This window comes from Mus musculus, chromosome X, assembly GCF_000001635.26.
Source record: "Mus musculus strain C57BL/6J chromosome X, GRCm38.p6 C57BL/6J".
Classification (NCBI taxonomy): domain Eukaryota; kingdom Metazoa; phylum Chordata; class Mammalia; order Rodentia; family Muridae; genus Mus; species Mus musculus.
The window spans coordinates 96,944,778-97,016,866 of record NC_000086.7 but is presented as its reverse complement, the minus strand read 5'-3'; the positions used below and the strand labels follow the sequence as shown (position 1 = coordinate 97,016,866).

The window sequence follows — 72,089 nt, the reverse complement described above, 5'->3', positions numbered from 1 at the left end:
TCCTCTGGCAAGGAAAGTGCCCAAGGTTTTGGATCTCAGCTCTCCCTCCTGCCTAAGGATGAAGGAATGACAGGACCCTGTCCAAGAAGCTCTGTTGCTTCTGTTGTCCACTTGCTCTCAGGTGATCACGAGGTCCTGGGAGTGCTAGGGTTCCTGTAGCATGGAGAGTCCTCTGGGGCAATAGACACCCTCGGCCTAGTTCACACAGAAGATGGCTGGGCTGGCTCCAACCTAAAGGGATCCCATCCTCTGGTCAGGCAGGGTTCCTCCATCCCTGTTCCTGCGGGCACAAGACCCTCCACAATTCTTTGGAGCTGATGTTGTGATCCACTCACCTGTGATCCAGAGGTGATCCCGAGGACCTGTGGCATGGAGAATACTCTGGACATCTTTGAATCCTCCCCTGGGTTCAGAAGGAAGATGGCAGGGATGGCCCTGACCTGATCGGATCCCAGCCACTGGTCGGGCGGGGGTTCCTCCATCCCTGTTCCTGCTGGCACAAGACCCTCCTCAATTCTTTGGAGCCGATATTGTGTTCCACTCACTCGTGATCCCGAGGTGATCCAGAGGTCCTGAGGTGTGGAGAGTACTCTAGGGCTCCTAGAGGGCTCCGGTGGGTTCAGGTGGAAGATGGTGGGGCTGGCCCCGACCTGAATGGATCGTCTTAAAATTTTTAAGGGAGAATAAATTGGCAGAAATGTTGTCCAGGAGACATATGAAGGACAAAAATAATTTTTGATACCTCTTAGGACATGGCTTCCCATTTTCTAAAACAAAGGGGAAAGGTAAAACTGAAGAAAGGGTGTTGAGAATGTGGAATTAGGTACAGTGTGTTTTAGAGCTAGAAGACCTCTTAGAAACAACGTTTATAAATTATATGAAGAAGAATTTCAAGATGGTAAATGTTTCTTCTGTATTGCAAAACTACTCAGTGTAAGGCCTTGAACGAAAAAGAAGGTAATTTTAAGCCATGTTTTGTACTCACACCACATTGTATCTTGATTAAATAAAAAACATCTCAGGACTTGTAAGGACATGTGCAAGGGTAAGTGGCTACTTACTCCTGCAGGTATAAGACACAACTAAAATTAAGGACAATGTGCACAATAATACACAACAGAAATGTCATTCTAGCATTAATGCTAAGGACCCATGAAAGCCATCAATCACTTTCTGTCCCAAGATGGAAAGGAAAAAGGTAGGAGGGGAAAGGGTAAGACAAGAAAAAGCAACAGAAGGAAGAATGAGTAATGTGCAATGACACACATGCATGAAAATGTGTATATTAGATGTCATTATGAAACCCACTACTTTGTACACCGAAGAAAATAAATTAATAAAACTTTTAAGGAAGCACAGTGAATTGATTTCATGCTGAAGGCATAGTTATACAATGCTCTATTGATTTTATTTTTTAAAAAGTATTAACATCTCTCAAAGTTAACATTATACATGGGTTAGGTAAAGTGTGAACATAAATCATGAATTAATAGCGTAGTCTCTTAAATGTTTTCAGTTGCCCCCTGAGAAATACTTGATCATAATGATGGTATGACCTATGAATATATTATAGTGGAAACAAAATATGAATCAGATATGTGGGCACCTAGTTAATGCAAATATTTTTTCTTGTCAAGAGATTAAGCCCATGATTATATAATATTAAATCCCAGGTCTTTTACCCAGTGGCTTATTGTATAAACCATAATTCTTCTTCCCAGTCCTTTGGAGTTAAGCAGAACCAAATCTAGTTCCACCAAATACGTTTTTTTGCCAAGTAGAAACATTGTCGGGAGGGAATCTATTATCATAATTTGTCCACATGGTTGTTTCTATGAAAAGATGGGGCTAATAGCTTTCACATTTTACCTAAGTCTTAAGCTACTTGGTAACCATATTGAATAAAAAATGTATTGTTGTTCTAAAATTGTTAGAGTGGAGACAGAGTTGAGATACAAATCTTCTACATCTGGATAGGACCTGCAGGTAGGGAGATCAGTAACACCTGCTAGCGTTAGGAAACGGATAAGGATTCAGGGGAAATGGTGGCTGTTATGTGAACATGTGTTATGGTGTTCCTGACTAATCTGTGTACACACCCCTATTATTTTTAAAGGGATTGAAAACCCCTGAAATACTTTGCTTTAGATATTCCAATAAATTGTTACTACCTATCCCCTACATTTAAAACAATCTCTGATTTTCATTCTATCTTCAAGCCTTTTTGTTTGACAGCTGTCTGATTCGGTGAACTAACACTTTATAATGTGGTAATGTATCCTTTGAGTGACAAGGAGGTAGTAATTGCAAATGTCATTAGCAGACTATAAGACATGTTATTTGGAAGAACAAGGAGGTCTCCAAGTGCCCTTCAAATCATCTCACATAAATGATTCTCTGCCCTGTCCCTGCTAAATGCGTCAGTAAAAATTTTAACCATCACTGACGGTGACTCACTCTGTGATTGCGTAGATCCAAAAATAGGAAGCAGCAAACATGATTTTCTGTGTGGCCCTTTTGCTTTCTTCTTTCAGCATCCATCCTGCTGAAAAGCCTTGGACAGTGTGTATGCATTTGTGCGAATGTGCTTACGTGTATGTATGTGATGCTCAGTGTTTCTATTTTAAAAGTACCTTGTTTATTAACCACTGAGACTTATCTTTCTGGGGACAGAATTATTGACAAAACTCTCAGTATAGTTTCTTAGTGTTAAGATTACTTCTATTAATACTCAAATAGGCATTCTTTACTGATATATCACAGACTTACTTCCTTTTGGAGGATGACAGCAAAATTCATTTGAAAATGCAACATTTAACCTCAAGTTGAAAATATTTGGTAAAACTTTTTATCTATCCTTAACACATAGACACATATTTCTTACTATTTCTGAAATAATACAGCAATGATTATTTATGCTATATCTTTATTTTATTTTATTTTATAAGAAATTAAAACAGGATCTAAAGCACACAAGATTATACATGAATATCATGTTGGTTTATGTAAAGATTGAGAGCTCCTACAGATTTTGGTATGTGAAGGGCATTTTAAAACCAATCCCTGGTGGATATCCAGGGACAGGAATATTATGGAATTCGGCAAGGATTTCTCAGAGATGAAGTAATCTTAGAGAATATTTTTCCTTCTTAATGTTCCTTTAACCATTTAGATTTTCTCAAGCCAGTCAAAGTTACACTCTTTAAAATCCAATATTCAAACATAGTGATACTATCCCTAGGTCCTCTTAGACACACATAGATTCTAAACATTCTTCTCATTTGAAAAATGTTAGTGGTTAATTATAATATCTCACACTGATTTGATGTATAAACATTCTTGAGCATACACGTCATGTCCAGCCTAGTAGTAAATTAGAGATATAGAGAGATTAAATAGAAAAATAATGTCTGATTACTGGAGGCTGTGAACTGATGGAGAGCCTGGCATGTAGCATGTGTGCTAATGGGCATAAAACACTAACTGGGGTGCTAAGGAAGCACTGAGAAGTCAGATGGTGAAAGGAGTTCAGAAAATAACTCACAGGGGATGTGATACATCCATCTCTGTTTATATTCAAGATGTAATTTTCCAGGTGCAGTTTGTACAATATAAGTGTAGAAAGGCAAGGAAGCATGAGAGAACATAGAGCAATTAAGTAATTCCAAGCAATTTTAAAAAATATTGTTGTCAAACACAAAGAAGGTACCAAAGAAAACAAGATGTGGGCCTAGAGCCTTGTGACATCTGAAAGTGTGACTACACTACTATGTAACAAAACCCATCTGTGTTTTTAAAAGGGAATGATATAATCTGTTATTTATTCTAAACAGATTTCTCTGATGACAACAAAGAGCATGCATTGAATAGGGACAAGACTGTTGGCAGGGAAACAAATTAAGGGTGATTGTAGTAATATGAACAAGAAGATGATGACAGTCTGAACTAGGTAGTGGCATTATTAACAGAAGCAGATAGATAAAAGGAAGCTGACAAAACCAAAATGATCCTTAACACAATACTGATATTTTACACATGGGATTTCATTATTTACTTATATAAAACATTAAAATACCTCATTGAAATTGAAAGGAATTCACTTACATTATTCTCATTGTCATAGGAGGGAAACTAAGGCATTGCAGGAGTAAATAAGTTAAAGGAAGAAAGAACAAAACCCACACAAAGGTGTTTGGTTCCAGTTAGGTTTTGGGATATCAAAGCTATAGGATGAGTTGATGGATTTGTCAGGAAAAGAAGATGCAGCATGGTGAAAATGTAGAAGATAAGGATGGTTCTCAGGCTTCTAACTTGTACTGCTCTAATGTATGTGATATAAAAGAAGGAGCTATGGTGGCATGAAAATAAGCTCATATTTATATACATTTAGTCTGTGAACTATCTAAGTAGAGACAAGAGGAGAAATCTGTCCTAGATACCAACATGTATAGATTAGCAAGCTATTGCTGTTAGTTAGAACCATGGGTAAGGACACCATGTAGGATATACATAGAAATCATAGAAGTCAAGTACATACCCTGGACACAGCAATTTGAAAATCATTAGATTAAGAGGATTTCATGAATATTGATGAATAAAATCTATGGAGGTTTAACAAAATTCAGAGGAGAGTAGTTGCCATGTAAATCAAGACTACAATTTCCAAAACAAGTTCATGGAATGATAGGATGATAAGTTAGACTGAAAATGACTAGAGAATGAGAAGAAATTGAAAATACAAATGACAGAATATAAATATCATTTTACAAATGTATAATATAAAATGAAGAAGAAATGATAAGAAAATAGGCGGGGGGATTGTTATTGTGATAGCAGATATTTAGTCAAGTCTGGCAGTGCAGTCTGTAATTTTACTTTTGGGGAACAAAATGGAATCATGGATATGAAAACATATTATAAAGCAAGCTACAGATCAGCCCTGTTTTAGTATCGAAGGATATTTCAGGATAGATAGATGAATGGGTATATAGATGGATGGATGGATATTAATGTATGGATGTATATATAGATAGGCAGATAGATAGATAGATAGATAGATAGATAGATAGATAGATAGATAGATAATCAAGAACCAGAAAACACAATTAAGATCTAAGACAGAGGTGGAATAACACAAAACAAAATGTTGAAAGAATTAGTGGAATAAAAATCATGTGCTCTGACTTTCAATTTTCTAGTTTTTTTTCCTGCTGTTTTGTTTTATTTTTATTTTTGAAGTACTGAGAATTGAACTAAGTGTTTCACATATACAGAATTCTACCACTGAAATAATCATCTGCCCTCAGAAAGAAAGAAACCTGTCTTTATCTGAAAAAGGAAGAAAAGAAAATATAGGCATGCTCAAGAGACTAACAACTTTATTGATGACATTGCAAATGGAAGATTTAGTGATTTTTCTACTAAAAGATTATTTTTATTTGTTGATAATGTAAACAAAATGTAAGTGATGGAATAGACATTTTAAAGAATTATATAAAATTAGTTGTCTTTGTTTTGCCTGTGTGTGTGTCAGAGAGAGAGAAAGAGAGAGAGAGAGAGAGAGAGAGAGAGAGAGAGAGAGAGAGAGAGAGAGATATTGTGACATATGAAAGGATTTACAAGCAGAAATGAGTGTCCAATCATGTTGCCAGACATGAACTTGCATTATCACCAATGTATATGGGTATTTTGTGTTTCAGGAGCAGATATGTAGAATGGGGAAAGAGAATAATTAAGTTAGTTTAAGTTGAAATTTTGAAAGACAATTACTAATATCTGGTGCATGTTTAAAATGTACTAGGAAAAAATATCATAACCTGTGTATAGATTTACTCATTTGTTAGCTTGAATATACACATAAATATGTATTTATGTAATTATGTTTTACTGGTATTTAGAAAACCAAAGCAAAAAGAGTTAGTATAACTCAGAGAGACAGGACCTAGTACTTAACAGATCTAATAATACAGTTTAGGCTTTTTTGTCATGAATGGATAAATGAATATGAATGAGCCTAGCAGAATAAAAATTATGGAAAATTCAAGGAACTGGGCATTTCAATGAGTTTAAGTGCAGGTATAGAAGTACTGGAATGTTTTAACTAGGTAGATGTTATCACTGGAGGGAGAAAATAATGTAGCTTCATGTTTCCAAGAAAAAACACTTCTGGATGGGCATAACATTACCTGGCAGCACAGCATAATATAACATAACACAATACGACAGTTTGCATGTGTGAAGTACATCTGAAATCAGTGAATATAATACAGTCAAAGAACTAGTTGAATATGCATCAATGTGAAAAGGAAAACCAACAAATTTGATCGTAGAATTTGACATGGTAAAGATGAAATCACATGCTAAAATTGGCAGTAAGTAGAAGTACCCTAGAATTAATGAACTATAGTAATTTGAGGGTATAAATATTAGAGTAAGAAGTTTTGTTGGTGAGTAAAAGATTAATGACCTGGGAGTGGCAATGAAATCCTGTGAAATGGTCATTTCCCCTACATTATGCACAGTTGAAATTAATGATTCTATGATATTTAACTATATACTGATTCCTTACCCTTCTTTACTACAAATATAGGCTTGAATTCAATCTGCTACCTGTTTTGACCATAAGGATAAATAAACCACAAAAAATTGAAAATATAAAATATACCTTCAAAAAAGGAATTTGAACTCTCGCTGGACAATGTTGCTCTGAGAAGATATGGGTTATTAAATGAACATAATAGCACAAAGCATGGGATACCTGCCTATGAGTTATTGGTCAGGGAAACTCAAGACATCTCCAAAAGAATACAAGCTATTGCTATTGCCCTTAGTTACCCACCTTAACAAACTGTAAAATCCTATTGATGAAAGCACCATACCCTTTGCCTTCAGGACATAATGAAATAAATCTCATACTGACTTGGAAACATCCATACTGCTGAAAGGTACAATTCATGTTTACTGTGGTTGAAAAATACATCAATTGTATTGCCCAGTACTGGACACTAAATGCTATACTATAGTACTGACATGCCAAAGTTATATGTGTCTATGTATGTGCCTGCACAGTACAATAATATGACTTTTGAGTAACTGGTCACTTTATTAGATTTGAGGATTAATCTATAGTAGATAATTTCATGCCTAGTACTATAATCATATTTTATCCATATCCTTAGAGCAATATCTACTAGTGTTATTTTGATAAATAGGCATGATGTTGAAATGTCTTCTAAATATCCTTGTTTATATGCATATATTTGAGCTGCTTTCAGCTTTGACTAGAGAAGCTTGATTTGTGCAGTGTACTATAGTAAATAGAAGTCACACAACTGGTTGTAATTGCTAATTAAATTGCAGTCAATATGACTATATCTGGATTAAATAAAATCCAAGGTGCTATGCATTCCTGAGTGCGTTTTTCAAATAAGATAATTTAAAGCAAAAAGTAAATCCAACATAAATCTGAGCCACACCTTACAGGGACAGATCTCATAAAAAGGCATGGAAGAAGGAAACTTTGCACTTGGACAGCCTGCTTTCACTCTGGCTGGCAAGAGCATCTATTGTGTTTCTGTCACCAGTATTAAGCTCAACACTTTCTTCAAGAGACCAATATGGAGTGAAGACCATCAGCCCTCTAGGAATCCTCCAGTATTTAAGTGCCAGATTTCAACTGCTGAGACATCCAGCCGTGTGGAATGAACAACTACTAGATTCTCAATATTTCCATTATGAAAAATCTAATGGTTGAAATTCTCTGACCACAACCTGTAAACCAGTTGAGTAATCCTGTTTACAAATATACACACACTGACATTAATAAACAAACAAATAATAAAGAGAAACTGACTCCACTACATGCATTCAATGTTGTCTGATTTTTAATGAACATAGTAAACAAACTATTGCTCTAAATACTCTAAATCAATAAACTGCTCAACAAAACACTTAAAAACAGAATACAGACATATAACAAAAAGATTATCCGCCATAGCCAAGTTTGCTAAAGCAAATATAATAAATATAAATAAATATCTATAAATATCTGAAATGCAGTGATGCTTCAACATATGCAAATCAATAAATGTAGTGAACCACATCAGTGTACTTAAAAGTAGAAATCACATGATCATTATATTAGACACAGAAAAAGCCTTTGAAATATATGACATTTATTGCTATGGAACGTTTAAGAGAATGTAGAGCTAGAGGGAACAGAGTTCAACATAATACAATGTCTCTATAAAAGAAAAACAGCCAACATTATCCTAGATATAGAAACATTTGAAGCATTCCAGATGAATTCTGGAAAGAAAGAAGGCTGTTTACTTTCCCCAAGTCTTTTCCACATTCTGCTTAAAGGTCTAGCTTGATAAACAAGTAGGCTAAGAGGGTAAAACTAGAACAGCAAAAGTCAAACTATCTCTATTTATATTTATAATATTCAGATAGCACATTATGTATGAGTGATCCCAAATATTCTACCAGAAAACTTCTAGGAATTCAATAATGTGAGGGAATATAAATTCAACTTGTTCAAATCAATAGTTTTTATATACACCAACAACAAACGTTCTGAGAAAGAGATTACAGACACAATCCCATTCAAAATGACATCAAAGAAATTTTAAAAAAAATCTAAGAATAAACATAACCAAGGTTGTAAAGGAACTTTTCAATAAAAACTTTAAACCTCTGGAGAAAGAGACAGAGAAAATCACTAGAAAATGGAAAGGCATCTGCGCATTGGTTGGTAGAATTAATACTGTAAAAATGACTACCTACAGATTCAATACAATCCCAATAAAAATCCCCATCTAATTTTTCAAAGAAATATGAAAAAATATTCTAAAACTTACATGGAAGCACAAAAGACCCTGGATAGCCAAAACAACCATGAGCAAAATTGATAAACCTGTAGGATTATCATCCCAAATCTCAAAAAAGTCGTAAATATAAATATAGAATCAAAATAATGAGCTACTGGCAAAAACAGACATGGAGACCAATGAAACAAAATCAAAGATCCAACATGCATGCATACAACTTCAAACATTTCATATTTGACAAAGGTGCCAAAATAAACTGGAAAAACATCTTCAAGTAACAAGGCTATAAAAATTTGATATGCAAGGGCAGAACAGAGAAATAGAACTATAATACCTTGTACAAAACAAACTCCAAATAAAAAGAGAAAAAAAAAAACTAAATCTAAAACCTGAAACATGAAAACTTCTAGAAGAACACGGAGGCCATATCCTGTAACACCAGTGTAAGAAAGGACTTTCCTTTACAAAAAAAATAAAAAAATAAAAATAAAAATAAAAAAATTTAAAAAAATTAGATGTTATCTTTATTTACATTTCAAATGTTATCCCCTTTCCTTGTTTCCTTCTGAAAGCCCCCTATCCCACCCCTCCTCCCCCTGCTCACCAACCCACCCACTCCCACTCCCCTGTCTTGGAATTCCCCTACATTGGGGCATTCAACCTTCACAGGATCAAGAGCCTCTCCTCCCATTGATGTCTTACAATGCTATCCTCTGCTACATATGCAGCTGGAGCCATGGTTTGCTCCATGTATACACTTTGGTTGGTGGTTTAGTCCCTGGGAGCTCTGGGAGGTCTGGTTGGTTGACATTGTTGTTCCTCCTATGGGGTTGCAAGCCGCTTCAATTCCTTCAGTCCTTTCTCTAACTCCTCCATTGGGGACCCCATGCTCAGTCCAATGGCTGGCCAAGAGCATCCACATATGTAATTGTCTGGCTCTGACAGAGCCTCTCAGGAGACAGCTATACAAGGCTCCTGTCAGCAAGCACTTGTTGCATTCCACAATATATCTGAGTTTGGTGACTGTATATGAGATGGATCTCCAGGTGGGACAGTCTCTAGATGGCCTTTCCCTTCAGTCTCTGCTCCATACTTTGTCTCTGCATCTCCTCCCATGAGTATTTTGTTAACTCTTCTAAGAAGGAATGAAGTATCCTAACTTGGGTATTCCTTCTTCTTGAGCTTCATATGGTGTGTGAATTGTATCTTCGGTATTCAGAGCTTTTGGGCTAATATACCTTATCAGTATATTATGAGTGCATCACATGTGCATTCTTTTGTGCCCGGGTTACCGCACTCTGGTTGATATTTTCTAGTTCCATCCTTTGTCTTAAGAATTAATCCCAGCACTCAAGAGGCAGAGGCAGGCAGATTTCTGACTTGGAGGCCAGCTTGGTCTACAAAGTGAGTTCCAGGACAGCCAGGGCTATACAGGAAAACCCTGTCTCGATAAAACAAAACAAAACAATACAAAACAATACAAAACAAAACAAAACAAAACAAAACAAAACAAAACAAAAGAATTTCATCCCAAGATGTTAGTCTCCAGAGAACCAAATAACCCTGTTAAAAATGGGGTACAGAGCTAAACAAAGAATTCTCAACTGAGGAATACAGAATGTCAGAGAAGTGCCTAAAGTGGATATTAGCCCAGAAACTTAGAATACCCAAGATATAATATACAATTTGCAAAACACATGAAACTCAAGAAGAATGAAGACCAAAATGTGGACACTTTGCCCCTTCTTAGAATTGGGAACAAAACACCCATGGAAGGTGTTACAGAGACAAAGTTTGGAGCTGAGACAAAAGGATGGACCATCTAGAGACTGACATATCCAGGGACCCATCCCATAATCAGCCTCCAAACACTGACACTATTGCATACACAAGCAAGATTTTGCTGAAAGGACCCTGATATAGCTCTCTCTTGTGAGACTATGCCAGGGCCTAGCAAACACAGAAGTGGATGCTCACAGTCAGATATTGGATGGATCACAGGGCCCCCAATGGAGGAGCTAGAGAAAGTACCCAAGGAGCTAAAGGGATCTGCAACCCTATAGGTGGAACAACATTATGAACTAGCCAGTACCCCGGAGCTCTTGACTCTAGCTGCATATGTATCAAAAGATGGCCTAGTCGGCCATCACTGGAAAGAGAGACCCATTGGACATACAAACTTTATATGCCCCAGTACAGGGGAATGCCAGGGCCAAAACGTGGGAGTAGGTGGGTAGAGGAGTGGGCGGGAGGGTATGGGGGAATTTTGGGATAGCATTGGAAATGTAAATGAGGAAAATACCTAATTAAAAAAAAAAGAAAGAAAAGTTCAACATCCTTAGTCATCAGGGAAATGCAAATCAAAACAACCCTGAGATTGCACCTCACACCAGTTAGAATGGCTAAGATCAAAAACTCTAGTTGCATATGTAGCAAAGGATGGCTTAGTAGGCCATCAATGGGAGGAGAGGTCTTTGGTCTTGAGAAGATTATATGCCCCAGTACAGGGGAATGCCAGGGCCAGAAAGCAGGAGTGGGTGGGTTGGGGAACAGGGCAGGGGGAGGGTATAGGGGACTTTCAGGATAGCATTTGAAATGTAAATGAAGAAAATATCTAATAAAAATCAATCAATTAATTAATCAATTTTAAAAAACCCTCAGGTAACAGCAGATGATGGCCAGGATGTGGAGAAAATGGAACACTCTTCTATTTTTGGTGGGATTGCAAGCTGGTACAACTACTCTGGAAAGCAGTATAGCATTTCCTCCAAAAAATTGGTCATAGTGCTACATGTGGATCCAGCTATACCACTCCTGGGCATATACCCAGAAGATGCTCCTACATATAACAAGGACACATAATCAATTATGTTCATTACAGGTTTATTTATAATAGTGAGAGGCTGGAAAGAACCCAAATGTCCCTCCACAGAGAAATGGATACAGAAAATGTGTTACATTTCCACAATGGAGTACTACTCAACCTTTAAGAAAGGACTTTCTGAATAGGACTCCAGGTCTCCAGTTACCCAAGAACTTAGACTGAAAAATGACAAGTGAGAATTCATAAAAAAAAAATCTCTTCACAACAAAAGAAACAATCTGGTTCCTCTACATCTGACAAAGGATGAATACCCATAATATGTAAAGATTTTAAATGGAAGTCAAAAAATGATCCACTAAAAATGGTCCTGGGTTTGCAAAGTAAGAATGGTTGGCTACAAAATATTTCAAAAATATTACTTTCCCCTAACTACTTGGGAAATGCACACCAAAACAACACTTAGATTTCATTTTACCTGTCAGAATTTGTCAAAATGACCAACATCAACAAAACAACCAATGAGTATGACATGGGGATATGGAAAAAAAAACTCTCATTCACTCTTTCAACCACTTAGGAAATTACAGTAGAGAATTCTGAATAAAAAAAAAGAAAAACTTAAAATAAATCTACTGTACGACTCAGCTAAGCCACTCCTTGAGGTTTATCTAAAAGAGTTTATATCAGATTCCACAAATATTTTCTCAGCTTTATTACTGTTTAGTTCACAATAGCTGGGAAATGGAAACAAGCTAAATATAAGGCAACTGACAAATAAATAATGAAAATGTGGTACATATATTTTATGAAAGAGTAGTCAGCTGTAAAGAAAAAAATGAAATCATAAAAATTGAAGGTAAGAGCCAGGATGTGGTGGCACATACCTTTAATCCCAGCACTTGGGAGGCAGAGACAGGCAGATTTCTGAGTTCGAGGTCAGCCTGGTCTACAAAGTGAGTTCCAGGACAGCCATAGCTATACAGAGAAACCCTGTCTAAAAAACAAAAACAAAACAAAACAAACAAACAAACAAAAACAAAAAATAATTGAAGGTAAATGGATGCAACTACAAAAGATCATATTGAGTGAGGTAACACAGATCCAGAAAGATGAATGTCAAATGTTCTCTCTCATCTTAGTTTTCTAGGTCCAAATCTTCAGTGTCTTTGAATAACTGAAGCTACCAGAAAAAAAAATGGTCTGTTGTCTTGCAAGGTTTGGAGTTGGGGAAACAAGAGAGAGGAGAATAGCAGAGTGTAAATGATCTGATGTAAGAAATAAGAAAAATGGGTAGCTCTAAATATGGAAGGGTATGGAGAGGAAAAGAGAAGAAGGAGGGTAAAATAACAGTAAGAATGCCCCAAAGCCATAAGGACTCATATCATTAACAAAAATGTTACGGTATTACGTAAGTTGGTGTATAAGCAATATATACATATTTTAAATGAAAAGTTCCATGGTTCCATATGGTCTGACAATTGTCCCTTCAAGAGGCCAAAGACCATCCATCTAACAAGAACTCCAACACCAAGCAAGGAATGGTGGAAGTAGGGGAAAGAGTCTTGCCTAGGGAAGACTATACCAACTGATTATCCAATACCAAATGCCCAGCCCTGAAAACATGCATGCATATAACAGTATATAGGCTGAATAAGTCAAACTTAAGTTTTAATAGCTAGATGGCTAGATGATAGATAGATGATAGATAGATAGATAGATAGAAGATCGATAGATAGATAGATAGATAGATAGATAGATAGATAGATAGAAGATAGATCATACATGCACAATACATATATGCATACATACCTACATATATGTATATGTTTATGTGCAAATAATTGATGAAAACCAGGTCATGAATTAAAAAAAATACTATGAGAGATATGTGGGAGAGTTTAAAGATGGAATGAGAAATAATGTAATTGTAACTTCAAAAAATAAATGAAACAAAATATAAAAGTAAGTTAAGTGCTCCTATTGCAAAAAGGAATGACCAAATCATAGCCAGGACTTCATAAATAGCAAAGATAAACTACAATGATTCCTATTGTTATATTTCTGGGCTTGAGTCATGATCTTTTCAGCTACAAAGTTGCATTTCTTCAGCTCCTCTATGCTCAGCATTCAGTATTCTTCCTAGACTCAGACTGGCTCCATGACATGACTACTGCTGTCCTTGGTGAGCCTCTCATTGTGCTAGCATCTACAAAATCCTGTGATCTTCTGCTGCAACAATATTTTCTCCTGAGATGTCTTCAGGGACTCTAACTATATACCATGGTGCCAAATCTTAGCCTCTTTCAATGAACCCTTCAAACCTGGAGTTTTCACTGCTACTGAGTCTGTCTATACCAATAACCTCTCCTGGCCTCTCACAATGCAAAGCCTCAGCTGCTCTCCTATCCTCACACTGAAATAGTATATGAGAGACTCTTACACATTACCAAGTTTAACCACCAGGATGAGGTGCACCATTGCCTATCTCTGTACCATATCATCTGTTTTCAATGATACTGCTTTCTTATTAATCACCCATAATTTCTCAGCACCAGCTGACCAATATAAATTGTCCCAGTAAAACAAAGATTTCAGTTTAATGGTTCTGGTCTCTTGTTAACCACTGTCAATTTGTTAGCCTCATTTGACTAGAGCCACAGATTCTTTAACCTAAAAATAATCAGCTCTTATAGACGCTGTAAGGTCTCAAAGTGCTCTGAAACTTCATAAGCCAGGCCTCCATCCCACTCCTCTCAACATTTTGTCTTTTGAGATTGCACAGAACAGCTCACTAAGGTCTGAGCACTCAATGGTATTTCCAGCCCAAAGTTCCAAAATGCTACCACAATCCTTACAAAACCATATGTTTATGTCTGTCAGAACACTACCCCATGAACTGATGACAATGTCTTTCTTAGACTTTCTACAGCTGCGATAAAATATTAACAAAATCAACTTGGAAAGGAAAGAGTTTACTTCATCTTACCTCTCTCTGGTCACATTCTATCACTGTGGCAAGTCAGGGCAAATATTTAGAGACAGTAAACAGAGCAGAAGCCATGGATGGGAGATGCTTATTGTCTTGCTCTATGGCTTGTTCAACTTGCCTTCTTATGATACCTAGGACCACTAGTCCAGGGGTGATAGCATCTTCAGTGAACTGTGTCCTTTCAAACCAATCATCAATCAAGAAAATGCACCACAAGATTGTCTTCAGATAAATTGATTGGCACATTTTCTCACTCAATTGATGTCCCCTTTCCCCCCCAAAACCTTCTAGTTTATGTCTGCTATGGATCATTGGAAAGTGAATAAGAGGCAAGCAGTAGAAGGAAGATGATATATGATGAAGGACTAGATCATATAACATCTTGTAATTCATTAATCAAATCACAAATATCCAGCATTATGTTAAGTTGAATATAATATTAATTTACTCATATGTAGTAAATAAAAATCACATCTGACTTGATTAGGTTTCTGACTCTGTGCGGCCTTTAACAATTCTAGAGAATTTCTTGCCTTCTTTGTAAATAAAGCAAGGTAATCTGGATTTTAATGATGCTTCTATGGGAGGATACATTAAATATACTTATGCTAGAACAATTCATTTCTCTCTTGTGTCCAGAGGCAACTAAAAAAGAAAGAAAGGGTGTCATTTCTGTCTTCATTTTTCATCTGTCTCTTTTGTTTTGGGTCAGACCCCTGGTTCTCTCTGCAAAAGCATTTTGAACACTCAGTGTTCATCTACCAAAACTGTTAATTGAGATCAGGCTAGGCTCTCCTCTGAGTTACTTCATGTAGCATAAAAGTGGTGGTAGTGGTGGTGGTGGTGGTGGTGGTGGTGGTGGTGGTGGTGTGTGTGTGTGTGTGTGTGTGTGTTGTGTGTCCCTCCAGCAGGGTCTATTTAAAACAAACCTCCTGTCTATATTTAAAAGAGAAGATGAGCAGCCTCTGGGAGGACCTAGAAATTATGCCTTCTGTCTAACATCAACCATCTATTACAGACTGATAAATAATTTATTTCTGTAAAAAGAAAGGAAGTCACCCTGTAAGCTTACTGGGATAATAGAACCTGCGGGGGCACATAGGTATATTAAAATTCTTCCAGGGAAACAAGATACAAGAACTTTTTGGACATACCACATGGAGAAAATTGTGTAGTTCACTTGTCTGGACCTCACAAAGTGATAAGACAATGGGCAAGGGGAAAATCCCAATTGATATTTTCTGACTGCAGTTCAATTTATTGTTGATGTGGCCTACCTAACTGCTTTCTTGTCCACTTGTAGGCTCACCTAAAGTTGGAACTGAACTCTTTGTTTGCTCCTTTGAACCTAATTTGACCTTTCATCTCACAGCTAAACTCTGCTGCTTTGATCTCAAACCCAGACTCCAGCAGCTTCAGCAGCAGCTTCCCTGCGGCATTAGTTGGTTTGGTCATCATATCACTACAGACTTTCTGTGGCCACTCTGAACTCTCTCAAACTCTATTGTAGACTCATTAATTTGTGTACATTTTGTAAACCACATATATACACAGAGAATAGGCATATGTTTGCTGTGTAATATGAGAGTTAATATTAGTAATCAAGACTGGAATAGTAATTACTAAATTAGTAATCAAGCTGCCTTCACTTTGACCAGGTTAGCCATTTCGGTGCAATTATATGACAAATCACAGTCATTAAACCTGCTGAACTTTGTAAACTTATTGTTTTTCAATAGATTTTGACATAGTGAAGAGACACAATGTATTCTTCCAGGTTTTTGACAAAGTGCATTTGTGACACAATCTCATCTCTCTTCAAGGTTGAAAGTGAAGGAAAATCATTATCCTAAATCTGCAGCCACTTTAGATTTCATGAACATCAAATCCTCATAAGATGGGCCAACCCCTCATGGGGCCAATTATCCACACTGAGAAGGCAACGCCCTGGTCTAGAAGTAATCATCTTGTAAGAAATAGATGGATTCCCTCAAGCAAGGAATGGCATTGATAATAATTCCTTCAGACAACTTTGCTGGATCAAAACTGAGACAATGATCAACCAGAACACATTTTGATCAGGACTGCTTAATTATAAATACATACTCCTGCCCCTTTGCCCTGGATTCCTAGTGCATTTAAACCCAAGTCTTTTATCAGCACTCTAACAACAAACTTGGGGACATTGAGCCGTTTAGTTTTCTTCTTAACAACACATTGATAAAATCTTTCTCTGTTTTCCACCATTACACATCTCATTCAAATAGGCAGCTGATTCCAACTTTTTGAGACTGTTACAAATGGAACTTTTATCCCTAAAATATGATTACACTTCCAGTACTACCATTTTTTATTTCTGTGAAAATTGCAAAAGTTCTCTGAGTGGGAAATGGGGTTAGTGCAGGAATTAATGTGCAGTAGAACTCTCTTAAGCTCTGCAGAAAAATGCTAGAAAATAAGTTGAATGAACTCACACACACACACACACACACACACACACACACACACTGTACAAAGAGTGGAAATTTTCTAATGCAATGGTGTTCTTAACAATATCTGTGACAAAGAGACAAGTAGCTTAGACAGAGTTACAAACCATTACAGAGAAAATGCTTTCCAAGTAGCAAAGCCATAGACTGGCAAAGCAGGACGTGGGTCTAATTTTCTTAGCCTGGCAAAGCAGGACGTGGGTCCAATTTTCTTAGCCTTGTGTATGAATATTGGCAAAGTGCAACATGGAGAGTATAAAACAAAACCTCTGCACACATCTGTATAAGAGGCAGAATTGGCTTAGTGCTACTGAAACTTAACACCTGTGGTTTTCTGTTTATGCATATATATATGTACATGTATATATATATATATATATATATATATATACATGTATATATATGTACATGTATATATACATATATATGCATGAAATACAGATGTAATAAACAAAGAATGTGAAAAGTCAAACGTGTAGGTAAAATATAAATTTTTATCAGTGAGAAAAATGAGATGAAATAATCTGCTCTTTAATTTCAAGAACATCAGTATTTAGAAGAAAAAAATGCTATCACTGTTAAAACTCAATGAAGAAATAATGCCATATTAACATAAGCTCTGGAATGTCTAGCATGGTGGCTCAAACTTGTAATCTGGGGAAAATCTGCAATTGAAGGCCATCCTAAACTCTATGATGTCTCATATAAAGCAGAGAGTGTCCTTGGAGAAAACAAAGCAAAGAGGAACCTAAATAAAAATATCAACCTCCAAATACATCTCCAAAGTAAAGAAGTTGGGGAAAAAAGAGAGAAAGAGAGAGAAAGAAAGAAATGGGGCAGGAAGCATACCAGTAAGTGGTGAACCTTAATAAAAAAGTGAGGAAAGAAGTTTATGAGTAAATAGAGTTTTGGATAAATCCGGGAGAATCACTTATCTAGTGCTTAGTCATAGTGTTTTGTTCAGAGTATGTGTTAAATAGATAACTCTTGAGTTCAGGGCAACAGGAAGAATAAAAAAAAAATGTCATGGCCATGTGAAAAAAGAAAGTGGTTTTGATATCTGACAACACCCATGCTTTTATTTATTTTCACCTAAAAGGATAAGTTTTAAACACAGTGGTTTCTTTACAAATACCTAAGATAAATGTTTTCATCAGCTAAAATCCTTAAGGTCTTCGACTAAGAGTAGAAGAAAGAATGCAGAAAGAGTGAGTGACACATTCCCTGATCCTGAAATGAAAGAAAAATGAACTCAAAACTGGAAAGGTTATAAAAGGTAATAAAGTCTATAAGTTGCTGACCATTGGAGAAAATAATAGAATTATCTCACAAAAAGAAACTAGAAAATGGATTTAAAAAACTATGGCAGTATTTCTATTGTTTAAACTATTAGTCAAATATCTTTAATGAATAATATTAATCCAGATTATAGGGGAATATGAAGAATGCCTTGTGAGTAGAAAGGTTTGTTAGATTCTGTAGCTTTTAAAAATCATAAGTATTCATTAATAGAGGTCAGGCAACAACAGATGTTTTATTTTTCTCATCTCTTAATTTTTTTGAGAATTTCATAAATTAATTTTGATCATATTCACAACCCTATCCAAACAGCTCACATATCCACTCCCGTACCATACAACCTTGTGTCATCTTAGTATTAGTAATATTATTTTTGAGAACATCATACATGAGCACCATACCTACATCACTTCTGCTCTTCCCTCTCTTCTTCCAGCACCTTCCTATGCCAGCTCCAAAATACACAATATCTGCGCTAATTATTTGACAAATATGTACACATGTATATATGGATAAATATATACATGTATGCATATATAACCCACTGAGTCCATTTATCTTTACTTACATGTACATGTGTTCTGGTCTGACCACTTAGGATTGAACAAAACTGTTGCCGAAGACAACACACACTTCAAACATAAGAATCGAATTGAAACTAACATGGATGCTGCTATAAGAAGACTGTCTGTCATGTCAGTAAGTGTTATGCAAGAGGCCAAGAGTAGCAATAAGAAATCCAACCCAACTATAAAGGCAAAGTGTGGGAAGCCACATGTGCCGTTGCAGGGTGGTGCTGGCTACCACTGGCCACCAAGCATACAAAGGCAGTAAAGTATTTGCCAAGATGAGGTTTTGAGAGTTAACCAATCAGATGAGAGACAAGTTAACCAATCAGATGAGAGAGAAATTGACCAATCAGATGAGAGAGAAGTTAACCAATCAGATGTAGGCATGCAAATGAGGTGGTAAGCATAACCCATGCATAACCAATCCGGGTGTGAGACACGCCTCTCCTAGGCCTATATAAGCAGCACCAGTTCTGGGCTTGGGGTTTCTTCGCCTCTGCAATCAAGCTCTCCCAATAAACGTGTGCAGAAGAATCCTGTTGCAGCATCATTCTTGCCAGCAAGTCAGGGTGCGCACAAGAGCAAAGAACTTGAGACTAGATATGTCATGGACCTGGGAGTAAAATATACTATTATTATTTTACTAAAGGAACATAGCAATAACATGACTCCTGGTAACATAGTGCTGTGTCCATAGATCAGTGCACTGCTCAACACCCATCAGAGAAGTATTGTAGATGTAAATTAACAGAGACCCTCAAATTGACATTGTGCATAATGTTGAACAAATTTGGAACACTCATCCATCAATCGGAAATCTTTATCAATCCCCTCCCCTCAAGACCCAGGGATCAATACAGAAGAGGAGGCAGAAAGATTGTAAGAGCCAGAGATGGTGGAAGACTTTGAGAAAAGAACGATTTACAAACAAATTTGGACTTATACACATATGAACCCACAGAGTTTAGCAGGATATACAAGGCCTGCACAGGTTCCAACAAGACAAAAAGACCACCTCTGAGAGTGGGAAGGTCACACAAAGTTCCACCCCTAAGAAGATATTTGTGCCGGGCGGTGGTGGCGCACGTCTTTAATCTCAGCACTTGGGAGGCAGAGACAGGCAGATTTCTGAGTTCGAGGCCAGCCTGGTCTACAAAGTGAGTTCCAGGACAGCCAAGACTATAAAGAGAAACCCTGTCTCAAAAAGCCAAAAAAAAAAAAAAGATATTTTTGCAAATGAAACCTGCTTGTATAACACAACTGAGCATGAGGCATGCCCAAAAGTAGCTGGCTAATACAAAATAGAATCGTGTGTGTGTGTGTGTGTGTGTGTGTGTGCTGTTTTGTCCTTATTTTGTTTTGTTCTATTATGTTTTGTTTAGAGATAGATAGGGAACAAGATGTCAGTTGTGTGGGAATGTGAGGAGGATCGGGAAGGAGCTCAAAGGATGATAAATATAATCAAATATAATGTGTGAAAAAAAACTGACTACAAGGATCACAGAATCACAAGAGGTTGGTAGGGTCCTAGAGGCAGCTTCTCTTCTGGGAGCTCTGACAGACCCAGGATCTCAGGATCACAGGATCACAGGATCACAGAGAGAGCTGAACTCTGGGGACTTCTGACACAACCAGAATCACAGGAAGGACAGGATCCAGTCAGATATAGAGAAAGCAGATAACACTAGAGATAATCAGATGGCTGGAGGCAAGTGAAAGAACATAAGCAACAGAAATCAAGATTACTTGGCATCATCAGAAGCCAACTCTCCCACTATAGCAAGTCCTGGTTACACAATCACACAGAAAAAGCAAGATTCTGACCTAAAATCAATTCTCATGTTGATGGTAGAGGACATTAAGAAAGACATCTACAACTCCCTTCAAGAAATACAGGAGAACACAGGTAAACAGGTACTTAAAGAGGAATCACAAAAAGCCATTAAGGAATTACAGGAAAACACAATCAAACAGGTAAAGGAAATGAACAAACTATCCAGGATCTAAAAATTGAAAGAGAAACAATAAAGAAATCACAAAGGGATAGAAAACCTAGGAAAGAGATCATGAGTCATAAATGCTAGCATCACAGACAGAATACAGATAGAAGAGAGAATCTCAGGTGCAGAGGATACCATACAGAACACTGACACAACAATCAAAGAAAATGCAAAAATCAAAAAGCTCCTAACTCAAAACATCCAGGAAATCCAGTACACAATGAGAAGACCACCTAAGGATAATAGGTATAGAAGAGACTGAAGATTCCATCTTAAAGGGCCAATAAATACCTTCAACAAAATTATAGAAGAAAACTTCCTTAACCCAAAGAAAGAGAAGCCCATGAACATACAAGAGGCCTACAGAACTCCAAATAGACTAGACCAGAAAAGAAATTCTGCCTGCCATATTATAATCAAAACACAAAATGTACTAAACAGAGATAAATTCATCAAAATATATTGAATATTGAAACTATCAAATCAAATGAGAGTCTCGACTTTTTGTTCCCAATGACTAATGTAACCAATATAAAATTTCATTCAGTTGGGTAGACTGGGTCTGATTATTTTCAGTGTTTGATTCTAATGTGTTTTATAATAAAGTTAAAAAACAAATTATCAGAAGCAGAAAAAAAAGCAGTAAGGGAAAAATGTCAAGTAACATATAAAGGCAGACCTATAAGAAATACACCAGACTTCTCACCAGAGATTATGAAAGCTAGAAGATCTTGGACAGATGTCATACTGACCCTAAGAGAACACAAATGCCAGCTCAGGCTACTATACCCAGCAAAACTCTCAATTACCATAGATGGAGAAACCAAAAGTATTACATGACAAAACCAAATTTACACAATATCTTTCCACAAATCCAGCCCTAGAAAAGATAATAGATGGAAAATGCCAATACAAAGAGGGAAACTACACCCTAAAAATAGCAACAAAGTAATTTTTCAACAAACCCAAAAGAGGATAACCATACAAACATAATTCTGCCTCTAACAAGAAATATAACAGGAAGTAGCAATCACTTTTCCTTAATATCTCTTAACATCAATGGACTCAATTCCACAAAAAAAGACAGATTAACAGACTGGGTACATAAATAGGATCCAGAATTTTGCTGCATAAAGGAAATGCGCCTCAGTGATAAAGACAGACACTACCTCAGATTAAAAGTAAGCAAATGGGGTAAGCAAATGGTCCCAAGAAACAAACTGTAATAGCCATTCTAATATCAAATAAAATCAACTTTCAACCAAAAGTTATCAAAAAAGTTAATGGACACTTCATACTCATCAAAGGTAAATCCTACCAAGATGAACTCTCAATTCTGAACATCTATGCTCCAAATGCAAGGGCACCCACATTCATTAAAAAAAAAAAAAAACCAAAAAACTTTACTAAACCTCAAAGCACACATCGCACCCCACACAATAATAGTGGGAGACTTCAACACCTCACTCTCAGCAGTGGACAGATCATGAAAACAGAAACTAAACAGAAACACAGTGAAACTAACAAAAGTTATGAACCAAATGACTCTAACAGATATTTATAGAACAGTTCATCCTAAAGCAAAATAATATACCTTCTTCTCAGCACCTCACGGTACCTACTCCAAAATTGACCATATAATTGGTCACAAGTCAGGCCCCAACAGATACAAGAAGATTGAAATAATTCCATGCATCCTATCAGATCACAACAGACTAAGGCTGGTCTCAAATACCAACAAAAAACAAAGGAAAATACACATATACATGGAAGCTGAACAACTCACTACTCAATGATAACTTGGTCAAGGATGAAAGAAAGAAAGAAAGAAAGAAAGAAAGAAAGAAAGAAAGAAAGAAAGAAAGAAAGAAAGAAAGAAAGAAAGAAAGAAAGAAGTTAAAGACCTTTTAGAATTTAATGAAAATGAAGGGACATCATACCAAAACTTATGGAACACAATGAAAGCAGTGGTAAGAGGAAAATTCATAGCTCTAAGTACCTCCAAAAAAAAACTGGAGAGAACTTACACTAACAACTTAACAGCACACCTGAAATCTCTATAACAAAAAGAAGCAAATACACCCAAGAGGAGTAGATGGCAGGAAATAACCAAATTTAGGGCTGAAATCAACCAAATGGAAACAAAAAGAACTATACAAAGAATCAACCAAACCAGTGGCTGGTTCTTTGGGAAAATCAACAAGATAGATAAACCCTTTGCCAGACTAACCAAAGGGCACAGAGGCGGTATCCAAATTAATAAAATCAGCAATGAAAAGGGAGACATAAAAATGAACTATATCTTAAAATAGTTACTTTGTTGAATATTAACAGTTGAAAATATTAAAATCATGTTCTACAAAAAAAAAATAAAGTAAATTGTCTGAAGGCTGGAGAGGTAGCTCTTTGGTTCAGTGCCTTGCTCTCTTACAGAGGACCTGGGTGTGGTTTCCAACACTCAAACCAGGCACCTCATAACTGTCTATAATCCAGTTCTAGAGGACCTGATACCCTCTTCTGACCTCAGTAGGCACCTTGCACACGTGGTGTACATATATGCACACAGCACATTAACGTAAAAACAAAATTCAAGTAGTGAATGAAAATAAAACAAATCGTTTGAAAATGTTAAAAAAAGAAAAAATGAAAAATAATTAAGAAAGGAAAAGCAATGTCATATCACATAATAAATGGAAAATTCTACCAGCTCTATTCAGAACTGTAATATGGGCTGTTCTGAAAGCTTGTTCCCTGAGAACTTGAATTTCTGGTACTGGAAGGTGACATGCAAGCTTACAGTGAAGAAAAATAATCACGAGTTCTACCCATCTGTGACACCTGTGAATTACTATAGTACCATAATTATTATAAGGATAATTATTTAGAATGTGGTAAGGAATTACACTGGTTTAGTAATATGGTAGTAATAGGTTCTTCTTCAAGAATCATATCCTCATGTATTCACATGCCACAGGAAGGTAACTATGTTTACATCGCCAAGTATGAAGTATGCTATCCTTGTTTAGTGGGGTTTTACTGTTGTCATTTTGTTGGTTGATTGGTTGGCTGGTTGGTTTTGAGTTTTATTCAAGACAAGGTTTCTCTGTGCATCCCTGGCTATCCTGAAATTCACACTGTAGACGAAGCTAGTCTCAAACTTAAGTCTAGTCTGACGAAGCCTGCCTCTGCCTCCTGATGCTGTGATTAAAGGCTTGCTCCACCAACCATTTCAACATAAATATGTTTAAGGACAAATATACAGTTGATCCACAGTATGCCTGTGCTTTTGTATGCACAGGAACATAAGACTTATTTTGTTTTCAAATCTTTCCATAGTAGTTTTACTTATATTTAAACTTTGAAAAATGAAAATTATGAAGATTATGTAATCTATAATATAGTCATGATTTACTTATGATATGTTATAGTATGTTTCAGATATTTTCAAAGTCTGCTTGCTGTTAAGTCAATAGTTTACTTAAGTTAAAAGCCTTGTTAATAGCATTTCATAAAAAGAAAGAATGATATGTTCCATATTCCAAAAAGTGGAGGATTTTTTTTTATATTCAGATTGCAACATTTCATCATTTTTTAAATTTCAATGGCCTGTATAGAGTTGGTATAACATGGTGAGGAAAGTTTAATCTTTAAGAAAGTACAAAACATGATGTTGAATTGTGTATGTGATGGTTTATATATTCTTGGACCAGGGAGTAGCACCATTTGGAGGTGTGGCCTTGTTGGAATAGGTGTGACCTGGTTGGTGTAGGTGTGTCACTGTGGGTGTGGGCATAAGATCCTCACCCTAGTTGCCTGGAAGTCAGTCTTCCACTAGCAGCCTTTAGGTGAAGATGTGGAACTCTCAGTTCTTCCTGTGCCATTCCTGCCTGTATACTGCTATGGCCCCACCTTGATGATACTGGACTAAACCTCTGAGCCTGTAAGCCAGCCCCAATTAAATGTTGTTTTTTATAAGACTTGCCTTGGTCATCGTGTCTGTTCACAGCAGTAAAACCCTAACTAATACAGTGTATTATGAAAATTTTTAGATATAAAATATAAAAGAGAACTCAGGACATAGTATTATGATTATACTTAATTAGGCTTGTAATGTCTTTCTACTACTTTCTGCTTGTTTGCTTTTAGAATTTTATAGTAAAGCCATGGAGTGATATATAAAATAGACTCAGTTTTAAATAAAGGGCAAAATAAGATTTATAAAAACTTTTAAAAATGTGTTCAACATACTATGTCCAATTTTCTGAGGAGCCACCAGACTGATTTCCAGAGTGGTTATACAAGCTTGCAATCCCACCAACAATGGAGGAGTGTTTCTCTTTCTCCACATCCTCAACAGCATCTGCTGTCACCTGAATTTTTGATCTTAGCCATTCTGACTGGTGTGAGGTGGAATCTCAGGGTTGTTTTGATTTGCATTTTCCTGATGACTAAGGATGCTGAATATTTTTTCAGGTGCTTCTCAGCCATCTCATACACTCATCACATATGGACTCAAACATGTACACCCTTTAGTGTCTCAAGTGAACCTGGAACTTAAGCCCATGTGAAAATCTGCTTGTAAACATTTGCAGCTTAACTACTAAAACTTGGAGACCATCAAGATGCCATCAAAAGCTGTGTTTGTCCTCTAGTGGACTATTTATTCTTCAGAAAGGAACAGAAATTAGCACAGAAACACGGGAAGATATGGAGGTAATGGCACATATTACTGACTGAAAAAAGCCAATCTGAAAAGGCAGATGCTTCATAATTCCAACTAGGTGATATGCAGGAAAACGCAAACCTGAGGAAACCAGGAAGAACGGTGATTTCAGGAATAGGGAAGGGGAAGGGAATAAGAAGGAAGATACCTGGGATTTGTAAGGCACTATAATGTAGTCTGTAGGTGACACTCTGTTAATGGATACATGTAGACATCACATGGGAAGAACCACAGAACCTTATAAGACAGAGTGGACTCTTGTTGTCAGTAGCTTCCTCCTATGTAAAAACTGCACCACACTGATGCAAGATGTTAAGGGCAGGGGGACGAGGAGGGATGAGGAAGAGCATGGCAATGTTGAACTTTCCGATCCACTCTCCTGTACACCTAAAAAGGAAATAGATTAAAATTAGTAACAAAGAACGGTCCTTGAAGAAGTAAGTTGAATCCAGATGAAATGAGAAAATGGAAATTTGGAACAATAGCGATGTAGACCTAGCACCTCTCTAAAGCAGGTATAGCATGGCAAAGAGCTGTATTTTTAACCTATGGACAGTAATTGACTTAAAAAAATGTGTTCAAGTATAAATAGGAGATAATAAACCTCAAAAATAGTTTTAAACTGCTATATTCAGCTGATGGGATAGGAAAAATTTCTTCATTTTTTTTACCAGAGTTTATCATTATATAATTTTATTATATAATTTTTCCATTAAAATGCTTTCAAAGACTAGGTAATAAAATAGACTCCTTTTATAATGAGAAACCAAAAGAGCAGAAGAAAAATTAAAATGCAATATATATATATATATATATATATATATATATATACAATTTACTCTGTGAACAGGTAAAACAAAGTGAAAGTAAAATACATCGAAATGATAATAGTACCCATATTAGGCTTTTACAATTAGGGGTGTTACTTTTCTCTCCTTTTTTTGTTGTAGTTTTATGATACAGTTATATTACTCTTATAATTAGAAAAATATATTTGTACTCTCAAAACAGGAATAGAAAAACAAGTCTTGTACAAGTACTCACAACTATGAATAAAATAATAGGAATGAAAGAAAAGAGGTAGTAGCCATTACTGGCATTGGGTAGCTTGAAAAACTGGAAAATGTAAAAAAAACAAAAAAACAAAAAACAACAAAAAACAAAACAAAAACACTTGTACCTCAAATCCATCTATAAAGCCACATGCTTTTATGACATAAAAGGTTGAAATCAAAGTAAATAGGAATGGATTGGTTTTCTATCTAGTACATATTATTTTTCCTTAAACTAGTGACATAGAGAAGAAAAATTGGAAAGAAAACAAACTGTTTTTTCCTATTACATGGCAACATTGTTAACTGTAAAATACTGGAAACATCATTAAAGTCAAATATGTACTGGATGTCCCCTAAGTAAAATACAGAAAGACACACACATGGGTATTAAAAGGGCACTATGGAAAAAAAAATAAGTTAAATATGTCTCTGTCTAGTTGTTCACTCTCTTGTTCATGTAACAAAATATTGATATATACAATATATATGAAGATTAACAATACTAAATCATCCATATTATGAGCAATACCATTTTCTCCTCGCCCTCTTTGCACAGGAAACAATTTAAACCTACATAATTCAAATTAACTTAGATTCCCAATTGGACTTTTCTTTTGCCACATTGGAAGTCAGTCTCAATAGCATATTTAACCAGTATTTAAGATCATGTTAACAGAAATATCTTGAGTAGAACAAGTTGAATTGTCTCATAAATTAGGCAGGTTTCATTTATGACTTGGGTTCAAGGATGTAGCCTGGGAAAGTAATGTTTGCTAAAATACAGCAAGAGGATATATTTCTACTACCTTAGGAAGAAACACTCAGAAAGTCAGTGATTGGTTTCAAGATACCTCACAAGGGTAGACTATAGCCATTTTGACACAGTCATTTCTCTGTATGTATACATATATGTATGTATAGATAGACTGATTTAGCCAGAAATTTTAAATGCTTATAAAATTAAGCAGTGACTCACTTCTTATTTTGAAATTAATATAAACTTAGAACAAAGCAGAGAAAAATGAATCAGGTAAAAATGTTGAGTTAAAAATTTGTTGAGTGCATATACTTTTATTTCTTCTGTTTTGTTTGTCTGACTGCCTACTATGTGTCAGAAATCACACTAAGGTGGTTAAAATGTATAGCTTAATGAGAAATGGTTAGCCACAGGTAGTTTTGCATGGTTAAGACCAATTTTCTAGTTTTAAACACAAAACGGAGAAGGACATTTTAAAAATATATGTTAAAATGAAAATGGACTTAAATATATCCTTTATCTTCCAAGATATAATAGAGAGAAATGGAAAGATATAAAGCCAAAAGCCTTACTGAACTAGTTTAAACTCAAATATAGATGACATATTCATACTATTCACTGATAGGTCCATCAGTCTCATGTATGGCACAGTTTCTTACCACTTGTGGTAAGGTAATTTGGGGCTGAGTAGCCCGAGTATTCTGGTATTTTGTAGATGATTTTGGCAATCTGGGTATTACTCTCTGAGGATAAAGAAATACACAATATCATAACAGCTGGTTCAGGCAGTTACAAAGGAATTACACCGAGTCTATGTGAAGTTGTCTCTGGCTGTGCTCTGTATTTCAGAAACACACTGTATGTAAATCTAATTTGTATTGAACTGACCCTGACATTAAGAGTTGGCTAACTTCACCAGCCAAGGGAATCATCAATCTCTCCTCTTGCCTTCTATTTGTCTCTGTTGTGTGTAAAAATAAATTTAAAAGTTTTATATTATTCCTTTTGGTTTCAATAGCTTTGTGGTGTTCCATTGCCATTTAGTATTATTAAAGATTCATATATACATGAACTTTTTCTTATTGACATTTCACACATATATAATAATAAAGACAATATTATGATGGATTTTCATGTTTCCAAAGGAAAGTGGGAAAAATAATGAACTCACAACCAGTATTTTGCCGCTTTTTATTTTGTACCTATCCAGTTGTCTCTCCTCAACTTCCATTTAAGCAGATTGTATGTGTTAGTGCAATGAAATATTTAAGGAAACTGAATGTATGGAGGTAGAATTTTAGCTCAGAGTATTACAGACAAAAAATTCAGAGTGCCACATTTTCTGACTCAGGCAAGAGGCTGAAGGTCATAGATGGCAGCAAACAATTACAGTGTAACCTAAGAAGATGTGTTTCTGGGTGTAGCCATGTTTGGCCAGTGACATGTGCAAATGTATGTTTAATATCTAATATTAAAAAAAAAAGATGTCAGAAGAGAGCCCAAAAGACATCCAAAATCTCCTTAAGGGTATCTCTAAAACAATGAGGACCTTCTACCATATCAACTCAAAAGTTTCAACACCTCCAATTATTCTTAGTCATAATTTAGCCCTTGGGAAATATAATCAAATAATTAAATTGCATACAAATCATAAAATATATACTATCCATACCAGTATGTTATCCATAAATTACGTACATTTCTATGGACTTAAAGCAATATAAATAATTCTATGATCATATTTATATATTACAACAAGCCCAGTATTATTTTAAAAAAACCCAGTTACTTCAATTATCTCCTCAGTAGTGTGTAGTTGTACTGATTAGATCAGTATACAATGTTCACACTTAGCATGTGGTTGATTTGTTTCTTATTTCTACATTAGTCTTTGTTTTGTTCTTTCTCTTTCAGTTAAATGGTGAAAGAAATAAGGTTTTTTCTAATAACAGTCTTCCGAAGAAATACTATTTTGTATTTTAACTTTTGTATAATTATATTAGAATTATCAAATCCTACTTTGAATATACTGAAACTAAAATATGGCAGGTGCTACAATTTGTATTTAAAGGACTGAGCTTGGCTGTGGTGATATAAATCTGTAAGTACAGGATTTGGGAAATTAATGTAAAAAAGATTACTATAAGGTAATGTACACTTCGGGTAACATAGGGAGTGCCAGACACACTATTGTTTCATAGCAAGACCCAGTATCAAATATGTGTGTGTGTGTGTGTGTGTGTGTGTGTGTGTGTGTGTGTGTGTGTATACCAGGTAAGTTTAATGCAAGATTTTAAAATATTTTCATTGAGATATGATTTACTGATACTAGATTATAGGTGCCTAAAATAGTATGATGAACATAGTATACTAACCACTCCATAATATTCCCTTATACTCCTTTGTAGTCCCCTTATTATCACCCCATTCTCAGAGAATTAAGATATAATATTATTGTGTATAGTGAAGATATTTAATATTAGTTTTTAATTTATGAGTTATGAACTCATAACTAATGATGCCACTTTACATAGACAATACTTTTTGTTTTAGGACAACTGTTATGAATATTTATAGTCTACTTTCTATAGAAATTGACTATGCATGATACAATATAAATTATAGTCCTCTTAATGTTTATTATATGTCAAGATTTACTCATCATATGTATCTATAAATTTGTAACATTGACTTAACCTTGTAAGTAAACCTTTGACTTTTTTCTATTTATTTATTCATTTACTTACTTACTTATTGGCTTTGCATAACAATCATGCCCCTCATCCCTCTTCCCCTCCCAGGCCCACCTTTATAAATCCCTCCACCAATAACCCCTCCCCTTCTCTTCATAGAAGGAAAAGTCCCCAACACCTCCCCTTAGATACCATCCCACCCTGGGATATCCATCCAGTCACAGTAGGCCTAAGCACTTCTTCTCCAACTGAGGACCAACTTAGGACCAGTTAGGGGAAGGGGATCCAATGTCAGGCCACAGAGTCAGAGACTGCCTCTGCTCCAATTTCCAATTTTGCTGCATATCTGCTACAAATGTATAGGGGGCCTAGGTCCAAAACCTGCATGCTCTTTAATTTGTGGTTCAGTATCTGTGAACCCCCATGGGCCCAAGTTAGTTGACTCTGTATGTCTTCTTATGGTGTCCTTGACCCCTCCAGGTAGCTCAACTCTATCCTAGGTTCTTTCACAAGACTCTCCAAGCTCCCCGTGATGTTTGGCTGTGGGTATCTGCATCTATTTCCATCAGCTGCTGGATAAGCCTTTCAGGAGAAAATTATGCTAGATTCCTGTCTCCAAGCAAAGCAGAGTAACATTAACAGTGTCAAGGGTTGGCTCTCTCTCATAGAATGGGTCTCAAGTTGGGGCAGTAATTGGTTGGCTATTCCCTCAGTCTCTGCACCATCTTTATCCTTGATTATCTTGTAGGTAGGACAAATATTGGGTTAAAGGTTTTGTGGATGGTTTGAAGTCCCCTTCCCTCCACTTTAAGTTTCATCTGGCTACGGGAGGAAGCTATTTTGTCTCTATATCCTGCTCTGATAGGAATCTCAACTACAGTTACCCTAAAGAATCCCAGTAACCTCCTCTCTCCCAATCCTACAGCTAGTCCCAGAGATGTCCCCACTGATTTCAGCTCTCACTTTCAGCCCTCTCCTAATCCCCTCTCCTCACACCTAATTGCCATCCTCATTCCCCTGCACACCCCCCTCTCCCACCCATTGCCCCTCCCTCTCTCTCCACCTCCCATGATTATTTTGTTTTCCCTTCTGAGGAAGATTCACATATTCGTAAAAAGGAGGACTCTTCTGGGTCCTCCTTTTTACCCTGTTTCTTTGGGTCTGTGAATTGTAGCATGGTTATTCTGTACTTTGTGGCTAATGTCGACTTAACTGAGTACATACCACAAGTATCTTTCTGGGTCTTAGTTACCTTACTCAGGATGAGTCTTTCTGATTCCATTCATTTCTTGCAAAATTCATGATATTTTTCTTTTTAGTATCTGACTAGTATTCCATTGTGTAGATATATCACATTTTCTTTATACATTCTTCAGTTGAGGGACATCTAGTTTGTTTCCTGTTTCTGGCTATTACAAATACAGCCGCTATGAACTTAGTTGAGCAAGTCTCCTTGTGGTGTAGTGGAGCATATTTTGCATATATACCCAGGAGTGGTATAGCTGGGTACTGTGGTAGAATTATTCCAAATTTCGTGAGAAACTGCCAAAACAATTTTCAAAGTGGCTATGTACTTCGCACTTTTCTTTTTCTGCTTTCTTTTCTTGTTCTTCTTTTAGCACTCTTGTAAATATGCTTGTGGAGCAAAAATAAATAATGCCCATAAAAATTAAAGTCCTCTATTGACTCTAATACACATTTAGTTTAACCAAGATCACTTCTGTGTAAGGCCCCTTGAGAAGGGTAAGATTTCTATTAATATTAATTTTTTTCTTCGGTGTTTGTTAGAATTTTGTATGTGTGTATGTTTGTTTGTTTGTGTGTGTGTGTGTGTGTGTGTGTGTGTGTGTGTGTGTGTGTGTGCATGCTTGAAAGAGAGATGGGGAAAACGAAATTAGGACGGGAATATAGAATGAATGGTCCTGCAGCAGCTGGAGGAGCATATAAGGAATTGACTTGATAAAGTGATATGTATTTCTGTAAGAAGGAAAAATAAATCAAATAAAATAAGCAAAAATAAATAAAATCAGGTGTGATGGTTTTAAATATAAGAAGAGCCGGATATTTGTATGAAATTTTCCAAGTTATTGTATAATTTATTGTTCTTAAAATGATCATGTGGTCATGTGCTCGCTATATTTCACAGATGAGATAACTGTAGTATATATTTGCTCAAGATCACAAAGAAAATTAATGGCTGGATTGTATTCATGTCAGGGTATTGTTGGTGGCTCTGAAATCCTATGGTATACTGCAGGACCCAGCTATTAGAAGTTGTTGGATGTCTATCAGGAGTTTGCATATGATTCAATTAACAATTTTGAGTCACTGTTGGGATTGGAGAAAACTGTTAGAATGGATGTAAATAAAAATGTGTTTTAGAAAGGTATTCTGGGGTAGAATGTATTAAGGGTAAGGAAGCTATGGATTGTGGGCATGTAAGATAGAGTACAGAAGGGAAAAATGGTTAATATGCTTTTTATAGGTGCCTGTTTAGACAGATAAAGGCCTGATCTTAGTCAGTCATGGTGAAGAACCTACTTTGTGCTATTATCTTTATGTCAATATTAATTTTCTGATCTGTTGTTTGCCTTATATTATGGCATGATCGAATAACACCTTGTATCAGAATGAGATGTAGGCCTGGAAACTCTTGAAAAAATAAATAAAAAATGAACACAAAGAGCCCTGGAAACAAAATATTACACTAAGCTTCATTTTTGAAAAAAATAATCTATTGATGTAGCAAATGTTAATATGATAGACACAGTGTTCCCTGTGCCAGCTGCCACTGTTTGTATAAGTATTGTTGTGGTCACTTGTTCCATTAATGGGAAAGAAATAATGACAGCATAAGGATACATATTGGTTTGGGAATTAATTTATTCTGAGAGGATACATATTCAGTGCTTCCACAGATGTAAACATGCATTAACCTGCATAATATAAAGAATCAGAATGAACAAATTGCTATTGTGAAAGAACAGCTATTCAGACACAGCGAAATAACAATTTTGTTGTGACATAATTAAAGCAAAAATGTTCTTTTCACAGCTTGAACCAGATCTAGGCTATGTGGCACTGCCAAATAGTTTCCCTTTCTCTGATTTCTGCTTCATCATATTTCCCTACATTAGGGTGATGCACAACATCAGATGCCTTTGCCAAGATAATAATATCATAGTAAAATTAGCTAAATGCTTAACAGCAAAAAATGACATAAATATTTTTGCTAATAGAGGTATCCTATGAGATCTCTTTGAAATATTTCATCTTACTTTCAGCCCCTATATATTTACTTTTTATACTAAAAGATATAGTCATAAACCATGAGAATGCCTCCTTTCTGTATCCACTGACTGCAGTAATGTTTATTAAATTTGATAAATGTGGGCATCCCCGTTTCCCTTGACTCTCAATTAATAGTCTCTTTACTTTGATTATTATTATTACATTGATGTGTATGTATATGCATGTATATGTATGCAGAAATATATATACACATATATACATATATATACATATATATATATGTATATATATGTATATAAAACATCCTGAGTCTGTTTTTTGCTGTTTGCGATTCAAGCCTTATTCTACATTGGACAACAAAAAAGGGGTTCACATCTCTGGGAAAAGCTAATTTTCTTTCTCTTAGCAATCATTAGGTACCTATTGTTCTTTGTCTATGACAAGGACCCCAAAAAGTTTGTTCCCTTCCATGCTTACTTGTCCATTGATATTGTCATTTTTAAGTCTTGTTTATACAATGATTTCTTTTTTATTATTTTATTTATTTACATCCCAATATACAGTGATTTCTAAGAGAAACAATTTCACAGCTGAATTTCTGATATTCTAACACTTAACAATCTTTTTGTCTAGTCTTACATGCTATTCCCTTTCATGATGTTCCCTGAGCCATAGATGCAAGATCCCTCATGTAGATTCATCCAGTGAGATTAGGCTACACAGAATCTATTGATGTCTGTATCTTGTTTGTTTGTTTGTTTGTTTTGTCTTATTTTTACTCAGCAGTTGAGGATGGGCTGTCCTTGCTGAAGACTCCATACACTTAGGACATAAGGACTCAGATGATTTTAGCTAAGCCAAAACTGGAAGCCTCTTTTTTGAAGTATAGTTTCCATAGCTCCAAAATACCATGCAAGCTACCAAGGGATGGAAACTATTAAATAGTCCTATCCAATTGCAACACCTATGAACCATGACAAATACCATCAGTGTAATATCTGCCTATATGTTCAATAATTGGTACTCACATGTTGGTGGTAACTAACAGCTGTCTAATTGAACTTAAGACCCACTCAATAGCAGAGAAACCATGCCTAGCTTTCTGGAGCTAATAAGGTCATGAACTTTAGAAATGTATGTAATACTCCACTTCTTTGATCAACATAATTCTTAATTATATTCCAAATCTTATGCTTATACTCACAGATAGATATAGCTATTTCCTCTCAGCAAAGAAGCCTCTCTTTACAACAAGTGGAAACTATCTCACACACACACACACACACACACACACACACACACACACACAAACAAACAAACAAAAACCAAAAACCAAAAACAGGTGTTACATCAATAGTTTATAATGCGTAGGGAATCATATGACCAACCACCAGAAAGGGGGTTTCTCATGCTTGGCACTAGAGTTTTTGTGAGTCCATGATTCTCGTGGGAAGCACTGTCAGCAGCAGATGAGAGAGAACACAAGGTTTTTATTTTTGAGGCCTGAGTTATCACAATATGACCATCGATTTCTAGGACCCTCCATTTTCCTGAATTTTGTTTTGTTTAAGCTGAGTAGTATTTCATTGGGTGTATTACTACATTTTAATTTTTCTCTTATCTGTTGAATCAAATTTTGGTTGTTTTCATTAATTGGCTATAATAATGTGGCTATGAACATTGCTCAATATATATCTACTAAGTACGATGTCAAGTCCTTTCTTTTTTCCAATTTTTATTAGGTATTTTCTTCATTTACATTTCAAATGCTATCCCGAAAGCCCCCTATACCCTCCCCCCCACCCTGCTCCCCAACCCACCCACTCCCACTTATTGGCCCTGGCACTCCCCTGTACTGGGGCATATAAAGTTTGTAATACCAAGGAGCCTCTTTTCCCAATGATGGCTGACTAGGCCATCTTCTGATACATATGCAGCTAGAGACACGAGCTCTGGGGGTACTGGTTAGTTCACATTGTTGTTCCACCTATAGGGTTGCAGACCCCTTCAGCTCCTTGGGTGCTTTCTCTAGCTCCTCCATTGGGGGCCCTGTGATCCATCCAATAGCTGACTGTGAGCATCCACTTCAGTAGATATATGTTGAGCAATGTTCAATAAGGTCATTTTAATTGCTATAACATTATTTGGTAAACTGAGTATTCAATAATACATCTTCAAATTTGATATTTAAATGATAGTGGAATTCTTTAGTAATGAATTTCTCAACATATGTTTTAAGTATGCATTCTATTTAAGAAGTGAAAATATTTGTTTTGCTATTTTGCTAAAATAGATTTTCATGATATGACTATAGGTCTACTATAGTCAGAAGATATTTAGTCTTTGTGATTTTAGGAAATTAGCTTTGTCGAGGTTAATTTTTCTTTACATTCTACTACTTGAGTTATTTGAATAGTATTTTCCTATAGTGCCTTATATTTTTTTCTACCAACATTGTCCATAATAATGACAACAATTGGAATTTTAGCTATACAGTTGGTTGTAACAGGAACTTCAGAATATCAAATTAGAACCAGTGAATTGGTTTAATAGATAGAGGTCCCTGTTACCCAGACTTGTTTCACAGGAATCACAAGGAGAAAAGAGATAGCCAATTCATAGTTGTTCTCTGACCTATACCATGGCACCAGCGCACAGCCCCACACAATTAAAAATAATAAAAAAATATCAGTTTTGAAAGTCCATCTGATATTAACATTTAGATTATCATACAAATCAAAGAGCCTTTTGTGCATATGCCTGGATTCCCAAGTTCAGTTTAATGGTCACATTTCTAAGATTTGCATAGTTTAATATGATTTCCAAGATACTGGACTACCAATCCAATTTCACAGCCCATTGAGCTCATTGGTATCACTTAACTAAACCCTTTCTTCTCATTACCTCTCAGTGTTGAAGAGTTTGCAACCATTAGAACATAATAAATAATTCTTGACCCTCTGAATATGCCCATAGATGTAAGGAATACCGATGATGATGGGCTGCCATCTTCCGGGTGATTCTAAATCTGTCATAATGACAATGGAGATTGACCATCTTATTTAACACTTATTTCAGTATGTTGTTGCCAAATACTGTTTCATAATACATTTTTAGTTATACACACTACAGTTTGTTATATCAACAGCATAAAATTAACACAGTGCAAACTGTACAATGGCAGAAAAACCAAAGAGTATAGGAAAGGAGTGGAGTAATGGGATTACAAGGCCATTAATTACTTTTCTGTTGCAAAGACAGGAAGTAAATTGATGGGATAATTGTTTATTTGAGTTTATAATCTGAAGAATAAAATTCATCATAGAAAGTCCAAATTGCATCAGAAAGCACAGAGCAATGAATGCCTGTGCTCAATAAACTTTTTCTTTTTTTCCCTCCTGAAGTCTGGGATCCTAGCCCACAAAATGGTATCATCCACAAAAGGTATTTCAATATCAATTAGCCTAATCTAGAAAATCCATCAGATGCAAATCCAGACATTTTTTCTCAAGGATATTGAAAATCCTATCAAGTTGACAATCAACATAAACCATCACAAGTCTGTATCTTGTGAATTTGACACAAGACATATCATTTAAAAGTCAAAACCATCCACTTACTTCCTGCATAGGATATTAGCAATCTTATAATATAAATGCAACAGCCCTGCTTCAAAATTGACCATAGTATAACAGTTCCAACCCTTTTCAAAAGTGTCTGTTCAGAGTTTCTTCTGAGACTCAACTTCTTAACTATGATCCTCTGTAGTAGTGTCTAAACCGCTTTACATAGTTGAAATATAAGAGGCATAGAATAAACAATCCCATTTCAAAAGGAAAAAATGGGTACATTGAAAGGAAAGATCAGACAAAGGCTAGACAAAGAAAAAAACAGGAAAACACAGTAAATTCTATAGGTGTATGTCTAGTATTATTAACTCTTCTAATTTTTGATACAGAATATCCAACAAAAGCAACATCATGGTGGAAAAATATGGGAGACTGATGGTGATACTGCATCCACATTCAAGAGTCAGAGAACCATTAATACGGTTCTTTCTTGTGTGTGTGTGTGTGTGTGTGTGTGTGTGTGTGTGTGTGTAACCTGTAATCCTAATCCATGAAATCTCATACGGGCATGTCCAGATATTTATTCCCAGTGTGATTCTAGATCTTACCAAGTTGAAGAATAATTCCGCTTCTGAGGCAAAAGGACAGGGTAGAGGGGATAGACTGAAAGCTCTGTGATATTATTTAGATCATATATGTGGTGGTTTGAATATGCTTTGCACTGGGAGTCGCACTATTAGAAGTTATGGCCTTTTTGGAGTACATGTGGCCTTGTTGGAGGAAGGATGCCAATGTGGGGGTGGACTTTGAGACCCTCCTCCCAGCTGCATGGAAGTAAGTCACCCCCTAGTGGCCTTCAGATAAAGATGAACTCTCAGCACCTCCTGCACCATGCTTGCCTAGACAATGCCATGCTCCTGCCTTGATGATAACGGACTGAACCTTTGAACCTGTAAGCCAGCCCCAATTAAATGTTGTCCTTTTTTAAAAAATATTTTATTAGTTACTTTCCTCATTTACATTTCCAAAGCTATCCCAAAAGTTCCCCATACCCTCCCCCCACTCCCCTACCCACCCACCCCCACTTTTTGGCCCTGGCATTCCCCTGTACTGGGGCATATAAAGTTTGCAAGTCCAATGGGCCTCTCTTTCCAGTGATGGCCGACTAGGCCATCTTATGATACACATGCAGCTAGAGTCAAGAGCTCCGGGGTACTGGTTAGTTCATAATGTTGTTCCACCTATAGGGTTGCAGATCCCTTTAGCTCCTTGGGTACTTTCTCTAGCTCCTACATTGGGGGCCCTGTGATACATCCAATAGCTGACTGTGAGCATCCACTTCTGTGTTTGCTGGGCCCTGGCATAGTCTCACAAGAGAGAGCTATATCTGGGTCCTTTCAGCAAAATCTTGTTAGTGTGTGCAATGGTGTCAGCGTTTGGAAGCTGATTATAGGATGGATCCCCGGATATAGCAGTCTCTAGATAGTCCATCCATTTGTCACAGCTCCAAACTTTGTCTCTGTAACTCCGTCCATGGGTGTTTTGTTCCCAATTTTAAGAAGGGGCAAAGTGTCCACACTTTGGTCTTCATTCTTCTTCAGTTTCATGCGTTTAGCAAATTGTATCTTATATCTTGGGTATCCTAAGTTTCTGGGCTAACATCCACTTATCAGTGAGTACATATCATGTGAGTTCTTTTGTGATTGGGTTACCTCACTCAGGATGATGCCCTCCAGGTCCATCCATTTGCCTAGGAATTTCATAAATTCATTCTTTTTAATAGCTGAGTAGTACTCCATTGTGTAAATGTACCACATTTTCTGTATCCATTCCTCTGTTGAGGGGCATCTGGGTTCTTTCCAGCTTCTGGATATTATAAATAAGGCTGCTTTGAACATATGCATCCTTCTTACCAGTTGGGACATCTTCTGGATATATGCCCAGGAGAGGTATTGTGGGATCCTCTGGTAGTACTATGTACAATTTTCTGAGGAACCGCCAGACTGATTTTCAGAGTGGTTATACAAGCTTGCAATCTCACCAACAATGGAGGAGTGTTCCTCTTTCTCCACATCCTCCCCAGCATCTGCTGTCACCTGATTTTTTGATCTTAGCCATTCTGACTGGTGTGAGGTGGAATCTCAGGATTGTTTTGATTTGCATTTTCCTGATGATTAAGGATGTTGAACATTTTTTATACCTTGGCGTGACTCTAACTAAGGAAGTGAAATATCTGTATGATAACATCTTCAAGTCTCTGAAGAAAGAAATTAAAGAAGATCTCAGAAATGTTGTCCTTTTGAAGAGTTGTCTTGGCCATGATGTCTTTTCACAACAATGGAAACCCTAAGACAACATGTATAAAGAAACCCTGGGCTCCACTCCTAGCACAAAAAATAATACATGGTGTAGGGAACAAAATTTGGGGAAATTATTAGGCTCCTAGAAAACACTGAAGCTGTACAATTATAACCAATTAGTTATGGAAAAACAACAATATATAAAGAACATTTTATATTTTAGGTATGTATTTAAAATTAATGATTAATGGATAGATACAAATATAGATGCTTCCTTTGTAATCATTATCATTAAGTACTCTAATAAAAGCAACTTTAGAAAGAAAATTATACAGTTACCTCACAGTTCAAGATTCAGTCCACCATGGCAGGAAGTCAAGAATACAGGAGACTGAATCATAAAATCATATAACCTATCATCCACACATAGAAAAGAGAGTGTTAAATACATACTAATATTCAATTTGACTTTTCCATTCTATAGAGTCTAGAATCCTCTGCCCATGAAATTTTCTAGTCTAGAATTAAGATTCCTACATCAATTAACATATCCATAATACCTTTTAATATCTTTGCAAGAGGCCAACCTAGCCTTAATAGTTCCCTATGGATATGGCCAGGCTTCCAGATACTAAATGGTGGCATCTTGCTTTTACAACATGTAAACATGGTGAAACAGTACACATTGTAAAATCTCCCTTTTATCTCTGCCATTTTGTGTCAGTTACTGTTCATACAACAAATTTGCCAGTATTATGGCATAGTCATTCTGCAAATCATCTGCATGTACAGGTATATTTATCTATCAAACCCATGTTATAAACGTGTAATTTAGTAAAGTTATATTTGATGAAATCAAATGATTTTTTAAAAAATATTTGTAATCTTGAGAAGCTGGTGAGTCATAATTACTTTCTCTGTTGGTGATGTCATAGCAGTTTTTGCTGCTTGAACATCTGGATATTTTGTTAATATAGCAAGAAATTTGCTACCAATTTGTACCAATAAATAAACCACTTATACATCATCCAAACAAAGTACTTCAGTGCTGTTTTTTTTCAAAATTGCATATTGTATTTATTGATAATGTACCAACATCCTTAGCACTAAAATTTGCAAAATGGTGTTGAAATGTGGAAAGGAAAATTTAGAGGTAATAGGGAAGAATACTCAATAAACTTTGTACTAAGTGATTGTGCTGGTTAGTTTTACTGACAATTCAACACAACTAGAGTCACTTGTGACAAGAGAAACTCATTGTACATTTACCCAGATTAAATTGGCCGGTGGCCAGGACTGTAAAAGCTTATATTGATTAATGATTGATTTTGGAGGGTCTAGTCCACTGTAGATGGCACCATGCCTGAGCAGGTGTTTCTGGTCTGAGTAGTAAGCCAGACATCACGCCAGTAAACAGTATTCCTTAGTGCTTTCTACTTTAGTTCCTGTTCTGAGTTTTTGCTCTGAGTTTCCTCTGTGATGATTATAGCTTGCAAGTGTAACTTAAGCATATGATCCAAATAAACCATTTCTACTCCAGAGGTGTTTTTATATTGTTTTATTTATTTACGTTCCAAGTGTTGCCCTTCTTCCCGGTCCTCCCTTCCAAGTGTTCTTCACCCCATCCCCTTCCATTTTGCCTCTGAGAGGGTGCTTCCCCACCCACCCATTCAGCCATTCATCCACCCGTGCCTCTCCCAAACCCCAAACACACATCCTCTCTTTCCTGAGGCATCAAGTCTTTACGGGATTAGGCACACCCTCTCCCACTAAGGCCAGACAAGGCATTCCTCTACAATATTTGTGCCAGGGGCCATGGACCAACCCACGTATGCTCTGTGGTTGTTATCTTAGTCCCTGGGATCTCTCAGAGGTCTGGGTCAGTTGACAGTGTTTGTTGGTCTTCCTATGGGGTTGCTATCCCCTTCAGCTCCTTTAGTCCTTCCCCTAGCTCTTCCATAGGGGTCCCTGGCCTCAGTCCAATGCTTGGCTTTAAGTATCTGCATCTGTATCAGTTAGCTGCTGGTAGAGCCTCGCAGACAACAGCCATGCTAGGCTCCTATCTTCAGTCATCCTCATGGTTGAATTTATCTTGATTTCCAGCAGTTTCTGCCATTCTAGAGGTGTTTTTGATTATGATGTTTATTACACCAGAAAGTAAAACTTAATAATTCTGTATGCAAAAGCATGTGTATCCATGACTGAACTAAAAAAAAATATGTTTCACCAAAACTAGACTCTGAAATAAAGGTTTAAGAATATTTTAAAAATCATTTATTGTATTTCACTTTGTACTATATGACCAAGTATGACCGATGATAAAATATCAGTTTCAAATAGCCTAAAATAAAAAAAAAAATCAGTAAGACTAAAATAAAATTTTGTGTATGGTATTATCCTACCCAGTGTGACCTGAGATTCTCTAGAGAAGTCACAAAATGGCCTTCTATGTTCAAATTATCTTTATAAAAACATGTGTCTTATAGAAATAATATAATAAAATTTGTTAGCATAATGTATCATAGATTATAGAGAAAATATAATATATAATAATAAACAATAAGTTGTATCTGTTAATATATTGATACATTGGCTTTGTATGTCATGTGTGATGAAATATCAGATAACATTGCTGATGCTTTAACCTAAATCAAAACAGTGAAACCCATTGTTATACACACACACACACACACACACACACACACATATATATATATAAAATCATACTCCACTCACAAGAAAACCATAAATACATGTTACCTTAAATGCTCTTGTTATTATCAGTGAACATATTAATAGGGAAAAGGGAAACTTCATGTAGTCCTATCTATAGACAGAAATTCTATAGGTAACTAATAGCTGCTAGGATAAGGAAATTACCATATCCTGGGTATAAGCCCCCTTATTGGTTATACTCAAAATGATTGGGCTGAAAAACCTATATACACAAACAACAAAAACAGACTTGCAGGTTATGTTTATCTACTTGTACATTCATATGCATATTCATATGTAATTATACCTATCAGACAGAAAAGCTATCAATTTGAGAGTTGGGTGGGGCATGCACTAGTTTGGAAAGAATGTACCTGAGAAGAAGAAGTGATACAATTTCATTTCAATTAAAAATAAATTAAAATAAATTTATGAATAAATCTGAAAACATATTAAATTATAACCCTTAAACAAACATTTTTTCACATTATGTGTGACAAAGGATGAAATATTCATAAAGTACATCTGCTGAATGTGAAAGTAAAATTATTGTCTCCAGGAAAGAACTTGTTTGACTTAACAAATGAAGTAGTTCCTTTATTGAGTAAATAACATGATAACTTGAAATAACAGCTGCCAAATTATGATTGCTCAGGTATTTTCACAGAAAATGAATAAAATGAGTCTATCATTTGTAGGAGAACAATAAATATCATTCTTCTGCAGAGATAAACATTTGCAAATCCAACTAAAATTAGAATTCTAAAAAGTTACTTGATAGTTTTTCAGTACTTTTTTACTGAATTCCAAAGTGATATTAGGAAAAAACAATTTTATATTGTACAATGAAGTAAATAACATGAATACATGGTTCAGTTAACCAATATTTTTCAAAGGACCCACATTGTTACAATATTCTATGATAAAAATATTCTAAAATTATGATCAACATATTTTAATTAAATGGAATAGAATAAGACAGAACAAAAATAAAATTTTAATGTAGCTATAAATTCCAAACAGAAACTTAATTTTTCAAGAAATTTTCACTAGTCAAGTTTGAACTGGTGTCAGGAAATATATCCTCAATGGTTTACAAAATTTTTCCAATGACTTATCTGAATAAAGCAGATATTTTTCCATATGTTTCAGACAAAGGAACATACCCCAACCTATTAAAAGCAGAAGTAAATATACTGTCCTTTACTAAACTTGACATTAAGTATGATGATTTTTATATGATTTTAATATAGCATGTTGTTTATTTATTGTTTTCAATAAACTATAAATAAGACTTCTCACTTTCAACACTTAATATATTAAATATGAACAGGCAAAACATTACATTAAAATCTTTGTCAGTCTCACATATAGATGATAAATTGGCTGATAAAGAAATCAGGGAAACAATACCCTTCACAATAGCCACCAAAAATTATAAAATATCTTAGTGTAACTTTAACCAAGCAAGTGAGAGACCTGTATGACAAAAACTTCAGAAAAAAAAGTCACTAAAGAAAGAAACTGTAGATGTCAGAAGATGGAAAGACCTTCCATGCTCATGGATTAACATAGTAAAAATGGCAATCTTTCCAAAAGCAACCTACAGATTAAATGTAATGCCCAACAAAATTCCAACACAATTCTTCACAACCTTGAAAGAATAATACTCAAATTTATATGGGAAAGGAAGAAAGAAAGAAAGAAAGAAAGAAAGAAAGAAAGAAAGAAAGAAAGAAAGAAAGAAAGAAAGAAAGAAAGAAAGGAAAAAGGAAAAAAAAACAATAGATCCAGGATAGATAAAACAATCTGGTACAATAAAAGAACTTCCAGATGAATCTCCATCCCTGCTATCAAGCTCTACTACAGGACTAGAGTAATAACAAACACATGGTATTGGTATAAATACAGACAGGTTGTTCAATGGAATCAAACTGAAGATCCAACCATAAATACACTTACAGATACCTCATTTTTGACAAAGAAGCCAGAAATATGGAAAACAGTAGGGAAAAGACAGAATCTTCAACAAATGGTGCTGGTCTAAGTTGATGTTGGCATGAAGATAAATGCAAGACCCATACCTATCACCCTGAACAAAACTCAAGTCCAAGTTAATCAAAGTCTTCAACATAAAAACAGATACACTGAACCTTTAAGAGAAAGTAAGGAATACCCCTGAACACACTGGCACAGAAGATCAGCAATTAATAAATGAAACTGGAAAGCTTCTGTAAGGCAAAGGACACCATTAAATGGGATTTTTTTTAAAAGCCAGTGCTACATCTGACAGAGTGCTAATATCCAAAATATATAAAGAACTCAATAAGTTACACAAACAAACCAAATAACACAATTTAAAAATGGGGTACAGATCTAAACAGAATTCTCAACAGAGGAATCTTGAATGGCCGAGAAATGATCCTCACAGCCTACCATTGGACTCAGCACAGGGTCCCCAATGAAAGAACTAGAGAAAGGACTCAAGGAGCTGAAGGCGTTTGCAGCCCCATAGGAGGAACAACAATATGAACTTACCAGTATCCCCAGAGCTTCCAGGGACTAAATCACCAACCAGAGAGCACACATGGTGGGACTCATGGCTCCAGCTGCATATGTAGCAGAGGATGGCCTAGTCAGTCATCAATGGGAGGAGAATCCCTTGGCCCTGGGAAGGCTCAATGCCCCAGTGTAGGGGAACGCCAGGGTCAGGAAGCTGGAGTGGGTGGGTTGGTGAGCAGGGGGAGGAGGAGGGGATGGGGGTTTTCAGAGGGGAAACCAGGAAAGGGGATAATATTTGAAATGTAAATAAAGTAAATATCTAAAAAAAGGAACTGTTCAACATCTTTAGCCATCAGGATAATGCAAAATAAAAGGACATGAGTTTCTACCTTATACCTGTTTGAATGACTGAGATTAAAACTACAAGTAACAGCTTATGCTTGAAACAATGTGGAGCAAAGGGAACTCCTCTCCAATGCTGGTGGGAGTGCAAACTTGTACAATTACATGAAAATCTAAATGGCAGTTTCTCATATCAAGACCCAGATACACCACTCCTGGGTGCATACCCAACAGGCACTCCATTCTACTACAAGAACATTTGCTAAACTATGTTACAACAGCTTTATTCATAAGAGGCCAAAACTGGAAATAAGCTAGGTATTCCTCAACCAAAGAATAGATAAAGAAAATGTAGTACATTTATGCAATGGAGTATTACTCCACAGAGGAAAAAAAAAACCTCCATGAAATTTGCAGGCAAGTAGATAGGACTAGAAAAATAAACATCCCTTTTTGAGTGAGGTAACCCAGACACAGAAAGACAAACAGAGTATTTACTCAATCATAATTAGATATTAGCTACAATAAAAGAGAATCATGCTGCCGTCCACAGACCCCGAGAGACTAGGTAACAAGGAGGGCTCAAAGGGAGATGCATGAATATCCCTGGGAAAAGGAAATAGCATAGATATCATGGGTGGAATGAGGGTGGGTCAGGAGGAGAACAGGAGGGATCAGGTAAGGAGAAGATAGAGGGAGAGAGTACTGAGAGAGACAGCCAGAATTGGAAGGCGGCATCTTGGGGGTGAGCTAGATACTTAGAGCAATTGAAACTCCCAGGAATCTACAAGGATAACACCAGTTAAGACTTCTAGAAATGTAGGATATAGAAGCTAGAAGAGCTATCTCATGTAACCAGGCAAGGCTTGGAGTAGAGGGATTGGGACCAAATTAGCCACAAAAGCGTTCAACCTGCAGTTTTTCCTGCCTGCAAAATATGTTGTGGTAAAGGTTTGTGAAGAATTTGTGGGAGTGAACAACCACCACGTGGCCCAGCTGAGACCTATGCCACAATAGAAAGCCCACATCCAACACTGCCTGGAGGGCCAGGAACCAGAGGCTGCACAGCCCAGAGACCTAAGATAGAACCAAACAGGACTGGCAAAAAAACAAAGACAAACAAGCCAGAGGTCAATGATATGATTCATAATGGTATTATGCTATATTCATAGGTGGAAGCCTAGTATAATCATCATCAGAGAGGCTTCAACCAGCAACTGAATGATGTAGATGCAAAGACACACAGTAAAACATTAGGCAGAGCTTTGGGGAGAAGCCTGAGAAAGACATGGAAGGAGAAGCTTGAGGGCTCAAGGACACCAAAATAAAATCCACAAAATCAAGTAGCCTGGGCTCAGAGTGTCTCACAGAGACTGAGCAGACAACCATGGAGCCTGTGTGGGTCTAACCTACCCTCTGCTTATTGTTATGGTTATATAACATGGTATTCTTGTGGGACTCCTAACAGTGGGAGTGGGGCTGTACCTGATTCTCTTGCCTGCTTTAGGGACCCTTTCCCTCCTACTGAGTTCCATTGTCCACCTTAATATGAGGGGAGGTGCCTAGTATTATGGCAACTTGATATGCTCTGTTTGGTTGATATCCCTGGGAGGCCTCCCCTTTTCTGAAAAGAAAGGAAGAGAAGTAGATAGAGGTGGAGGGCTGAGTAGGGCATACTGGGAGGGAAGGAGAAATGGAAAGTTTGGTTGGAATGTAATATATGAGACAATAATGAACTAACTTTAAAAATCTTTATCAGTCTCAAAAATCTATACAGAAGACTTTATACTACAAAGTATGAGAGCTGCTGTGAGTTTTCCTATTTTGTAAGCATTATTGCTCTTTTGTTGTGATATATTAATCATATTAAACCTGCAGCTGATAGTATTTTAATTTTAATTAATTATACTACTTTAGTGAGAGTGTTACGTATTTGAACACATTTGGGGTGAGTCCTTTTTTAAATGGCTATATATTGTACATGTGTGCTGTAATTTATTCAACCAATTTAATGAAGATTTATAGGATATTTCTAGGGCAGTTTTCCAATTACAAGTAAAAATCTTTTTTAGTAAAAATCATTGTGTGTACATTATTAAACTCTATGCACACATACCTATAGATCAAAAACTTGAAACTGTTTTTAAATAGGTACCTGTAGCATTTTTATAAATAGTGCTAAATTATAACTACTGTCTGTTTTTGATATTCACTTTAAAAACATTATATACAGTTCTGTATCATATTGATGTATCTTTTGTTGTGGTTTTCTCTCTCTCTCTCTCTCTCTCTCTCTCTCTCTCTCTCTCTCTCTCTCTCTTTCTCTCCCTTTCTTTGTTTACATCCGGATCGCTGTCACCCTCCCAGTCACCCCTTCCAGAACCCCTTGCCCCATCCCTCTGAGAGTGAGGGGCCCTGGGTATTCCCCTACCCCTGTACATCAAGTCTCTGCAGGATTAGGTGTTATCTCTCCCACTGAGGCCAGACAAGGCATCCCTGTTGGACAAAAGATCCCACAGACATGCACTAGCTTTAGGGACAACTCCTACCCTGCTCCAGATGTTGGGGGACCTACATGGAGACTGAGCTACACATCAGCTACATATTACAGGGAGCAGAGTTCCAGCTTATGCATGATCTTTGGTCGGTGACTCAGTCACTGAGAACTCCCAGAAGTTCAAATTAGTTGACTCTGTTGGTTTTCCTGTGGAGTTCCTATACCATTTAGGTCCTTCAATCCTTCATCAACTCTTCCATAAGAGTCTTCCCCCCCCCCCAGAACCTCCATCCAACATTTGACTATGGGTATCTGAGTCTGTTTCAGTCATATATATCCTTTTTTAAAATGTGGTTGTTAATGTCAGCATGCATGGCATTCATGTAAATGAATCAAATAATTTTGATGTTTTAGAAAACAATGTGTTAATTAGTATGTCTATGAACTAGTGTTGCTAAAGTGCTATATTCCCTTTTATCCCTATCATGTAAAAGCCCTGTTCTGAATGAATGAGATTTTCTGATACTGTAGACAATTTGCTTAATTTGATGTTCCATCTCAATGAAACCCACTAATATTGCTAAAGATCTGTTTTTCCCCTTTTCTACATCCTGGCCAGCATGTGCTGTCACTTGAGGTTTTGATATTAGCCATTTTGATTGGTGTAAGGTAGAATCTCAGGGTTGTTATGATTTGCATTTCCCTGATAATTAAGGTCTTTGAACATTTCTTTAAGTGCTTCTCAGACATTCAATATGCCTCTGTTGAGAATTATCTGTTTATCTCTGTATCCCATTTTTAATTAGGTTATTTGGTTTTTTGGGGGTCAAACTTCTTGAATATTTTATATAGTTAAGATGTTAGCCCTCTATCAGATGTAGGGTTTTAGAAATCTTTTCCTAATATGTAGATAGCCACTGTCCTATTGACAGTGTTCTTTGCCATAAAGAAACTTTTCAGGTTCAAGAGGTCCCCTTTATCAATTGTTGATCTTAGAGACTGAGCCATTGGTGTTCTGCTCAAAAAAATTTTTCTTGTGCCAATGTGTTCCAGGCTATTTCCATAGATGGTAGGATTGCAATCTTATACAAGGACACTGGAAATCAATCTGACAGTTCCTCAAAAAATTGGAAATATTTCTACCTGAAGGCCCTACTATACTACTCCTGGACATATACACAAAATATCCCCCATCATACCACAATGACATGTAAATATGACTGTGTTCATAGTAGCCTTATTCATAATAACCAGAAACTGATAGCAACCCATATGTTTCTGAACTGAGGAATGAATACAGAAATTGTGGTTCATTTATAAAATTAAATAATATAAAGTTATTAAAAATGTGGACATCATAAATTTTGCAGAAAGTAGATAGAACTAGAAAATACCATTCTAAGTGAGGTTACCCAGACCCAAAATGACAAATGGCTAATACTCACCGATAAATAGATATTAGCCAAAAAGCACAGAATACACCCGCTGACCCTAAGGTTTTAAACAAGAAGGCAAGCCCAACTGAGGATGCTTCAATCCCACTTAGAAGGGAGAACAAAATAATAATGGGAGGTAAAGGGAAGGACTTGAGTGAGACAGGGAGGAGAGTGAAAATTAGGAGCAGGATCAAGTATTGGGGGAGACAGGAGAGAAGCCCAGAGGTCCAGAAGAATGAATGGGGATAGGCAGTTTTCAGGGTTGGGAGGTGGATGTGAACAGGCAGGAACCCAGCATGGCTGTTCTCTGAGAGTCTCTACCAGCAGCTGACTGATACACATGCAGGTACTTATAGCCAACCAATGATTAGACTGAAGTCAGGGACTCCTATGGAAGAATTTGGGGAAGGACTGAAGCAGCTGAACGGGATGGCAACCCCATAGAAAGACCAACAGTCTCAACTAACCTGGACCCCTGAGATCTCCCAGAGACTAAGTCACCAACCAAAGAGCATACACCGGCTGGTCAGAGGACCCTGGCACATATGTAGCAGAGGACTGACTGCCTTATCTGGCCTCAGTAGGAGAGGGTGTGGCTAATCCTGTAAAGATGTGATGTCCCAGAGAAGGGGAACAGTCAAGGGGGGCACCCTCTCAGAGGAGAAGGGGAGGGGGAATTGGGTCAGGAAATCAGGGACAGGGGGAACCAGGAAGGGGGGAACAACATTTGGGATGTAAATAAAATGATTTTTAAAACTAGCCATTACACTATGTAACCAAAAATGTCAGTTTCAAATGCCAAATTCACCAGGTAGTAAGATATTCATTCATATATATATATATATTTGTTTTTCACTTATGGGGGTGATTCACATATACAATGATACTTCAAATTTTTTGAAAGAATGTTGAATTAAATTTGGAAGGTATAATATGCCAAAATCTAGCTAAGTGTTAATAACTAAGGAGGAGATATGACAGAATGAACCATTGAATGGGGGTGAGGGAGTTTCAGGAAGAGTTGAAGAGTTGAAGGGGGCAAACCCACTGCCACATGTTCTATTACAACTGAAGATGGGGATATAAAAAAGGGAGACACGAGTCTCTTGGAGATGTTCGAAAAATACCTCGAGTCTGTATCCAGCCACTATTGCCTTCATAGCATCTCCCTCAACCAGAGTGATCTCCACCCTAACGCCTGCTCCCATCAGGCAGCAAGGTGCTTTGTGATGTCAAAGCAGCTCCTCAGCCACTATTAGCTGAGAAGGAACTTGCTGACCAATCAGGACTCAGGGGTGTGGCCTCCCATTGTTCAGGGTGGGTTCATAAGACAGTGCCTCTGAGAGCTCTGGACCAGACCACCACAAGGCATCAGGATGGTGAAAGCAACTAAGAAGACGCACTATCTGACACAGGATGTTGTGCCATCAACTTCGGCATCCAAACCCAAGACAGTGAAGATTTGCCATCGTCAGCCCTGTCCCAAATGTAGCAAGAAGATAAGAAACCCCAAGGTAAGCATAGTCCTTTCTCAGGTGATTTCCCGTCCTCCAGAACTCCTAACCCTTTCTTGGCCTGGCATTTGCTCCCTTCTCAACCCATAGCCCTTCTACAATCCCCTCACTTATTCTAGCTTTTCGAAGACTGATGTGCCCTTGTCACCCTACTCTGTTGAACTTCCAGGTGCAAAAGCCTAAGAAGAAGAGCAAGGAAACAAGGTCAAAGCAAGGAAACACTGTCAAGCATTCCTAAAAGAAAGGCTTCTAAGAAAACTACACCACCAAAAAAAGAAAAACAAAACAAAAAAAAAAAAAAAAAAAAAACAAGGACCAATAAAGGCGAGGGGAAAGAACTATTGGGTCACTACCACCATTTGTTGGAAAGTTGTCAACAGGTACTGGGAAGAAGCCCAAACATAGCAGCACTGAGAGCTCCAGGATTTCAACAAGTGATTAAGAATGCCAGTAGACTCAGCATGCCGACCTGGAAATCTGTGAAAAGGATTGTCAGCTAAGCAATACCAAACTGTGTAGTCTGAAAATATAAGTACTACACACTGCTTTGACTCTGGTGAAAATAAAATCAATCTGATATGAAAACTATCTGTCCCTGAGAATCTCTGATGGAGCAAAGGAGGAAAGAATGGGAGGGAAAGGGGGCTGGGAAAGAAGGAGAGGGTGGGGGAAGTAGGAAGAAACATGGGTATATAAGAAACAGGAAGTATTGGCTCCTATAGAGGTGGGAGCCAGACAAGAAAATCTAAGACCTGCAGACAATGAAGGATTATGATGGAGCTAGCATGAAAAAAGCCTGAAGACAGGCTTTCTCCTGATGCTTTATCTCACAGGCCAAGGATGAAAAGGGACATTTCATGGGTGGGGAGGTCGCATCTATGAGAATATGCAGGTACATATGCTCATGTTCATTCATGAAGTGGTCAGAGCCAATTCAGCCAGGCAATCTCTGGGATTCACCTGACCCCACAACACAATGCTAGATTACTGGGATCTGCTTGTGGGTGCTGGGGATTTAAATTCAGGTCTTTTTATGTGTGTAGAGCAAATGTAGAGCCATTTTCCCAGCCCTCAGGGTTGAGTGTTTCTATGTGTGTTCTGGCAGGGTGCAGGAATTCTGCTTCAGGAAATGGACTGTAGAACCTACAGAATGAAAGTTATGTGGTCATCAGTATCATCCCAACAAATAGCACATCACTTATAGGACACCTACCAACTAGGTGTTTCTTATACCCTACCCTATATTAAGCAATTAAAAGACCTTCAGAATGGCCAAACACCCTAATAAAACATATCAGAAGAAGCTTGGGATGTAGCTTGTCTAGCATGCATGAAACCCCAGGTTTGAACCCCAGCAGTGCATAAACTGGTTGCATGTCTAGTATCCTGGAAATACACTTGGAAAGTAGAGACAGCAGGACCAAAGCAAGTTCCAGGCCAGACTGGGTACATGCGAACCTGTCTAAATAAAGTCCTTATTAGCACCCGAAGGAAAATAAAAGTGTTTAAAGCTCCCTCCAAAAATGTGGCACTGATAGCCTAATTCCTTCAAAACATTGGACTTTGGAGATTGAGTTAGGTTATGGATTTGTCTGCCTCCAATGCTTTCAATAAAGCAAGGAACATGATCTACACTCTATAGGGAACTTTAAAATATTATACCTGTCCTTTCAAATGTCTTTACCCCTTTTTATTTTTTTTTTTCATCTCTGGAGGTAGTGTCATCTTAGAAAAGAAAAACAACAAAATGTGCATGCTTACAAAATGTGTAGTGTTTGATGCATTTTGTCACATGTAGATACTGAGGAAAACATTAGCAAAAGAATAAGAGTGAACACTTTCTTTCAAAAGATAAGAGTTCAATTTTAGCAAATTACTTAAATAAATCATGAAACTTCTCAAATATTTATGTATTCTATCCACAGTTTAATTGATTTGGGCCAAAGTATGAATTAGTTGCCTATAAAGTTACAAAATGAGAGCATGTAAAGAAACTAAATTACTCATTTTTAAAGAAAAAAAATTCATCGGAGTCCCTCTTACTATCCATTGCAAGCCCAGTTACCCCCCTTCTGTACTCCTAGGATTTAGGGAACTCTCTTGTTACTGTAACTGTGGGGTTCCAAAACTGTTACACAGGGGAACACTTGACTTTGTAACCCAACATCAGTCCTTTCACTCAGTCCACGTCCTCTGAGACTCACTTAAGAAACAGTTGTAGGGAGAGGGTATGCATTTTGTTTTTGAATAGTAGTACAAGGTACAGCTTAATCACTTTTTTTATTTGTTTGAGACAGAGTCTTGTTAGGTAGCCCAGGACAGCCACAACTTAAAATCATCCTGCTTCAGTCTACTAAGATTGGAATTATAAGCATGTATCATCACACCCAAGCCCATTATTCATTCAAGGACACTGCATCATGATTCTCCGGTGGTGGGAGGAGATAAGACCTATAAGAGCAACTCACTCATTCTATTTGAGTACCTGAGATAACTTGCAACATCACTCGTTTTGTTTTATTTAAATAAGAATGCACAATATTAGATTATGACATTTTCAAGCAAAAGTTGATTTTGTTGCTTTTCCTCCCCCATCTTCTCTACTATCTTAATGTTTCTCTTGCTGGACTAGAGCACCCTGACCAGAAGTAACTTGAGGAGGAAAACGTTGGTTTCAGCGTACAGCTTAAAGTTACTCAAGAAGGGGAATCAGGGCAGGAGCTCAAGCAGACCAAGTACCTGGCAGCCAGAAATGCAGCAGAGGCTGTTGAGGAATGCTGCTTAGTACACATCTTCTTGTTCCTCATGTCTTGCACAGACTGCATTCTTATACTATCCAGACCCACCAGCCTAAGGTGGTACTAACCATCATGACCTAGTCCTATCCCACATCCTGCCACAAACACAGTAATCATCAATCAAGAAAATACACCCACCACAGGTTGACTTACAGGTAAATTTGGTGTGTCCATTTTCTCAATTAAGATTTCCTCTGCATCATTTCCTGCCTTGAGATCCTGTGCTGACTTCCTCTGATGGTGGACTATGATGTGGGAGTGCAAGGGAAGTAAACCCTTCCCTCTCCAAGTTGCTTCTGATCATAGTGTTTTATCACAACATCCATTAGAGATGTTGATAATGTAACAAAATATTAACTTACAGTATTCTTTATATATTTGTGTTAAATATCACATAAATCACAAGCTAAATATTAATTAGCAAACATTGTTTTTTGCCTCTTAATTTTGTATACAACAATTGTATTCTCTTTATTCTTATGCTTGTGGCCACAAGAATCATGTTTGTGTCTTCCCACAGTGAGATTTGGAATCTACATTCAAGACCATAAAATGCCAAGAAAAGTGACATATATTTGGAGAATAAGATGAGGACTTTCCAAACAGTACATGGAGGCAAATGGAAATTTTGAAATGTTTTTATGTTGTTGTTTTGTTCTGTTTTTTTTTTGCTTTTGTTTTGTTTTTATCAATAGAATAGAATAAAATACCCAGAAATAAACCTAAACATCTATGCACACTTGATCTTGGACAAAGGTGCCAAAATCAGTGAAAGAAAAAAAGAAAGCACCTTCAACAAATGGTGCTGGTCTAACTGACAGTCTGCATGTAGAAGAATGCAATTTGATCCATATTTCTCACCTTGCACAAAGCTCAAGTCCAAGTGGTTCAGGGTCCTCTACTTAAACCAGATACACTGAATCTAATTGAGTAGCAAGTAGGAAATAGCTTCAAACTCATTAGCACAGGGGAAACTGTCCCAAACAGAACACCAGTGGCTCAGGCTCTAAGTTCAACAATTAATAAATGGGACCTCATGAAACTGAAACACTTCTGTAAGGCAAAGGATATTGTCAATAGGACAAAATGACAACCTACAGGTTGGGGAAAGATCTTCAGTATCCTATAATCAATAGATGGCTAGTACCCAAAATATATATAATGAATTCAAGATGTTAGACTCCAAAAACAAACAAGCCAATTTAAAACTGGGGTACGAAGCTGGGCGTGGTGGTGTACACCTTTAATCCCAGCACTCGGGAGGCAGAGACAGGCGAATTTCTGAGTTCGAGGCCAGCCTGGTCTACAAAGTGAGTTCCAAGACAGTCAGGGGTACACAGAGAAACCCTGTCTTGAAAAACCAAAACAATAACAACAACAACAAAAAGGATAAAAATGGGGTATGGAGGAAAAGAGAATTCTCAACATAGAAATCTTGAGTGGTTGAGAAGCAATTAAAGAAATACACTCTTTTCTAATATTAACCTTTCCAAGGCACATCTAAGATAAAGGAACAGGTTCCCATGACTACTTACTCTTTCCCCACAGGCCCTTACTTTTTACTTGAAATACCATTTCAGTAACTTGCCAAAGCTGGTCTTGAATTAGGAAATCTCTGAATTGATAATTTTTTTCAGACTCAGTCACACTGGTTGCTGGGGCTACAGGCCTGTGTCACCAAACCTAATTAATAGTTATAATTTTATGATAAATTACTATGCATTTGTACGACTAACAAGGGGAGAAGTCAGATAATTAAGTAATATAGCATAAACAAAAAATCCCCTTCTTTGTGTGTTTGGTTAGGTTTGGTTTTTGGCAAAGGATCTTTGTCCTAGAACTCATGATGCTCTTGCCTGTATGTCCTCAAAGTTGAGATTATAAGTTTATATCATTATGCTCAGCTCAAGAAAAATGTTCCATCTATAATTGGTCTTTAATTTTTTTATATTTTCTCGAGTGTGTGTGTATGTGTGTGCCCAATGTTAAAGAGGTGCTGGCCACTAAAGCTGGTTCATAGTAGTTGTGAGCGGTCAGATGTGAGTACTGAGAATTATACTCAGGTCCTCAGCAAGAAAATATATGCAAATATATGCTGTTAGCCACCGAGACATCTCTCCAGCCAGCCTCCAATCTCCATTTTTTTTTTAGTATGCAACAGTCTACTCAGAGCTCAATTATGTAAGAAATGAAAACTAATTCATATGATAGATGCCAAATTCTGTCTCTCTTTTTAAATATATTGTTAAATATTTCATAATTTTATATATTTTATTTTGGTGATATTCACCCCTCCTTATCTCTTCCCATACCTGTCTCATTCTTGCAATGAATAACGTTTGTCTTTTTTTTTATTTTTATATTTTTTATTAGGTACTTTCATCAATTACATTTCCAATGCTATCCCAAAAGGCCCCCATACCCTCCTCCCCAGTCCCCTACCCACCCACTCCCACATTTTGGCCCTGGCGTTCCCCTGTACTGGGGCATAAAAAGTTTGCATGCCCAATGGGCCTCTCTTTCCAGTGATGGCCGATTAGCCCATCTTTTGATACATATGCAGCTAGAGTCAAGAGCTCAGGGGTACTGATATAATAATAATACATAATGTTGTTCCACCTATAGGGTTGCAGATCCCTTTAGGTCCTTGGATACTTTCTCTAGCTCCTCCAATGGGGGCCCTGTGATCCATCCAATAGCTGACTGTGAGCATCCACTTCTGTGTTTGCTAGGCCCCAACATAGTATCACAAGAGACAGCTATATCAGGGTACTTTCAGTAAATTCTTGCTAGTGAATGCGATGGTGTCATCGTTTGGAGGCTGATTATGGTATGGATCCCTGAATATGGCAGTTTCTAGATGGTCAGTCCTTTCCTCTCAGCTCCAAACTGTGTCTCTGTAACTCCTTCCATATGTGTTTTGTTCCCAATTCTAAGAAGGGGCAAAGTGTCCACACTTTGGTCTTCGTTCTTCTTCAGTTTCATGTGTTTTGCAAATTGTATCTTATATCTCGGGTATACTAAGTTTCTGGGCTGATATCCACTTATCAGTGAGTACATATGGTTTGAGTTCTTTTGTAATTGTGTTACCTCACTCAGGATGATGACCGCCAGGTCCAGACATTTGCCTAGGAATTTCATAAATTCATTCTTTTTAATAGCTGAGTAGTACTCCATTGTGCAAATGTACCACATTTTTGTATCCATTCCTCTGTTGAGGGGCATCTGAGTTCTTTCCAGCTTCTAGCTATTACAAATAAGGCTGCTATGAACATAGTGGAGTATGTATCGTTATTACCAGTTGGAACATCTTCTTGATATATGCCCAGGAGAGGTATTGTGGGATCCTCTGGTAGTACTATATCCAATTTTTTGAGGAACCACCACACTGATTTCCAGAGTGGTTGTACAAGCTTGCAATCTCACCAACAATGGAGAAGTGTTCCTCTTTCTCCACGTCCTCCCCAGCATCTGCTGTCACCTGAATTTTTGATCTTAGCCATTCTGACTGGTGTGAGATGGAATCTCAGTGTTGTTTTGATTTGCATTTCTCTGATGATTAAGAACTTTAACATTTTTTCAGGTGCTTCTCAGCCATTCAGTATTCCTCAGGTGAGAATTCTTTGTTTAGCTCTGAGCCCCAATTTTTAATGGGGTTATTTGATTTTCTGGAGTCCACCCTCTTGAGTTCTTTATATATATTGGATATTATTCCCCTATCTGAATTAGGATAGGTAAAGATCCTTTCCCAATCTGTTGGTGTCCTTTTTGTCTTATTGACAGTGTCTTTTGCCTTACAGAAGCTTTGCAGATTCATGAGGTCCCATTTGTCAATTCCCGATCTTAGAGCACAAGCCATTGCTGATCTATTCAAGAATTTTTATCCTGTGCCCATATCTTCGAGGCTTTTCCTCACTTTCCCCTCTATAAGTTTCAGTGTCTCTTGTTTTATGTGGAGTTCCTTAATCCACTTAGATTTGACCTTAGTACAAGGAGATAAGAATGGATCAATTCGAATTCTTCTACATGATAACCACCAGTTGTGCCAACACCATTTGTTGATAATGCTCTCTTTTTTCCCCTGGATGGTTTTAGCTCCCTTGTCGAAGATCAAGTGACCATAGGTGTGTGGGTTCATTTCTGGGTCTTCAATTCTATTCCATTGGTCTACTTGTCTGTCATTATACCAGTACCATGCAGTTTTTATCACAATTGCTCTGTAGTAAAGCTTTAGGTCAGGCATGGTGATTCCAACAAAGGTTCTTTTATCCTTGAGAAAAGTTTTTGCTATCCTAGGTATTTTGTTATTCCAGATGAATTTGCAGATTGCTCCTTCTAATTCGTTGAAGAATTGTGTTGGAATTTTGATGGGGATTGCATTGAATCTGTAGATTGCTTTTGGCGAGATAGCCATTTTTACAATGTTGATCCTGCCAATCCATGAGCATGGGAGATCTTTGCATCTTTTGAGATCTTCTTTAATTTCTTTCTTCAGAGACTTGGGGTTCTTATCATACAGATCTTTCACTTCCTTACTTAGAGTCACGCCAAGGTATTTTATATTATTTGTGACTATTGAGAAGGGTGTTGCTTCCCTAATTTCTTTCTCAGCCTGTTTATTCTTTGTGTAGAGAAAGGCCATTGACTTTTTTGAGTTAATTTTATATCCAGCTACTTCACTGAAGCTGTTTTTCAGGTTTAGGAGTTCTCTGGTGGCATTTTTAGGGTTACTTATATATACTATCATATCATCTGCAAAAAGTGATATTTTGACTTCTTTTCCAATTTGTATCCTCTTGATCTCCTTTTTTTGTCGAATTGCTCTGGCTAGGACTTCAAGTACAATGTTGAATAGGTAGGGAGAAATTGGGCAGCCTTGTCTAGTCCCTGATTTTAGTGGGATTGCTTCCAGCTTCTCTCCATTTACTTTGATGTTGGCTACTGGCTTGCTGTAGGTTGCCTTTATCATGATTAGGTATGGGCCTTGAATTCCTATTCTTTCCAAGACTTTTATCATGAATGGGTGTTGGATCTTGTCAAATGCTTTTTCCACATCTGAAGAGATGACCATGTGGTTTTTGTCTTTGAATTTGTTTATATAATGGATTATGTTGATGGATTTCCGTATATGAAACCATCCCTGCATCCCTGGAATAAAACCTACTTGGTCAGGTAGGATGATTGTTTTAATGTGTTCATGGGTTCGGTTAGCTAGAATTTTATTGAGTATTTATGCATCGATATTCATAAGGGAAAGTGGTCTGAAGTTCTCAGTCTTTGTTGGATCTTTCTGTGGCTTAGGTACCAGAGTAATTGTGGCTTCATAGAATAAGTTGGGTAGAGTACCTTCTACTTCTATTTTGTGGAATAGTTTGTGCAGAACTGGAATTAGATCTTCTTTGAAGGTCTGATAGAACTCTGCACTAAACCCATCTGGTCCTGGGCTTTTTTTTTTTTTTGGTTGGGAGACTATTAATAACTGCTTCTACTTCTTTAGGGGATATGGGACTGTTTAGATTGTTAACTTGATCATTACTTAATATTGGTACCTGGTATCTGTCTAGATATTTGTCCATTTCATCTAGGTTTTCCAGTTTTGTTGAGTATAGCCTTTTGTAGAAAGATCTGATGATGTTTTGGATCTTTAGGATCTGTTGTTATGTTTCCCTTTGCATTTCTGATTTTGTTAATTAGGATGCTGTCTCTGTGCCCTCTAGTGAGTCTAGCTAAGGGTTTATCTATCTTGTTGATTTTCTAAAAGAACCAGCTCCCCAATGGGTTGATTCTTTGGATAGTTCTTCTTGTTTCCACTTGGTTGATTTCGGGCCTGAGTTTGACTATTTCCTGCTGTCTACTCCTCTTGCATTCATTTGCATCCTTTTTTTCTAGAGCGTTTAGATGTGTTGTCAAGCTACTAGTGTGTATTCTCTTTAGTTTCTTCTTGGAGGCACTCAGAGCTCTGAGGTTTTCCTCTTAGAAATGCTTTCATTGTGTCCCATAAGTTTGGGTATGTTGTGGCTTCATTTTTATTAAACTCTAAAATGTCTTTAATTTCTTTCTTTATTCCTTCCTTGACCAAGGTATCATTGAGGAGAGTGTTGTTCAGTTTCCACGTGAATGTTGGCTTTCCATTATTTATGTTGTTATTGAAGATCAGCCTTAGTCCATGGTGGTCTGATAGGATGCATGGGACAATTTCAATATTTTTGTATCTGTTGAGGCCTTTTTGTGACCAATTATATGGTCAATTTTGGATAAGGTCCCATGATGTGCTGAGAAGAAGGTATATCCTTTTTTTTTTTTTTTTAGGATAAAATGTTCTGTAGATATCTGTTAAGTCCATTTGTTTCTTAACTTCTGTTAGTTTCACTGTGTCCCTGTTTAGTTTCTGTTTCCACGATCTATCCATTGATGAAAGTGGTGTGTTGAAGTCTCCCACTATTACTGTGTGAGGTGCAATATGTGCTTTGAGCTTTACTAAAGTGTCTTTAATGAATGTGGCTGCCTTTGCATTTGGAGCATAGATATTCAGAATTGAGAGTTATTCTTGGAAGATATTTATTTACCTTTGATGAGTATGAAGTGTCCCTCCTTGTCTTTTTTGATAACTTTGGGTTGGAAGTCGATTTTATTAGATATTAGAATGGCTACTCCAGCTTGTTTCTTCAGACCATTTGCTTGGAAAATTGTTTTCCAGCCTTTCACTCTGAGGTAGTGTCTGTCTTTCTCCCTGAGATGGATTTTCTGTAAGCAGCAAAATGTTGGTTCCTGTTTGTGTAGCCAGTCTGTTATTCTATGTCTTTTTATTGGGGAATTGAGTCCATTGATATTAATAGATATTAAGGAAAAGTAATTGTTGCTTCCTTTTATTTTTGTTGTTAGACTTGGCATTCTGTTCTTGTGGCTGTCTTCTTTTTGGTTTGTTGAGGAATAATTTTCTTGCTTTTTCTACGGTGAGGTTTCTGTCCTTGTATTGGTTTTTTTCTGTTATTATCCTTTGAAGGGCTGGATTCGTGGAAAGATAATGTGTGAATTTTATTTTGTCGTGGAATACTTTTGTTTCTCCATCCATGGTAATTGAGAGTTTGGCTGAGTATAGTAGCCAGGGCTGGCATTTGTGTTCTCTTAGTGTCTGTACAACGTCTTTCCAGGCTCTTCTAGCTTTCATAGCCTCTGGTGAAAAGTCTGGTGTAATTCTGATAGGCCTGCCTTTATATGATACTTGACCTTTCTCCCTTAGTCCTTTTAATATTCTCTCTTTATTTAGTACATTTGTTGTTCTGATTATTATGTGTCGGGAGGAATTTCTTTTCTGGTCCAGTCTATTTGGAGTTCTATAGTCGGGAGGAATTTCTTTTCTGGTCCAGTCTATTTGGAGTTCTATAGGCTTCTTGTATGTTCATAGGCAGGTCTTTCTTCACGTTTGGGAAGTTTTCTTCTATAATTTTCTTGAATATATTTGCTGGCCCTTTAAGTTGAAAATCTTCATTCTCATCTACTCCTATTATCCATAGGTTTGGTCTTCTCATTGTGTCCTGGATTTCGTGGATGTTTTGAGTTCGGGTCTTTTTGCATTTTGTATTTCCCTTGATTGTTGTGCTGATGTTCTCTATGGAATTTTCTGCACCTGAGATTCTCTCTTTCATCTCTTGTATTCTGTTGCTGATGCTCGCATCTATGGTTCCAGATTTCTTTCCTAGGTTTTCTATCTCCATTGTTGCCTCACTTTGAGTTTTCTTTATTGTGTCTACTTCCCTTTTTAGGTCTTGGATGGTTTTATTCAATTCCATCATCTGTTTGGTCGTGTTTTCCTGCAATTCTTTAAGGGATTTTTGTGTTTCCTCTTTAAGGTCTTCTACCTGTTTAGCTGTGTTCTCTTGTATTTCTTTAAGTGAGTTCATCAAAGTACTTCTTGATGTCCTCTACCATCATCATGAAATATGTTTTACATCTGTGTCTAGCTTTTCGGGTGTGTTGGGGTGCCCACGACTGGGTGGAGTGGGAGTGCTACATTCTGATGATGGTGAGTGGTCTTGGTTTCTGTTAGTAAGATTCTTAAGTTTGCCTTTTGCCATCTGGTAATCTCTGCAGTTAGTTGTTATAGTTGTCTCTGGTTAGAGCTTGTTCCTCAGGTGATTATGTTAGCCTCTATCAGCAGACCTGGGAGACTAGCTCTCTCCTTATTTTCAGTGGTCAGAGTACTCTTTGCAGGCAAGCTCTCCTCTTGCAGGGAAGGTGCCCAGATATCTGGTGTTAGAACCTGCCTCCTGGCAGAAGTTGTGTTCCACTCACCAGAGGACTTAAGATCCCGTGGAGGGTCCTGTGCGGTCCTTGAGGGTATCTGGAGACTCTGCGCCCAAGGAATCCCGGTGCTAGCATGGACTGGAAGGGACTTTTGACCCTGCTCAGGCCAGGGTTTCTGTTTCCCTAATTAATGCAGTCTCAGGTCCCTTGCAATTGGATTGGATCAGACACTGTGTTCCACTCACCAGAGGTCTTAAGATTCCGTGGAAAGTCCTGTGGGGTCCTTGCAGGTATCTGGAGACTCCACGCCTAAGGAACCCCGGTGCTGGCCAATGTTTGTTTTTAAGACAAAAAGTAAAGATAAAAGGTGTGATCTTATTGAAATGCTTTCCCAATATAATATTTTTAAAGATTTATTTTTTTATATGTGTGAGTATTTTCCTGCATGTATTTGCATCATGTGCATGCCTAGTGCCTGTATAGGTCAGAAGAGGGCATCAGTTCTCCTGTAACTAGAGTTACAGATAATTAGGCATCATGTGAGTGCTAGAAACTGACCCTGGGTCCTCTGTAAAAGCAACAAGTGCTCTTAAACAGTGAGCCATCTCTCCCGCTCCAACAGTATAATACAGTTTTTAATTTTATAAAATTTTCTAATTATTTGTTTTTAATTATCTAATTTGACCAACTATGTAACTGCCTGAAATCAACTTGCCAACATGTCTCATGATTAGAGGAAAAAATTATTAGCATACATTAGACATACATAATAATAGGTTTCATTGTGACATTTGCATACATGTATATAATGTACCTTGGTAGTATTCACCCCCTTAATGCCCTGTCATGTCCCCATAGTATTCATGCCGCAGCCTTTTCTCATCCTAAATATGTCCTTTTTGTTGTTAATCATGAAATTTAAGGTTACCCATAAAAGCCTGGTCAAAGCTAACTATTGGCTACACCACTAATAGAAAATTCTCCCCCTCCCCAGTGATTATTAACTGCAGAGAAGTCATCAGTGGGGTTTGAAGTCTCATGAGACCCTCTGACTAACAACAGTTAACTGTCTATAAATATTTAGAGATATGTGGGGCCACACAAGCCCTTCCCCCACAGCAACAGTTAACAGTTCATAAATCTTCAAATATTTAGAGATACGTGGGGCCACACAAGCCCTTCCCCCACAGCAACAGTTAACAGCTCAGAAATCTTCAGGAAGTGTGGAATCTCATGAGCCCCTCTGACTATCAACAGTTAACTGTCTATAAATCTTTAGAGATGGGTGGGGCCATGAAGCTCTTGCTCTTACCAACAGTGAATCGCTCATTAATCTTCAGGAAGTGTGGAGTCTTGTGTGCCCCTCTTCCACTGGAAAAATGTTTTGAATACTTCAAGTAGACACATACACATTTTGTTGTCAAACAATATATCTCAGGGAAATATTTGTGCATTAGGAAAATATTCTCTTCAATAAATGAATTATTACTTTGTAGAGAACATGTAATGATGGAGGTACTTTTTAAAATAATGTGCAATTTTTCTTAGTAGAGGATAGGTTACCAAGTAACTATGGAAGTTATATTTCATTGCACAGTTTTAGATTGACACAGAAAGTTTACTCTCAAGTGACAATATTTCTAAGATTAGCTTTTGTAACTGATAGAGCTTGTAATTAAAACTTTAAATGTCAGTGTTACAATATGAGAAAATATGTTATTTTCCATTTTCCTTTTAGACATTTGGCAGGTAAGTAAATTTGAAGGCCAGAGTGTGAGGCCTCACATCTTTGTCAAATTCATTTTAACTGGGACTCAATCATCTGATATTTTGTATGACACTATCAGTGGAAATTTTATCCAACTAAAGTATCCATCTTCACAATACAAAGATGTTGAACCTCTTTGTTCATTGTGTAAATATATTACATGCTATATATAAAGTAATAATGTTCTTTAAAAAGTTCATGCTCAACAGATAATATTTGCCAATATGAGTGATACAACCATACCTAGTTACTAAACCTATGCTAAGTATCATTGCATATGCCAACACTTCAAATTGAGTGACAGAAAAATCAAATTTCAAAGTCATCCTCAACTACATAGAAATTATTAAAACCAGCCCAGGGTATATCAGACTCTGTATATATGTGTCTAAAACAATGAAATTGCTGTAGAAAAACAGGGGAACACTTCAGGACACCAGATTGGACAAGAATTCTCATGAATATTTGGACAAGACCCTAAATGTATGGGAAAGAAAAGATAATGCAGACAAGTGGGGTCAGGTGTGGTGATTAACTAGTTATACCTAGCACGCAAAAGACAGGGGCAGAAGGATTTAAGAGTTCACAGCCTAGCTTCTTAATGAAAGCCTGCCTCAGAAGCAAAATCAAAACTAAGCAGCAACAATAAATTAGGTAAAAGAAGATAGCGTCTTTGCCTCCAACCCATCAATTCTATTCAATGACTTCTAGAAGCACCAAAAACTCTCAGAGATTAAGGTCATTTCAGATTAACATGTTCCCCCAAAAGAGGCCATCTTACAATGAAAGGGATGTTATAAGGACCCACATATAAGCTGATAACTTCCTAACTGACAAATAATTTTAGAAGAGAAACTCACTGATCTTTTGCCATATTTTAATATCCAAACTGATCTTTCCAAATGTTATATGATGAATATTTCCATTATTATTATCAAGAAGAAGAATGTTTAGTTTGGATTTAGAGTCATATACAATACTGAAGATGGAACCCAAGCCCTTGAACATGTTGGTTAGGCAAATGCCTTACCACTGAGAAATACTCGCAGTTCAAATTATGTATTGTTAAATAATAACTAATCCAAAGTAATGAGTAACCCACGGCCGTGATCTCCAAATACTACTTCCTATTAATAAGAGCCAGGATGTTTGGGGGAAAATAGCAAGGGCAGGAAATATACAAGATGTGTCTGGATTTTTCGATTATACTTGGGAGCAAGGGCACTACTATCATGGTATTGTTCTGTCCAAAGAACTAGGAAGCCAAGTTACAGAGACTCCCTCCCATTGAGCAAAGAAAGAAGGGGATGTATATCAATAAGAATGACAATGGAAGGACTAAGGCTATAGTTGCATCAGGACAGTACTTGTGCTTAAGAATGGGGAGGCAGTGTTAATGCTTAAGGGGTGCAGAGTCTTTGGGAGGATTATGCAAGCATTCTGGAGTTAGATGAGGTTGATAACAATACAACATAGCAATGTACTTACACACTGAATTTAAAAATAGTTAAAATGGTATTGGATGACCAGTTGGTGTTGTCTATATTGCTAAAGTTCTTCCCTGGGGGAAAACTATTTCTCTTGTGTTCAGCAGGCCTCAGTTGCCTGTAGCTCTTTGTGTACTGTGGAGGACTCATGGGTTTTCCCTGTCCACTTTGACGTGTTTGTTGTTGTGCTTGTTCAGCTCAATTTACACAGCCATGTGAGACTTTATGAGTGTAGCTTCTCACATAGACATATGAGTAACATTATACTGATTGACCAAATTTTGTTTATGTATTTATATTGTGATAATTAATGAAAATAGACCATAAATCTGAAAGAGAGCAAGGAGAAGTATATGGGATATAAGAGAGGGTCTGGAGGGAGGAAAAGGAAGGGAGAAATATCAAAAAATAAAAGAAATAATGGACAAGTTTACATTTCACCCTAGTTTAAAAAAATCAGTATTCATTTTTTTTTTTTTTTTTTTAGAAATGTGTAAGTAGTGTGTTCAGGTTTGTTTAAAAATATTCAGGATGGGAGAGTGAATGAGGATAAGAGGATAAACAGGAATTGATAAAGGATAGGTTCAGAAAAGTATATTATGCTGGTGTCTCTACCTTTAGGTGTATTTGAAATTTTTCACTAAAAAAGAAAGGGACGATGCTCACACCTGTAGTCCCATCACTTGGAAGATAGAAGCAAGATGATCAGAAGTTCAAGGCCAGCATTGCTTACAGCAAGTTTGAGGGAAATTTAGACTATGTGATAACTTGTCTTAAAAAGGGGAAAAATATGAAAAGGGACATTCTGCTATACAAGTTCTGTTTTATGGATGCCATTAATTTTAAAGAAACTCAGCCATTCTTGGTCAGCATCTCAGCAGGTGAGATCTGGAACTGATTATATTGCTAAAGCAGACCTAGGGTTTACAATGACTATCATAGATAGTTAGGCACACATAGACACTGGGCCTTGTTATCAGTTCTCCTCTAAGCCCTGAAGCAGTACCTGCACAAAGTAATTTGATCTCAATTGCTTGCTGTGGGGACTACAGTAGATCTCGGAGGGACAGCACTTGCCAAGCATATGCAAGGTCCTTCGTTCAATCCCCTGCACTGAAAAACGAATTGATTTCTTGCTTCATATTTATCTATCTCCAGGATTAGAAATCAATCTAGACACACATGGTGGCACACATTTATAATCCCAACTCTGAGGATACTTAGGCCAGAGGTATCAGTTCTATACCACCTTGGACTATACAATAAAACAGTGTCTTAAACAATACTAATAATACCATTAGTAATACTAAGAAGTGAACTTCAGAGAAACAGCTCTGGCCACCTACCTCAAACCTTCATGCCTTGTCACCATCTTACCTTTTTCTCTCTCATCCCTTACTCATTATCCAGTTCTTCTGGCAAAGATGAATGACAGTTCAGCAAACACAAACTACTTGTTGCAGAGCAGGCATGTTTTTAAATGCATCACATGCATCAGGTCCTGTGAGTCTTCACACTGGCCTTGATTTTAGTGACATTTTTAACCTCCATTGAGGCTTTAGACAGTTAATCATTATTTTAGTTACTTTCCTGCTGCTATGGTAAAACACCATGACCGAAGGCAGCATAAGGAGGGAAGGGTTTATTATATATTATAGCCTACCAGCATTTGTCTTCACTTTTCTATTATCATGACAAAACATTATGGCCAAGGCAACTTTTAAAAAAAGTATTTAATTTGGGGACATATCATACCAGGGGGTTAAAAATCCAAGATCATCGTGGTAAGGAATATGACATCAGGGAGGCAGGATGCTAGAAAACTAGATAATTAGCTCAGAGCTTACATAAGATCCACAAGTATGCAGAGAGAGAGAGAGAGAGAGAAGATGACTGGATCTGGCATGGTCATGTGAAACCTCAAAGCCCATCCCAGGAAACACACCCCCTTACATCAAGACCAAACCTCCTAATCCTTCCCAAACAGTTCCTCCAACTGGGAACCAAGCATTCAAATATATGAACCTATGGGGGCCACACTCATTCAAACCACCACAGTAACTCAAGACATGAACCTGGAGGCAGGAACTGAAGCAGAAACCAGGGGAGAAGAATACTTACTGGCTTGCTTCCAAGGGCTCTCTCAGCTTGCTTTTTTATACAACTCAGGACCAGGGGCCCAGGGGTGCCACGGCTCATAAAGACACGGCTCATTCACCAGTAAAGAAAATGTAACTCAGACTTGCCTACAGGCAATCTGTTCTGGGCATGTTCTCAATTGAGGGTTCCTCTTTCCAGATGACTCTAGCTTGTGTCAAGGTGACAAAAAACTAAGCAGGACAGTCACAATCCCAGCTGGCATTCCAAATGAGACTCAGTCCTGAGTACAGAGGTCACATAGTCTTCTGCTTTTTTTTTCTGCACATTGGTTAACTCTATCTCTGACCAAGAGAACATTCCTACTGCTACTTAGTATATTAGTTAGAGTTTCTATTACAATGGTAAAACACCATGATCAAAACAACCTGGGGAGGAGAGAGTTTATCTCCTCTAGCAACCCTTAGATCTCACTCCATCACCGAGGGAAGTCAAGACAGGAACATGGAATCAGGAACTGATACAGAAGCCATGGAGGAGTGCCATTTCCTAGGCTTGCTCTTCATGGTTTGCTCAGTCTGCTTTCCTATACTACCTAAGATCACATACCCAGGAATGGGAAAACAACCAACAATGAGTTGGGCCCTTCTCCATCAATCATTAATCAAGAAAATACCTTATAGATTTGTCTACAAGCCAATCTAATTGAAGCATTTTCTCAACTAAGGTTCCCTCGTCTTAGATGATCCTGTGTTAAGTTGTCAAAAAATAATTCTAACCAGTATACCCACCTAGCTAAGTTGCTGCTTAAGGTTCCTGAATGCTTTATCCAAGGTCAATAACCCTGAAGAATAAACAGATAGGATTGGAAAAACTGCAATTAGAGAAGCCCTGAGGCTAATTAACAAAAATGTTGGCTCCCTAGAAACATCCTGTATCCATGCAATGCCATCATTCCAGAACCGGAGGACCAAGCAACAGGATATGTGAACTGAGAAGACAAGTCACACACCACACCTAATAATACAGGAGGCATCTGACATACCTGCAGAGTGTACCATAGTGTTTGACCTGTGCAAAAAGTCTCCAGTATTAATTTTGAAAATGAGTATTTGTATTTTACAGACAACACAGTGAGGATATATTGTAGTGTGACAGATGGAAGTGGATTTACTAAAACATTAATACTATCTAGACAGGTTCTCAAGAACACTTGGGAATACATTACTGACACATTACAGGAGCACACCAATACACTTGTATTCACATAGCAAGCACAAAAACATTTTGATTTTACAACTCAAAAGAAAAATGCATTGCAATGACATCTGATTTGTCTAATTTTCTGTTCTGATTCAGACTTTAAATTCTTGTAAGTTGGGGACATCATCAGTTAGAGTAAAACATTCTTGATGAGAAAGTCTCTCTTTTGATATCAGATCACTGTCACAGGACTAATAATTGATATTTCAGTCCTTTGTAAAATATGATACATATTTATGCAGTCATAAACATATGCATTCATATTATTAAAATGAATTCATCTGCATATGTTATATATTGATTATTTATAGATTTCTTTATTATATGCATATATTATGCTAATTTACTTTCATTATTAGCTAAGTTTGGAAACATCTACTTATAATCCCATTGCTCAAAAAGCCAAAGCAGAAGAATTGTGAGTTCAAGGCAAATCTGGCAACACAGTGAGATCCTACATCAAAATGAAACAAAACAAAGACCCAAGAAGTGAAATTTAACTCATAATTTAAGTTGGAGGCTGAAAGTTCAAGATTTGATGGCTTTATTAGAATGGATTCATAAACAGAATCTATCATTCTGCTGTATACAAGAAACACATTTCAGCAACAAAGATAAACATTATCTTAGTATAAAAGGCTGGAAAAAGGTTTTCCAAGCAAAGGGACCCAAGAAACAAGTTAATATCTAATAAAATAGACTTCCAACTGAAAGTAATCAAGAGAGAGGAAGGGTACTTTATAGTCATCAAAGGAAAACTCCACCAAGAGGACATTTCAATTCTGAATATCTATGCCCCAAATGCAATGGCACTCACATTCGTAAAAGAAACATTAATAAAGCTTAAATTACACATTGAACCTAACACTTTAAAGTGGGAGATGTCTGGGGCTAAAGAGATGACTCAGCGATGACTGACTGTTGTTCCAGAGGTCCTGAGTTCAATTCCCAGCAACTACATGGTGGCACACAACCATCTGTAATGAGATCTGATGCCCTCTTCTGATGTATCTGAAGACAGTTACAGTTTACTTATATATTAAAAATAAATGAAGGAATAAATAATTTTTAAAAAGTAATGAGAGACTTCAACATTCTACTCTCACCAATGGACAGATCATTGAGGCAGAAACTAAATAGAGAAATAACAAAACTGACTGTGATAGTTTTTATATGCTTGGCTCAGAGAGTGCCACTATTTGGAGGTGTGGCCTTGTTGGAGTAGGTATGTCACTATGGGTGTGAGGTTTAATACCCTCTTCCTAGCTTCCTGGAAGCCATTCTTCTCCTAGCTCCTTTCAGAACAAGATGTAGAACTTTCAGCTCCTGCTGAATCATACCTGCCTAGATGCTGCCATGTTCCTGCGTTGATGATAATGGGCTGAACTTCTGAACATGTAAGCCAGCCTAGATTAAAGAGTTGCCTTGGTCATGGTGCCTGTTCACTACAGTAAAATCCTAACTAAGGTTTCTTGGGGAGGGGTGTGGGGAGGGCTTTACCGGGTGTCCTGATTTAGGGACAAGCTTGGGGACTGGTGTTTTTTTCTGTAGGGTAGGGCCTGGTTACTCTCCTGCCTGGGGGTGGAGGCTGTGAATGGCTGTAATGGCAGTTTGAAAAGTCTGGGAGTGGGGCCTGATCAGTGAAGCTCCTCATGCAGGGCCCTGGAAGCTCCTGTGCCTCAAGATGTGAGGCCTGGTTTGAAGGGGTCCCTGCCACCAAAGTAGTCTAAAAGGAACTTGGCAGCAAGAGGTCTCCAGGGACATGACTGACAAGGAGTGAGTTTAGGGCAGAGAATGCCCTCCTGCCACCAGATTGTCACAAATAGTCAACAAACTGTTTTCGCAGGGGACGCAGGATTTGGTTCCCAGCATCCACATACATGTCCCACAATCTTCTGTAACTCCATTTCCAGGAGATCCTTTAGGGACCTGCACACACAAGCACATAAGCTTTCACAGGCATCAATTAAAAAACAAAAGTTTAAAAAGTTATTCCTTAAGTCCTGTTTGATTCAAAGTTATTTACAATGATATGGCTAGCAAGCATCACAGATAGAGAGATATATAGACAGACAGACAGACAGACAGACAGACAGACAGACAGACAGGTAGATAGATAGATAGATAGATAGATAGATAGATAGATAGATAGATAATCAGGGAGTGTCTCTTTATAGGTTATAATTCGCTCTTGTTTCTCTCTTGCTCTCTTGTCTTTTTGCTCCTGCTCTGTCCCCTCACCCCTTCCCACTATCTTCCCATTCCCTCCCCCCACTCTCGTGCTCATGGCTGGCCTCTACTCCTGCACTCTTCTACTTTTCGACCCTCTTTCTCGCTCTGCCTTTCTATGCCTCTACTACCCTCTTAACTCCCTTCCCTATGCCCTGAATAAACTCTTGTCGCTTCCTATTCCGACATGCAGAAAAGAGCAACAACACTATGTTCTTCTCAAAGCAGTTTATTCAGGAACCTTTCAACATCATGCATGAATCTCTCTCCAGAAATCAATCTCTCCAGGAAAAAACTACAACAACCCACCCCCAATCACAATCCCTTATATATCCTCTCAACCACACCCCACCAGCCCAGTCCACGTAACAGCAATCCATTGGCCAGAATCATCACTCGTCATATGGTCCAATCTTGCATCATGGTGCACCTGTGCAGTTCTCACGATGGATGTGGCTTATTTTCAGGTGTATGAGGAAGTCAGGTGCAAGTCATAAGACTTGGCTGCAGTCCCAGACACCATCTTGGGATTGCTGCCACACCCTCTCCTCACATCTCCCCCTTCTTTACGTATTGGTCGAGAGAATGCCTGTCTTAGGTTGCCCCCTGTGGCAATGCCCCTTACCTGTACTTGGGAAACAAACAGCATTGGTTTGACCCCTGTCTTAGATTGGTGACACACCCAGGGTGTCTTACCTGTCATTGACTACTTCTCTAGCATGCCAAGCCACACTTGAGGAAATTGTCCTATTTCCACTGCCACAAAAGCCTGTATCATCAAGGCTTGGGCTCTGTGCTGATGACTCTGCATGCGGCAGGTGCACCAGAAGGCCAGGATGCTCATTAATATCAGACACAGGGCAAGTCCATCAATTCCAGCCCACTCTTTCAAGCAGGAGAGATTTGTCAGCAATCCAACGCGTCTGAAACTCCTGCGGATAAATTATTCAGAGGTGCAGCAGTTTGTAAACAAAGTAGCTTGAACAGGCAAAGGTACAAAGCAAGGCATCCTAGTCACAACAGCCAAATGATATTCAGATGCATTCCAGCACATACTATAATAACAAATATCACTACTACAACTAATAACATTATTCTCATAGCCACCATTATAAACAATAAACACAAAAGGAGGCCACACACAAACAGGCGCAGCCTGAAAAGAAACATTCCTTCCTCCAGCAAATTGAAATACAGAAGTTTCAAACATATCAGAACCATTCCAATAAAAATTTGCATTGCCCCAGGCCCCTCCCGCCAACATGCTTAAGGGGGAAAGATCAGTGCAACTACCATGCACCCCACAGAACAACCATACATTTAAAGGATTACTATCTCCTACTTGAGCTGGATTTTGATATGTCCAATTATACCCTGAAAAGGAACTATTATGGACTGTACCTATATAAGAGGAAAAGGAAAAATAATTCTTCACTGCCCAAGCTGCTTTTCTAGATTGACAGCCAGTCCAAGGTGGAAGGGAATCACGAACACCCCTACAAAAGGGGGCCCATCTAGGTTGGGAGGGTATAGTGCCACTGCTCCGGCAGGCTACACCCCTCGAATCCAGGTAGCATTAGCTTTAGTAGAACTATTAACTGGCATATCAAACCATGCTGCATGCATGATTATACAGCTGAACACAATCACTCATCTGTGAAATATTTTGAATCATCTGAAAGCACAACAATCCCTTTAGCTGAAGCAGCATAGATTCCTGCACTGAAGCTATCTCTCCATCCCATGGTAAAAAAGGCAATTCTAGTGAAGCATTAAATGTAAAGAATCAAGGAAACACTGGCGCCAAATGTGTCAATGGCATGAGTTTCAGGAACACAGAAATAATT

The 72,089-nt window shown here is 37.4% G+C and overlaps 1 long non-coding RNA gene across 1 annotated transcript; it reads right to left on the bottom strand.

The window, feature by feature from the left end:
* Nucleotides 1-25,812: 25,812 nt before the first annotated feature.
* Nucleotides 25,813-50,035, bottom strand: Gm39527. The gene is made up of 3 exons (XR_878180.1): nucleotides 49,970-50,035; nucleotides 39,690-39,763; nucleotides 25,813-26,111 (listed from the first exon to the last, which is right to left on the bottom strand). It is a non-coding gene; the product is annotated as a predicted gene, 39527 (long non-coding RNA).
* Nucleotides 50,036-72,089: the final 22,054 nt, after the last annotated feature.